The sequence below is a fragment of the Arachis hypogaea genome, chromosome 16, assembly GCF_003086295.3.
Source record: "Arachis hypogaea cultivar Tifrunner chromosome 16, arahy.Tifrunner.gnm2.J5K5, whole genome shotgun sequence".
In the NCBI taxonomy this organism is placed as follows: Eukaryota; Viridiplantae; Streptophyta; class Magnoliopsida; order Fabales; family Fabaceae; genus Arachis; species Arachis hypogaea.
The window spans coordinates 33,664,551-33,736,639 of NC_092051.1; the positions used below are offsets into that span (position 1 = coordinate 33,664,551).

A 72,089-nucleotide genomic window follows, 5' to 3' on the forward strand; every position below is an offset into this window, starting at 1 on the left:
TACCGATTGATGGTTATCAGTGGCTAAGAGAAGGGGTTGAATCTTGGCCTCCTTTTTGCTTTCTTTAAATCCTTGAGTTTAGTTAAGATACAATGAGCCTAAAATAATAGAGACTGTGGTTTTGTCTCTTAACGCGGTAAGAGCCAAAACTGAGTAAAGTGCAAGGAGTGTTATAACAAAGCGTTGCTAGATAATAGAGTCAGGAGATACTTATGTTTTGTCTCCTTTGATACAGAAACAGAAATAGAGAAGAGAAAGAATAATAGCACACAGATGTGTCCTGGTTTAGCTACTCAATGTAATGTAGCCTACATCTAGTCTCCATCACAATAGTGGTAAAATTTCACTATCTTTCAACAGAATTACATTCACCAATTCTCCCTAGAATTCTACCTAATCTTATTTGGGACAAGTCTAGTTTCTAACCCAAACCAGACTTAAGTAGGAACTCACCCTAACTTTCAACAGTAAAGTGCTAACCCAACTTGTAAGGAAATCCCCTCAAGATCATGACAACAAAACAAAAAAATTTACAAAGAATTTCTGAAATAACTATGATTTTTTCTCAAAGTCTAACTCTTTGCTTTTTTTTTCACTCAATGGCTTTTACATACAAACCTCACCAATTTTCCTTTTACTATTGAAACACAGAAAGACTAAACTAAGAAAAAGAGATACTCAATGAAAACCATAAAGGAGAAGAATAAACAGCTCAGTGAGCTATGGGAACCCAAACGGTTGTGCTCTCACTCATTACTTCAATCATTGGCCGTTTATCCCTTTAATAGAGGAATGAAGCTTCCTAGGCTTGAAATTTCTTCAACACGTTGTTTGACTTCTTCTCCAAAATTAGATGTAGTAGCGGCATTCATAGAGGAGAGAAGGGGTAGAAGTTGTAACCGAATCAGACATGTAACCATACCTTCAATCTTCTCTTTCAAACTTTTTTATCTTGCCTCTTGAATCTGGACCGTTTCTTCTTACTTTGGCCCTAAGTTTGATTTTTGAGCGTTGATTCATAATAGAGCACCATCATGTTTTCTTTATTCATTTTTCCAGATTTGTGCTTGTAATTTGTTTTTCTGATGTGATCTTGCCTTTTTACTATAGCTCTTTTGACCTTCTCTTCTTGCTTGAAATTGGAAACCCCTTTTTTATCTTTCATTTTGCCCTAGCTTCAGAGCTTCCTTTTTCTTTCTTCTTGCTTCTAAAATTTCATGTGATGTGATGTGATGTAAAAGAAAAGAGAAGAGAGAGAAGAGAGGATTTGGTTTGGTGGTGTGGTGTGGTGTGTTCTAATGAAATGAGAATTGAAACACTTAGTTAGAAACTAAGTTATAAGATGGGATTTGGATATGGATCACCGGTTTGGGCTTTATGCTTTTATTTGGGCCAATGTTTTCTTTTTTTTATTTGCTAGAGTCTTGTTTTTGTATATGATGAAAAGCTTTTGTGATGGAACAAATAACTCTTGGGCGATAATTGTGTGTGTATGTGAGCCCGTATTTTATACTTCTTGGGTCGGTGTGATATAATTAATTTCCTACATACTAAAAATAAATCACACAAATAATTTGATAATAACCCAATAATGTTTAATCATCATCTTAATATTTTAGTTCTTCAAACTCAACACCCGTCTTTAACTACTTAACTCTGGTCCCTTGACCCTAGTATTTTTCCTCTTGTTTCCATAACCGGGTTATTTCTTTCTTTAAGTAATGAATTGTTTCTTGCTGTTCCATAGTAAAATCACCTTCTTAAGCTTGTTTTAATTTTCTTTTCATCATTTTTTTCTCTATATCAGCCCACTTAAACATCGCCTTGCTCCACCTAGCTAGCTCCTTCTTGCAATTATCTATCCTCTGAGTGATATGAATCCACCGATTGTTACTTGTCCTTTCACTTTTATTCCAACCTTTTCTCACAATATTTTCACAATCCTTATGATCTACCCAATAGGCTTCAAACTTGAAGCAATTACTTCTCCTTCCTTTGGGATCAACATTAAGTACCAAGGGTGTGTGATAAGAACTTACAAATGGTAAACGCGTAAGAGTAGCATGTTGGAAGAGCCTTCTCCATCCCCAATCGGCCATCGCTCTATCGATCCTCTCCCTCGTGACAAAACTATTTCTAAGATTGTTGAACCACGTGTATTTCATTCCTTTCAGTTGTAAATCCATGAGAGTATTTTCTCCAACAAATTTTCTGAAAGTTTAGATCTGACTACTTGGTTTAGGATGTAAGCCAATCTTTTTATCTTGAGAAATAACATCATTAAAGTCACTTATGAAAATCTTTAGTAAATCTGAATTAGCATTTCCATTTGCAAGTTCTCTCCAAAATTCTCTTCTCCTTCTGTAATCAGGATACCCATACACAAAAATTTCATCCCACTCTTTATTATTGCTACTTGTTATATTAGCTTTAATATAATTATGACACCAAACATAAACACAAATATTTATATTACTTTTCCAAAAGATCCAAAGGTTCCCGGACATGTCCCAGGTTTTCACACAAAACATGTTATCATAGCCTAACTTCTTTTAAATTCTATCTCTACTCTGCTTAATAGCTTTAGTTTCCATAAGAAACAAAAGGGATGGCTTAAAATGCTTATGAAAGTTTAGCAATTCAGCTACTATCGCAAGGATCGTCAACCCGCGACAGTTCCAATTTATGAAGATCATGGCTGCTGGTGGGGCTTGATGAGGTCCACCTCCTCGGGCATCTTCTTTTTGTCCACCATCTTCATTTTCTTGCTTTGTTTTGTTGCTTCTACTATTGCCATATCCACTTGCATGATACCTTCAATAAGTATTTTGCTGTTGTTTTCTCTTTTCCTCTTCAGGTTCAAAGACGTTCTAACATTTTATACCAGTTCCAGTTCCCATTGCTCTCCATTTTTCTGCTTTGGATTGATCTGCACCTCAGGCTCTGTGTCATCAACATCATCCTCAGCCAATTCTACTATGTAAATTCCCTCTTTTCTATTTTCTATATGTATGTTCTGACTTTATTATCTCTAACTTCTCTCTACTTTGGTTTGTATCTAAAATTCCACAAGATATCATTTTCATGCTCCATGATTACTCTAACTTGCTCTTCTTATTTGGCACCTGAGTTTCTTTCAAGCTTATTATTATTGTAGTTGCCAAACCTCTCTTTCAAAAGTTCTCCTATGGTTATAGTTATCTTTCCTTTGTTGTTTTGTAAGGGGTGAGTGTGGGCCTCATCTGTGTGTTAAATCTTGCATAGCTCCTCTTGATTTTTATTCCCAATTCTATTTTGGCCTTTGTCCTTTTGGGCTTTATCATGGCTATGTTTCTTTTGCTGATCCTCTTGGCTCACATATTCCTTTTGCTTGTTAAAATGCCCCATATCCTCCTGATTTATAGAAAAAGAGTTATTGGGCTTACAAGCCCAACTAACCCCTTCATCTTCAATATCTCTAGCCCTTCCTTCCTTTATCTGATTGATCAAACTTTCCATTTTCTTAATCAACCCTAAGTCTCTTGCATCAGATCCTCTGCTCCTAGCTTACGGTTTCTTCGAGATTACATTCAACTGCTCCTAAGATCCATGACTTTCCTCCCCCATTCTCCCTTGATTTTCGAACTGAACCTCTTGTAGCCTATGACCTCCTATACCCACTTCCCTGCTAGCACCATTTTCAGATGCCCATTGTTGAATCTTACGCTCCTACCCTGTCTGCTCTGTTGCACGCGCCTATTTAGTTTTTGTCCATTTCTGGAATTCATCCTCCCCAACTTGACTTTCCTCCATGCATCTTACTGGCTTAGCGCTATTAACTCCTAATCCAGGAGCATATCTTGGTAACTATGGGTTTCAGCTCGCCATTACTGTTAGATTTTTGCATTCTTTTTTTCATGGCCCAAAATGCCATAGTTTAAGTAGTAAGTGTCCTGGATCCGCTCATATTTGAATTCAATCCATGCATATGGTAATCCATCTCTGGCTAGCCAAAAACCCGTTGGAAAGTATTTAGCAATATTTATCGTCACCTTTGCTCTGAGAAATGTTCTTTGTAAAATTTTATTTCTCCAAGGATCTTCTATCTCCAATACTATTTCTATCTGCTCATCAATAATTGTAGTCGTACTCTTCTTCATGTAGTTTAGTGGGATCCCATGCATTTGTATCCATAGAACCATATGATCATGTCTAACTATGTAGACTGATTCTTTCCTTGTCCACATCTATACGTTTATAAGGTAACCTCTAATACACCAAGGACCTCTATTTAGAAATTGGGTTCTTTTTATTTTATCTTTAAAGCTGATTAATATCTTATTGAGGCCAAATTCTGAAATGGCTACCCCTTCTGGGTTTTCCCACATCCCAAAAATTACAGCTTTGCTAGTCTTGAAGCTAATCTCCTTGTCAGCTATAATCTTTCCTATCAAATTCAAGTTTTCCTCTTTAAAGTGCTCCTCATCACTGGGCTTAATATATATGACTCTACCTTCAATGAACTACTCTACACTAGTAGCCATTTGTGCCACCTCTGTTTGGCTTAGACCTATACCTTTAGTTGTATGGGTTTGTGTTTGTAATAAACTTTGGCTAAACACTTTAAGAGAATAAATGGTGAAACTGATGTATTATAAAGAAGGATATTTTGTTACTTAGTGTAGTGTTCTAGAAGACGATTAAAGTTTTTTTTTTAATTTAAGAGATGAACAAAACCTGAAGTTCTCATGAGCTCTCCTTCCAAAGAAAATAGCTCTCCATGTGTGATAAAAACATCAAGGTTTTGTATTGAATTAAAAGTTATACTGACAAATTGTTTAATAAAACCATTATTTTTGGGCTTCACCCAATAACCAATAAATAGCTTCATAGTTGCCCTAATTACTCTTTCTCACCCTTCCAAGTTACAAGCACCTTTTAATTCCTTTTTTTATGGAAGAAAACTTTTATTCAAGAAAGTAGTCAAACAGTACTTACAAATATCAAGAAACATATTAGATCTAAAATTAAGAAAGAAAAGAGATAATTTTTACATTGAACTATAGTCTAAGAGGAGGCACAGAGTTTGATTACAAAGAATCTTATATGACAATCTCTTTTGTTTCTAATTCTACACTGAAAGTGCTTCAACACAGAAAAAAAAATCTCTTCTTCTCTGAATAGATCGACAAGCTTTGTGAATCTAGAAGTACTTCCATAAAGGAAAAGTTTTTCTCGTTGCATCTTCATCCCATATCTGCAATACTATGTCTAAAATATCCATAAAGAGAATCAATACACTACAAAGGGGATACACCAATCACAAAGGGATTATTATGGATCTAGATCTGGATCTCAGATCTAAACTCTGAAAGAGAAAACTAAAAGAAAGAACAAGAATAGAAAGCAAATAGCCAGAGAAAGGAGAAAGGAGAAGAGAAAGATAAGTGAAAGAAAGGAAAGAAGGAGCGGCGGGGAGGTGTGGGCGGCGAGAGAGTGGCGGTGCTAGAAGGTATGACTGGCTAAGAGAAAGGAGAGTCTGTGACGGTAAACAAGGAGGATGATGAAAGATAATAAGGAAGGAGAAGCAGAAGAGAGGTAGAAGGAAGAAGAAGGTTAAATGAGAGGAGCAGAGGAGACCATTATTTTCATATGCAATACATTCGTTGTCTTCACTGATGGAAGAGTTAGAGAAGAGAGGGATCTGTGAGTGCAGAAAGTGAGGTAGCGTTAGTGATGAACAAGGCAGAAAATGTGAAATGTTAATGGGGTGACAACACCAGCAAAGGCAAGACGACAACGACGGTTTGATGCAACGAAAAAGGGAGTTGGTAGGCTGGAAATTTTGAACTTCTGGCCTTCTAATTCTTCCCCTTTTTTCTTTCTTTTCTCTGAAATTGGACCAATACGATTTTGAGCCATTACTTTTGTTCTAAGACTCTGAAAAGTGAGTATAGTGTAAGGGAGACGAAAGCAAATTCTGAGACTTCTTTTTTCTTTTTCCAATTTTTATTATTTTATATATAAAAACCCAAAACGACGTCGTTCAAGGCCGGGTCCCAGTTTGGTTCGATTGACTAGTTCTTGGCCAGTTTAGCAATTTTTCAATGATTTTCTAAATGGCGGTTTTTTAATGAACCGATCAGATATACAAGTGGTTCTTGATCGGACCGATCTAACCAGTCGATCCAGTCTAATTTTCAAAATATTGATAATTTGGATGTAACAAAAATTAAAGACTAAAATTTAGTTCTTTATTTTAAATATGAATTATCCTAAGTCCTAACATAATATTTAAATTTACTAATAAAAAATATTTTTCAAATTGTTTTCTAAATTGAAACAACAATCAAATTGAGTCTGTAGTTTTTATGGACCAAATTGAGTAAAATATTTTTTTGTTTCATGTCAATTTGGCGAATAATGGCATACCATATGTCAACTAATATTTCAAGTCAGCATTTTAATCTTATAAAGAAAGAATTCAATATAATAAATTGGAGTTTATTATAATTTACAAGAGCTAAAAATAAAACAAAAAAGATAAAAGTGAACTAAAAGAATGTACTCTACTTCTATACATGATTTAACTTGTAAAGTTGTCACTCTTTGCTAGTCTTCTTCACTCATAAAGGATCTGTGGATAACTTTTTTTTATCTATAGCTGAGTGCTGAAAGATCATTTTATTTTTCTATAACCATACATCCCACACTACAGCATAAAAGTTGATAACCTACTTTTTCCAACTTCTCTCATTGAAACTACAACCTAACTCTCAAAGAATTTTATCACAATACTTGACATGGCTCAACATCTGACAAATTATTGAATCCAAGCATGTCAAATCTACAACGTATAATTAGATAGACCAAGCAAAAAATTTATTGTTTCAACTTCCGTATCACTTAGCACACGAACATTATCCCTACAATCAATCATACCCAGTCTACCTAAATATCTTTCGTATTCAACCTCCATACCAATATATACCATGCAAATAATTCAATTCGTGGGAAAACCAAGTCCCTCTAGATGGCCTTAGCATTACTATAACTCATTCTCATCCTCTAACAAATTTGTCTATAGCACTTTGTCAAAGGAATTTGTGAAATAAATACCCTTCTTGTACAAATAAATATATTGGCAGACTACTTATAACAGATTCAAATAATATATTGGCAGACTACTTATAACAAATTTAATCAACTCTAACTTACCCACCTTATTCAAAATCTTTATCCTTCCATAAAGATAACTTCTCCTCGTCAACCTTATCAATCACATGTTTTTACGTCTGTACGTGCCTTGGATTTGCCCCCAATAATATACCCAAATATCTCACAGGAAACTCAGCTAACTTACACCCCAACAAAACACACATGTAATGTACCTACTCATTCACAGTTGATGGGAATCAAGCTATAATTATGAAAATTAATACTCAACCTAGACATAATTACAAAGCACCTCAATAACCACTTATGATTATGAATGGAATCCTCATGCAGTGGATAAAATAGAATGGTGTCATCCACAAATTAGAGATTTGGAACAATTTCACACTATCTTTTTCCACTAATGTATAGGAGATACGTCCATTTCTTATTGCCTCAGAAATCATTCTATTCAACACATCCACCACTAATACGAACAAGAAAAAAGAGATGAGATCTCCTTATTGCAAACCCCTACCCATCTTGAATGATTTTGACGATAACAATATAGATATTGTATCCACACACTCCTTAATTGATATGAAATAGAAATTAGGATAAGATGAAAATTAAAGGAATGATTGAAAATGAACAAAAAACTAAATTAAAATTAAAAGCAAAAATAAAATATGAAATTGAATACAAATAAAATCATTCTACCTTTTTATCCTATTTCTCAACACAATAATAAATAGACCCACTCAACCTAACTTGTTCACACCATAGTTTGGGAATTGAATCGAAGGAAATCACTCAACCTTCTCTTCAATTTCTCGATACAACAAAAGAGGGATTCACTCAACTTTATTTGTCCACACTATAGTGTCATCACGAAACCCAAAAGTGATTTTCACTCTCTAGTTTCTACTTGACAACCATAATAGTTTAGAAAATTTTATAACATCTTATTAGATTAAAATAAAGAAAATTCCAAACTCACTAACATGAAGTCCAATCTACTAACTAAATAAATAAAATCAAAATATATAAAATTAAATTGAACATTCTAATATTTAAAAATATTAACTGATAACTACTAAATAATACTTAAACTATTCATGCAAGAAACATTTGAAGTATATATCCCTTGAACTCTTTATGTCACAAATATTTAAAATACATATCATTAATCGAACCCCTCCATTTGTCAACAAGAACCATCTTCACCAACACTATACCCACAAACTTCTACTTGATTCTGTTATAAGCTTTTTCAAAATCTAACTTAATAATCGTTGCTAACTATCTCTTTAACTTCAATCAATGGACCGTTTTGCGTGCAATCTAAGCACCATGCATTATGAATCTTCAGACCCTTCACAAATGCACTAAGTCTCACCTACTAGAATTGACAAAACCCTCCTCATCCTTCTTGGTAAGACCTTGAATATTATCTTATACACAAAATCTACCATACTAATTGGACATGGATATTTGATTTTCTTAGCACCTACAAACTTAAGTGCCAGAACAACTCATGTAATGTTACAATTCTGTGTAACTTCTTTGATTCAAAGTGTCCCATCACTCAATAGATGAAAATCTAACTTAACTGACGATTTAAACCTTTAAACCAATTTTGTCATCATAAAAGAAATTATTGACCAATTTGATTAATATATAGATAGCTTAATCTCTTTTTTTTTTTTTAGAAACCATTGTGATCGTGCTAACCCCTTTTTGGGGTTTTGGTTGTCCATATATAACTTGGTCGAATATTTCTTGATCAAATAGATCGGTTGAATGGTCGAAGAATGATTAAGTGGTCGAGTCGAGAAGAAGGAAGTTAATGTCGAAAGTGTTGATTTGTACAAAGTTATTTCAGGTCAAAACTAATGGATCAAAGTATCAAGATCAAAGACAAGTTGTGCAGAGGTGATAGTTACTCGAGCCAGCATTTGGCAGGAACAATTATTTTGCATATGTTTAAAGATGACATCTACCAATATAAGATTGGTCGAATTATTCTATAAATAGATAAGACTTGGAAGAAACAAAGGTTAGAATTCTTATTTAAAAAACACTCTCGCACTCTCATATCAAAAAAATTTTCTGAGTTTGTTTAGAGCTTTCTTTTCTGTAGGGTTCTTTCCATTGTCTTTAAATTTTCTTTAGATTTCTTGCAAATTTACTTTCTCTTTGCCAAGTTTTTTTTTTCTTTCATTTCCTTTCTTTATGTTGTTGCATTATATTTGAATTTAAAGTCCTTTGATCATGTCAAAAATATTTTACTGCTTATTTTAAATTTAAAAGTCATCTACTTTGTTCTTGAATTCTCTCCATTCCAAACCTTTCAAATTTACCTTTTATTTCAAGTTCTTTCTTTTTATTTATTTGTTCAAAAATAGAATTTTTGGTGTATAAATAAAAACGAATACTCATAAAGAGTAGGTTTCGCTTTCAAATCACTAGATATCATGTAAAATCTGGTCAAATCATAATTAATTAAATAGGAGTGAATATGGTTAGAAAATCTAGCAATTAGAATTTGATAATTTAAATATGATATTTGGACTCAGTGGATTTTTCTGAGTTGGAAAACATAGTTTTTTGCGTAAAAATACGCACTGGAATTTTGACCGGCAGTACCGGCTGAGATCTGTCTGGTACTGCAGCTGAGAAAATTAATTATAAGAGAATAAGGCCAAGAAATTAGGAGTTATAATTAGAAAATATAGAAATATTTAAAATGCAATTTAAAATACAATTTAAAACTCTAATCTTAAAGGTTTTGGCCCAAAATTGGAATAACGGACAAAAATAAGTTAACCGGGTCCAAGTGGGCCCAAGACCCAACATATATAAATATTAGTTATGAGTAGAAGTGTCAATTTAGCCCAAATCTTAGGGCCAGCCCTCAACCCTCCAAAAAAATTCTAGCCCACAGCCCTAAAAATTATAAAATGATATTTTGTAAGCCCAACCCTAATTAAGTCCTCCCAACAAAAAAGCAAAATAGGGCTGGCCCTATAAGCCCTACAAGCCCTAAATCAAATCTTCTCCTCCCTGAGACCCGGACAATCTAAACTTCAATTGATAGAAGTTGCAACGAGCAGGTTTTCGAAAGACAATGTTATCGGTGAAGGGGGATATGGAGTTGTTTATCAAGGCAAGTTAATCAATGGGAGTCATGTGGCTGTTAAGAAGCTCCTCAATAATCTGTAAGATTTTTGAATTAGTTTATCAGTTTTTTTGGCTATTATCAAAATTGGTTTTGTGGAATCTTTCTTGTCTTGTTTTACTAGGATGTGTGTATGCAGCTAGTTTAACTAACACTATCGTCTCACCTGATGCAGAGGACAAGCCGAGAAGGAATTTAGAGTGGAAGTTGAGGCTATTGGACTATTGGTCATGTGCGGCACAAGAACTTAGTCAGACTTCTAGGTTATTGCATTGAAGGCACTCATAGGTATCAAATTGTTTTGTTATGCATTCCATTTAATTAAACATCAAAATGGTAACTGCATAATTATTATTATTATTATCATTTTTTTAACTTGTATCCATTTGTGTTTGACTTTTGATGGCTGCTTTTATATGGATCTGACCATACAAAATGAATATTTAATACTTCTATTAATTACTGGAACTTAGTTGTAGAGCGAATTTAGTTGTCTTATTGATTATTGACTAATATAGTTAGAAGTTCTCTGTCATGGGTTTTCCTATGACCATAGATTTCGTTAACATTTTCTCTTGCTTTTCCATTCTTAATACATGTTTTGCTTGTTTGATTGATTGTTACTGTTTTCTCTTCAATTACTTCTTATTGAAACTTCAGAGATGAATAATTAATATGAATTAATGAATGTTGTTGTTGTTGCTATAGAATTTTAATACACATTATTTGGATATAATTAGAAAATTTATAAACATGGATGATGAGATTGTTTCTGAGACTCCTGTTCAAGCTTCTAGTAGTGTTGATTCTGGTAAAAAATCTAATGTTTGGAGATTTTTTAAGAAGATTGAAAAAGACAGAGATGGTATTGAAAAGGCTGAATGCAATTTTTGTCATCATGAATACAAAATTGGAAAAAATCCGAAAACTAAGAATGCTTACAGGACTTCTCATCTAAGTCGTCATATAGTTTCTTGTAAATCTATACCCCTCAATATTAGATTTGATGATGATATAGAGGGTCTGCCAACTAAAATTGATCAGAATGTTCATAGAAAAAAACTCGCTCAGGCTATAGCAAAACATGATCTTATGTTTAGCTTTTTTGAGTATGAGGGTATTAGAGATTGGATTAATTACATTAGTCCAACGATTATAATGCCTTCTAGAAACACTTTAGTTTCAGATCTTCAAATGATTTATTCAACAGAGAAAGAGAAATTGAGGCAGAAGATGTCTAGGATACCTAATAGAATTTGTTTGACATCTGATGTGTGGACAGCATCTACCACTGAAGGATATATTTGTCTGACAGCTCATTTTGTTGATGAGAATTGGCGACTAGTGAGTAAGATTTTGAATTTTCATCGAATGATTCCTCCCCATACTGGAACCGATATGGAAGCAGTCTTATTTAACTCTTTGAAGCAATGGGGTATTGATAAGAAAGTATTCTCTATTACTTTAGATAATGCTTCTGCAAATGACAACATGCAAAACATCTTAAAAACTCATCTATGTAAGCAGAATAGTTTGCTTTGCGATGGAGAATATTTTCATGTGTGTTGTTCCGCTCATATTTTAAATTTGATTGTACAAGAAGGGTTAAAGGTGGCTGCTAGAGCTTTATTTAAAATCAGAGAGAGTGAATATATGTGAAAGCTTCTGATGGGAGAAAAATGAAATTCAAAGATTGTGTGCAGCAAGCAGAAATTGAAGAAGGTGTTGGTCTAAAATCAGATATTCCAACTCGATGGAATTCTACATATATGATGTTATAAAGTGCAATTAAATTTGAAAAAACGTTTGACATCCTTAGTGTTGTAGATGGAGCTTATAAAGATTGTCCGACAAATGAAGAATGGAGCTTAGGGAAAAAAAATGTGTGAATTTTTAGAGCCATTTTATGAAACTACAAACCTCATTTCAGGTTCATCATATCCAACATCAAATTTGTATTTTATGCAAGTTTAGAAAATTGAATGTCTTTTGGAAGACAATCAAACTTGTGATGATGTTGTTATTATGAACATGGCTTTCAGAATGAAGATGAAGTTTGATAAATATTGGAAGGATTATAGCACTGTCTTGGCTTTTGGGGCAATTCTTGATCCTCGATTAAAGTTAAAGTTCTTGAGGTTTTGTTACAAAAAACTAGCTCCTTCAACCTTTGAATTGAAGGCAAATGAAGTATTGGAGAAATTTAAAAGGTTGTATGGAGAGTACATAAATACTTTTGGTGGTTCAACAATTTCTCAAAGTAGTAATCAATCTCCTATGTCACCTGAAGAAGGAAGGCTTACAAAGAAGAGCAAAATGGTGATGAAGGTATTTAATTTTAATATAGTATTATTTTTCTCCTATTATGTTTATTCGTTACTTAAATAATCTTTATACTATATCTTTTAGGAGTTCAGAGAATTTGACTGTGAAACCCAAATTTCCAAGGATAAAGATGAATTAGAGATTTATCTAAAAGAAGGTTTGATTCACACCAATGAAGATGATTTGAAGTATGATGTGCTAAATTTTTGGAAGATTAATGAGGATAGGTTTCCCATTCTGTCAGTTATGGCCAGAGATGTTTTAAGTATTCCCATCACTATTGTAGCATCTGAGTCTGCATTCAGTATTGGTGGACGTATTTTAACAAAATATAGAAGTTCCACTCTTCATGAGCATGTCCAAATGCTTATTTGCACAAGGAGTTGGTTACGTGGATTTGTTCCAAATCATGATGGTAAATATTTATGCTATTTTTTTCAAATAATATTTTAAATTGAATTTCTAACTGTTTTTTAATTGGTTGATTTTAGATGATGAAATTGGTGAAATTCATGAAGAAGAAGTGTCAACAGCAACGATGCATCCCCCTCAACATTCATGATTTTAGATGATGAATTTTTGTGTCAACTTTATTTTAATTTTCTAGAGACATTATTGATGGTAATTCTAGAGAGTAAGAAAAAGGGTGATGAGATAGTGAATGCCATGTTTGATTTCTTGATATATATATATATATATATATATATATATATATATATATATATATAGTTAAAAGTTGGATTTAATATGATCAATGAACAATATTAACATTTATTTTTTTATTTTTTTATTTTTTACGCATAAAAATGATAAAGGGATAAAACAAACTAATGACTTTTAATAAGTTTTATGTGTGTTGTTGAAATAGAGAATGTAAAAAAAAAAAAGAGAGAGAGAATTAGGTAACCCATGGGTTGGCCCTAGGGCTTTTGGCCCATGAGGGCTTTTAAAAAATTTGACCCTATTAGTTAAAGGGCTTTTTATTCTTCTGGCCCTATAAAGTAGGGCCAAACATATTGACACTACTAGTTATGAGTATTTCAGCTCATTTACCCTAAAAGAAGAGGGTAGGGGCGCTGAAATAGAGAAGAGAGAAAGAAGAGAGAAAATCCTAACTTCATCAAACTTCAAATCATCATAACTTTCTCTCTGGAACTCCGATTGACGAGCTGTTTGTGGTCACGTATCGCTCTTCTCATCCTCTACAATTTTATCTAAGTTTTTTGGTGAGTAATCCATTATCCCCTACCCAGTTTTATTTTTCCTCTTGTATTTTGAATTTGGTTTGGGTTTTGAGAAAATCTTGTGATTTTGGTTGTTTAGAGGTGCTCTAGTATGAGCCATTGGTGATATTCATCACAACATTTCGTGGGTTAAGGTAAAGAACCCTCCAACCCTTGTGATTTATCATTTTTATGAATCCTAGGTTAATGTATATATGTGAAATTGGTTATGTTAGTGTATTTGGTGATTTTGGTGCACAATTGGGAGGTTGGTGTTGCTTGAGGAGCTTTAGTGAGACTTGGAGTTAAGAGTTGGTAGAGACTTTCGAGAAGAAGCTCAATTAATTTGGCTACAAGAGGTATGGTTTAAGTTTCATTTAAGTACCGTGTGGTGTGATTAAAATTCCTAGGCTAGATGCTCCTAGGATTAAGTTTGGATAGTATAAATAGTTGGTACTAATATGCATAGTTGATATGTCATGTGAATTAATGAATGGATTGAGAATTGTGTGAATTGTATGATGATATAAGATATTGGATGGATTTTTTATATTGAATGTGTGAATAATTGGTTTGATTAAAGAATACTAAGGTTTGAGAAATTGGAGTGTGGAATTTGATAGTTTTAGGTGAAATTGTGTAGATGAGGTAGGTTTGGTTTTAGTTGAGTGTAATTATGTGTATGTGGTTGGGTTGTGGTCATTTGGATGAGTGGAAATGAATTTGGCTTGTGAACATTAGAAAAATTAGTGATTTCTAGTTTTGGGGTAAAAACTTATTTTTGACCAACTTTGGCGGTTCGTAACTCGGTCCACGGAGTTCAGAATTCTTCAAAAATAGATTTTTATGAAATGTTATTCAAAGATCTTTCCAACGGTTCAGAAATGGTTGAAAAATGAATTTTGTAGAAGAAGTTATGTATGGTGGGAGTTTGAGGTTTAAAAATGAAATTCTGCAACTTTTTAACTTAGTAAAATTTTTTGGCAGAACGCACACCCACGCGTATGCGTGGCTGACGCGCACGCATCATTTTCAAATATTTGCCATCCACACGTGCTCCTGGCCGACGTGTACACGTCGATGGGCTAAATCAGTTGTCCAGCCAAAATTTCCGAGAGTTGTGCTGGAGTTGTGTTGGTTTTGTGCCTGGGGCACAAAACACACCCACGCGTACGCGTGGCTGACGCGCAGGCGTCATTTGGCTTTTCTCCCATCCACGCGTGCGTGAGGGAAACGCGTATGCGTCACTGTATCTTGCTGCCTTCTATGCGTGCGCATGGACGACGCGCACGCGTGACCCCGTTTTCACCCCAAAGCTGATTTTGAGTTTTTAAAGCCAAATTTCAGACTTCTAAGTCCCCATTCTCACACTTTATGTCCCAAATACTTATAGTATGCCTAGCGATGGGAAGGAGCTAGGAGATGTGGTAACTTGTGGATGAAGTAAGGGAAGAATTAATGATGAATTATGATTAATGATGACTGTATGAGTTGCTGAGGATGATGATGGAAGTGCGGTGTATGCCGTGAGCCAAAGGACTGTATTTAATAATGATTATTGGCTGGTTATGGGTTAGTTATGAGCCGGATAGCTATGATAAATATTGATTATGGATGAAAATGAAAATATGGCTTTGAATGATTGTTTTATCTTGAACTCTCTTTCTCGAAAGTGCGACCCCAGAGAATTGAAGAAAGGTGAAGATCCCCTTCCTTGTTCCTCCTGATATTGTAAAATCGCCCCCAACGAGATGGTGGTAGGTTAGGATCCCCTCCTTGGTTCCTCTTGGGCATATGAGAATGTACCTCCTGGGTAGATGCAAGGGTTGTGGTTGCGCCCCACTTGTTCCAGGTTGGTTAGTATAGAGGCTCTTCGGGTAGACGCAAGGGTTGTGGTTCATCCCACTTGCTCCGGGTAAGAGATTGTGACGCCTGGATAGTAGCAGCAGTAGTGGTGATTCCACCCGCTCCAGTTTGATCTTTTAAACACCTGCCTGGGTAGATGCAGTGGCATTGATCCACTTGCTCCGGGATGTAGTGAGACATACCTGCCTGGGTAGATGCAGTGGAGTGATTCCACTTGCTCCGAATTTGGTTTTGAGACTCCTGGAGTAGATGCAGTGGTTAGCCACCACTTGCTCCCAGTAGAGTATGATTTGAGATTTGTGGAATTATCTGAGTTTCAGATTTTCTTGGGTAGATGCAGTGGGTCGGCTCCACTTGCTCCAGGTTGAGATCTGAGATTCTGTTGACCCTATGTCGTAAGTGTGGCCGAACACTGTGAAAGTTCCAGATGAGCTCGCCCCCGTGAATAAACACCAGTGTGGGTGTTGTGTGATCATGTTTATGATTGAGAATGACTCGAGTTGGGAATGCACGACAGAGGAACAGTCCAATGGTTAGCTACCAGGACTTGTCGGGTTGGCTTTATAGCCGACCGATGAGACTCATCAGCCATAGGGTAGGCATACATCATTTTTATATGTTTGAATTATTTGGGTTTGCCTATTTGTTTGTATTGCTATATCATATATGCTATATTACTTGACTATATGCTATCTGTTCTACTTGTACCTTATTTGTGTATTACTTGTCTGTATTGATTGTGTTTGTACAACTGAGAGGTCCCTCATGCTAGTGTCGGTGGACGCTGAGGGCTATTCTTGACGAGATGAATTGATGTTATATTGAATAATGATGATGAATATTGAATGAGATAATTTGAGCTCCCTGGGTAGACGCAGTGATGTGATTTCACTTGCTCCATGTGAGGATAAGAGGTAACGCTATAGAATTGTTGAGATAAAATAACTGGTGATGGTTTGGCTTATGATTCTGATTCTATTTTGTTGGAGAGTTAGAAAGTTGGGAAGTATGAAAGATATGAATTAGAGTTAGCATTCCCTTATGACAGTTTCCTGTTTATGGACTAGTGAGAACATAGGGTGAATATTTGGTGAAATGAAGTTTAGGATGCTTAGTGAGTTTTTATTACAATGCATTGTATTTATTTGGCACTTTTACCGTACTGAAAATCCATGGGTCGGGGGTTCTCATTCCGTATATATCTCTTGTTTTTCAGATACAGGTCCAGGTGCTCAGTGAGTTGCGGTTCATCTGAGAGATGGCGAAGATCTTTATATTCTCTACTTTATATTTGCTTAGAGTCTCTCCACCTTTATTTAAAAAGCTTTATGTATTGAACTCTTTTGAATTTGCCTATAGAGGCTTTTATGTTTCTTTTGGGAGAGATTAGGAGTTTCTGTTGTCAACTACTTTCATACTGTACCCTAGCCGGCTTAAACTTCGCGAGTCGCGACTAGTGGCTATTTACTTATGTTATATATCTATATACTGTCATTCTCTTATTCTCCTTTATGACTTTATCCTTATAACGCTTTCGACTTCACGCTTTATCTATTAGTTGCTGATGCGTGAGTGATATGTCTTCACAATTTTATTTTTACTCTTTTCAGGCTCCTCGATTAATACTCCTTTCAATTAATACTTATATTTATGTAATAAAAAAAAATCCCCCTTAAAAATCGTACCACCTTATTATCATTGACTTATGGCTCGAGTATAAGAATTTGAGTATTATGGTGTTACCTATCGAACCAACCCAAATTTACTAAAAATTCTGCATAGCAATATACATACATACAATCAAATTAGACTAATCATGACACAAAATTGCATTCCTTTCTACTAGTTCTTAGATCGGTTTCTTGTTTCATTCAAAATTAAATTCAAAGTCAATTCTACATACACTGCTAAGTTTTCCATTTGCATTTAAACCAACTAGATTGCTCTTCAAATTAAACTAAACTCTTCATAACATACAACAATAATACCAATAATAATAGTAACAATAGTCTAACTTCTTTAATTTCATATTCGTTAGGCCAAGTTTCTTTTTCTTGATTCTAGATTACTAGCGGATCCAGAAGGTGGTGGTGGCCAAAATTGTGCATTCTTAACCTTTGATATGCTTGCCAATACACTCAATGGAGTCACATCCCCAACTACTGTCACCTTCTTTGCCGCAAAATCTATGTTGAAGGATGTAACTCCTGCCATATATTAATGATTAATATAATAGTAAATTACAAATAATAAAAGAGGATTGTTAGGAGTCAGCAACTTTTGTGATTTGTAGCTATTAAATAGCCATCAATGATGATTTTAATGGTATGAGATTTCATCCAATGACTCACTTTTTTTTACTAGTTACATGCTGTCCAAAATTTGAAAAAGTTACTGACCCTTATACTTTTCCATAATAAAAAGCTGGTGTCACAAAAATTTATTATTTTACCTTGCATTCTAGAGAGATGCTTCCTCACTTTGCCTTCACAACCTTTGCAATGTAGAGAAACCCTTAATACCACAACCTGTGAAGAGATTTATTCGTATGGTTAAATGCACTGATTTGTGTATTTCTGTTTAATAATTTAAAAATGATCCTGTAATATAATATCAGTTTTTGATAAAATATATATATATATATATATATATATATATAATTTACTTTTTATTATTCAAAAAAATAAATATTTAAATTTATTCTCAAAGAATTTTAGATGGATTAGTTTTCAAAAAATTTTATTTCTAAAAATCTTTGAAAATTATTTTTATTGGATAAATTGATCCTTCTATTATTTTATATAAAAACTAATTTATCTTAGAATGTATTTTTTATAGATTTAATTGTCTAATAATAAAATTTATTAAGAATTTATTTGTTCAATATACATATTAAAAGTTTAACTGAAAATGATGGTAGACATACATGACGAGGATAATTTTTTAAAATTTCTAAAAAATAAAAATTTGTTGGAGACTATAGTGTAAAATCTTTAGAAACCAATTTGAATGTTTACTTATTCAAAATATATAGTTTTAATACAAGACAAAAAAATAAATATACTAATTTATGTTTTTAAGTCCAAAAACAAAAGTATTGCATAAAAACACATGTTAGATGTAATACAACTCACACGTGTCTACTCCTATGTGAAAAAGCTTTAGCAACATGTTAAGATTACCGATGAAATTTTTTTATAAAAAATATACAAAATTCAAATTTTTAATAGGTGTTTTGTTTACCTAAAGTAAATATTTCAATAACTATGATGATCTTTAGCTAAACCCTGTAAAAAATCTTATTAGAAAACTGGAACTTTTGTTGACAGTAATAGTAACATTGTTCTGTTCTTGTTCATGAGCAACATATCAAATCATCATCGTCTAATAAATTGAAGCAAAAAGACATGTTTAAAAAGGTAAAACTTAATTACCTGGTTTGACGAAGCAGATTTTGGAGCAGAGGAGGAGCTGGAGGGTTTAGAATTAGATGCATGATGATGTTTTATTGTTTCATCTTGATTATGAACAACTTGATGACCCTTCTTTTTATCATCATCAACATTAATATTAGAAGTATTTAGAGCCAAAACAGGATCATAATCTGATATGTCACTTAGCAGATACCTTGATGAACCAGCAGGAGTGACCCAACTCCTTCTCACAACACTATCAATGGCCTTTGAAGAGTGATTGTTGGTAAAATGTTCAGTCACCTTATTCTCTGTCACACTCTTTTTCTTATCATGACCCTTTCTTGAACTTCTCTTAGAAGAAGAAGAAGAAGAAGAAGAAGGAGAAGAAGACGATGATGATGATTTTTTCTTACCCTTTTGGAGATCATGGTGGCCAGGTTTGGGGTCAACGGAAGAGGGAGTCGGTGGGAGAGTGAAGTCTCTAGAAGGTGTTCTTCTAGAATCCATGATGATGGGGTTGTGGCGGTCGAGGGCCCTGCCACCGAGATGGAAGGTGTTGGAAGAAGAAGAAGAAGAGGAGGCTTGTTCCATGGCATGAGATATGGCTGTTGAGGATTGTGAAGCGCAGAAGATATCAATGCCTTTCATCTTTGGATGATGATGATGATAGTGGCAGAGAAGTACTAAGTGGTTTTAAGAGAATCTGAATTCTGAAATGAACAAATTAAAGATGTGGAAAATAAAACGGGAACTTCAACTAGAAGGAAGGTTGGTACTAACTACTTTAAAGCTTCAATGCCTTTTGAATGGAAGGTGTTAGATCAATATATCTTATTTCTCAGCTAAAATACAACTGTTAACAAATTTGTAAACTTTTTTTTAAGGTTTATATTTCACAAAAATACTATCATGTGTTTATTTATAAATGTTTATTTTATTTTCAATTGTATCTTGTATTTGAAGATACATTTTATTTTAATGATTAATTTGATAGTTGATTTTTTGTATATAGGTAGTATGATTATAAATTTTATATAATATAAAGAGTTAGATCTATTACAGTGTATTATGAGCTGAAATGTTAAATTTAAAATTAACAAATAAGTATGAAGACTAGAGTTGAGATAGATAAAAGCCATCGAAATGAAATGGAAGTTCCAGAATTCAAGAAATTACATTGTTTTAAGATAAGTGAATAAAGTGGAGAGAAAGGTAAAAACTTTTGTGAGTATAGAATAAGTTTGGTTCTTTATGTTTCTAGTGGCATATTACCAACTATGCCACTTTCTAGCACACTCGTTTGCTGTGGGACCTAAAACATACATAATAATATTGCTGAAAAATGATGTACATGCCAAGGTTGTTCATTGCACGTGCATAAGAATTAAACATTATTAAACAATAGTAATAATAACTCATACAAAACTTGACATGAATGTTAAGGAAAGAAAGAGTGTCTTCAATGGTTATGTCCTTATTTATGATGATGTTGCCATCTATTAAAAAGTCAAGGGTGGACTTCATAAAGATGCAATTAAGTAAGTACAACAATGGATTTGTGTCTTAACTTCTCATTCTTTCCATTATCTATATGTAAAGTAAGTAAATTCAACTATCACACTAGCTAAAAAAATTACCTCAAGGCAAGTATATCTATCTAGCAACAACTCTAATAAAAATATCATAAAAGTTTTTATGATAATCTTTATTTAAAAAGTGTGATTTATTTATTTAATTATATTTTAAATAAAAATAATACTTTTATAATATATAAAAATTAAACTCTATAATTTATTATCCAATAATTAAAATAAAATATTTTACATAAAAAATAATTATAAAATCTTTGTTAAAGTATCTACCTATCTATTTTACTTTGGGTTAATAGGGTTAGGTAGTTCTTTTATTGATTGTTCCTTCCTCCTCAATTTCTAAGAACACTAAATATTTAAAACTTTTTGTCTATATTTTTTTTTCCTTTTTGTTCTATAACGTTTTTATCTAATGTAATATTGGGATAAATGCAAATTTCTGCTGTATAGTATATAGTTTTGGATCCCATTTTCCTCCTTACTTTGTAAGGATGCCTGATGTGTCACCTTTTGAGATTGAAATAGGATAAGATTCCCATGCGTTGGAATTTTATTTAAGCATGGGTGATTAACTTATAAAAAATTTTGATCATTATGTATTATATAATGATTAGCAATTATGTGACGATAAATGTAAATATGATGCAAAAATACAGTGAATATATATTATTGAAAGTTTCAATTTTTCTATTTTTCTAATATTTAAATAAATAAAAATATAAATATATATATTCTTACTCTTTGTTTATTAAAGCCATTCTAAATATTAAAAACAATTTTAGTAAATATATTTTTTGTTATAAAAAATCTTTTTTCTTTATTTACTAGATATAATTGTTACAACTTTGTAAAACTATCTTTGAAACACTAACTTAGATTAGAAAAAAATAAAAACTTTGAAAAGTTGAAATTTTAACAAACCGGATATAAGTGGTGTATGTAACATTACTAACATACATGCATAAAATATTGGGTGCAGACATGCTTTGGATTGACGTGAAGTTTCAGAGGCATGAAATTCAGAAATTCCATGGCATGAAGGTGAAAGGATAAAAGAATTTGTGGCACAAATTACAAAAGCACCATGAAATTTGGTTATGCTCTGTTACTCTGCTGGGTTTGTTGGGCATGGCCTACAGGTTCAGTACTCTTCAGTGCTCATCCATGCACTTGACATTGCAGCAATTTCAAGTGCTGTTCAAACCTCAACAAATTATATAGATAGTATTGCTATGAATCAAAGTATTAGAATAATCTATAGTGTTGGATACCAAATCAAACATTTTTAATACAATTCCAAGTTCCATACAAGTCACAAAAAAAGTCAGTGCAATTTTTTTACCTTTCAATTTCATCAGAGTTTAATGTATGTCCAAAAAATTAAAGTTGTTAAAATTTAAATAAAAACTCACAATGTGAAATTAATATTTGATCGTTAAATTATTTGATAAATTTAATTAAATTATTATTTTATTATTCTCAATTATTAACTTCAAATGAAAAAACACTGCATGTAAGTGTTCACCTAAAAGATAATGTTAAAAAGAACAAAAATACTATTAGTATACTAAAATCAACTACTAATGTATTTATATATAAATATATATATGGTTTAATTTATTTTCAATGTATATTTTATATTGGTGGCTGACTTTGATGATTAATTTTAACATAATGGTAAAAAGAATAATTCTTTTACCTCTGTATATCTACAATTTCTTTCTTCTTATTATTTATTTATTTATTTATTTTTTTGGGTTGATAAATTGGAATCTTGAGAAAGCAGAGAGGAGATAGGAAAGCATCAAAATGAAATTAGAAAAACCCGGTGACATATGAATTGGGGCAAGTTGAAGACTGCATTATATTCGAATGGAACAAATTCTGGCACTCAATGAACCCTTTGGAATTTTGCTTTCCCGTGGATGGATGAGACGCAAAGGTGGATGAGACGCAAAGCCACTTTGTTTCTCTCATCCCTTTACTCTTCTCAATAAAATAAAATATGAAGTTTCCTTCACAAATCATGGTATCAGATGCTTCCTTTTCCCATTTTTGCATGATGAACGATTTTTCTTTTATCCTTTTTATACAAAATCGTCTTCAAATTTATTGCCGAGACTTTTTTGTTGGGTAATTGACTTAATTAATAGGATAGAATAATACATTAAAATTTGTAGGTGAGAAATAAAAAAAATTGAACCAAATAATTTAGATAATAATAAAAATCATATATATATATATATATATATATATATATATATATATATATATGTATATATATTATTCATACAAAGAATACACACATACAAAAAATTTTACCAATTTATTCTCTAATTATAACTCAGATCACCTATATAAAGTATGTTAACGGTAGTGATAAAAAACTTTAAAAAAAAAACTCAACTTGTTCAACTATTTAAATTGCATAACATGTTGATAAATATCAATTTAAATATTATTATTATTATTATTATTATTATTATTATTGTTATTATTATTATTATTATTATTATTATTATTATTATTATTATTATTATTATTATTATTATTATTATTATTATTATTATTATTATTATTATTATTATTATTATTATTATTATTATTATTATTATTATTATTATTATTATTATTATTATTATTATTATTATTATTATTATTATTATTATTATTATTATTATTATTATTATTATTATTATTATTATTATTATTATTATTATTATTATTATTATTATTATTATTATTATTATTATTATTATTATTATTATTATTATTATTATTATTATTATTATTATTATTATTATTATTATTATTATTATTAGGTTAAGCAAACATGTGATATGCTAGTATATTGTTCTTTGACTAAGCGAAAAATTGCAATTAACTAACTTATCCTATTTGAGTAAGTTTTGCAGCAATTTTATGTTATAAACCATCATTATGAGTAAATTATTTTTTTAATTAATATCAGTTAATTTTTAAAATTATTTTATTTATTTAAAATTATATATTCTAAATGAAAAATTCTTAATGATAAATTCTAAATCACAAACATAAACCCTAAAATTAACTAATGCTGACAAATTAAAAATTAGTTCTTTATATTTTCTCTTCTTAATTTAATTTTTTCCCCTAAAAATTCAACAATGAAAAATAAAAATATTAAAAATAAATTATAGTGGTATTCGAAAGTTAACATTGCTAATAAAAATAACTTCAAAAGATGCTAATAGCAAATAAGCATCTCAAAGATTTAAAAACTTGACAAAAAAAAAATTAGATATTATATATATATATATATATATATATATATATTAAAAAATTTAGAAATAAAATTTTGATGTAATTTTTTACAAGTATTATTAAAAAATATTTTTTTTATCTTTAAAAATTGATAATTATATGTCAAGTGAATTATTTAAAAAAAATATTGTGAATGACCAATTTTGTTTTGAAAAATAAAATGAAAAATCTAGATATCAAATTTTGTTTCAAATTTTTTTAAATAGTTTTAAATATTTATTCAAGTGTTACACAAAATTTCGGATGAAATGGATAAATCATTTGCAAAGTACGAAAGTTTTTTTTGTCATTTATAACAAATATATTATATATTGATTAATTATTTTTGTCACATTTTTAAATCATTCAAGAATAGTTTTGTTGATAATATCTTTTAAGAATCTTTTTGTCAGCACCTAAATCTAGGGGTGAATACGGGTCATGGATACACGATTACCTATCCGAACCCGAATCGAACTAATTAAATTAGTTCTAGAATTAATGGGTAATCGGGTCTAACTCGAACCAAACCAATGATTCTCTGTAATAATTGGTTTGGGTAACAGTTTTGGGGGTGCAGAATCCAAACCAACTCGTAGATCCGACCATATATTAATTAAATAAAAAAAATAAAAATTTAAAATATATTTATGTCTTTTAATATGTTTGGATTTTAATGTCTTTAGTGTTTAATATGTTTAGATTTTAATGTGTTTTATTTTTAATGTATTTGGTGTTTAACATATTTAGATTATTTCTATTAATGTTACATGTTTATTCATTAATTTTTAAGATAAATTTTTTTTTATTTTTTTTATGAATTTCTGTTTCATCGGGTATCCAATTACCCGAACCGAACCAATCTATTTTTAATCGGCTTGATTTAGTTCAGATACACACATAAAAAAATACAAATCCGAACTAAATCAAACCAATTATAATTTAATTGATTCGATTCTAATTTCACCTTAAATCCGAACTAATCCGACCCGTACTTACCCCTATCTAAAATTTGTAGGTACTGAATTAATAGTTAACTCAACTATTAATTTATCGTTGTTGTTATTTTTCCTTTCATCGATGCTTCTATATTAAGAATATTAGAGGGTTGATGTCTAACTTTTGCTTTTCTAAAATATTTTTTATTATAAAATTATAAATCTAAACTCTAAAATTAACTAATGTTAACTAATAAAAAATTAATTCTTATATTTTCTCGATCTTCTCAATTTTATTTTTATATTTTTCCATAAAACTTCAACATTGAAGACTAAAAATGTCAATTTATCACTGTTGCTATTTTTCCTTTTATCTATACTTCTATATTAGGAATATTGGAGGGTTAGTCGTATCCAATTTTTTTTGTTAACATCCTTCATTATACATAAAATATAATTCATAAAAGATTATTATTTTTACAATTTAAACTCAAGACCTTTTAATTAAATTATAGACCACTTGTCATATCAATTAATTTATTTTTTATTATTTTTATACATATTTAATAAATAAAAAAGTAAATCAATAGACACAGTCTTTTCATGTTTTCTTCCCTTCCCCTACTCTCTTCCGTCTTCATTCATTTGATGAACAACCCCTTTTTGTAAAAAAAATGTCTCTCCTTTATATTTTAATTAAACAAGTAACTAACACTTAAATTGTTGATCGTATTAGCTAAGGTGTTGGTTGAGTGAATATTGGCTAAATAGTATTGTTTTACAAAAAAAAAGTTTAAAGATTAACAATTTTAATTTATATTGATTAACATTTTTAGTTAGTAATCCAATTCTTTTAATCCAACCGTTTAACTCTGCTTTTAGTTTATATTTTTAAATATTAATTGAAAACAAAAATTGTACTGACCTTATAGCGTTGTCCTTTTTGTATTTTATTTTTAAGTTACACTTTCATCACTTTTTGTTTAGAGTTTAGGTTTTGTGTGTTTTTTTCCAAACATTTTTTTTTATTATCAAATCTTGGAATAAATTTATTCTGGACGACTTAACAATACTCTAATGAGTATTATTCACCAATCGCCATACATTCCAACCCAAACACTTTTACAAACCTAACACCCTACCTCAAATACTCTTCTTACGTTCTTTAAAATCAGCATGCCAGACATTCCAATCAAGAGTTTTCTCCTTTAATTCTCAGCTCATAACAATTTTTGTACTGGTACTCTATATGCTATATGAATATCAATAAAGAACGCATCCAAGTGATCGACAAGGCACTAGTGCTGAATTAGAGGTTTAATTTAATGGAGTTTGTGAATGACGAGTAAAGTGATGCAGCAGAGAATCAAAGGAACAGAGAGAATGTGAAGTATACTTCTATAGTAATGTGAAATGTGATGTGAAATGTGTGACATGAATGCATAATCACAAGAGAATGATGCTGCCAGATTATACATAGCACTGTAGCAGCCGAAGCTTAACTATCAAGAAAACTTCAAGAATTCTAACAACTACACTAATTCTGTTTACGACCAATAACAGAATTTCAATCCCCTAACTATTGTATCAACTATGTATCTTATTGAATAATACTATATATCTAAATTTTTTTTATTAATCAAATTTAACTAGTATTATTTCAAATCTTATTATTTAATTTAGTTTTGAATTAGTTTATAAAAAGATTTGGATGTATAGTATTATTTAGGAGTCATTTTAAAAACCGAACAACTATCAATTTAAATAAAATTTTATATTGTTAAATTTAAGTGAGGATAGAAGTAATAATTTTACAAAAATACTCTACAACTAAGTAATTTACTCAATCAAGTCCAACCAAATTATATAACCGTGTTTCATATTCACGAACACTTCTTCTTCCCCTTTCATACACCGCTTCATCTTTCTTTCATTATCTTTGTTGTCACCACCACCACTACTGCCACTGCCGCCACCTTCTCCTCCTTCCTTTTCATTTGAATTTCTTCTCCTCCTTCCTTTTCATCATCATCATCATCGTTACAATGTTCTTTTTTCTCTTTCCTTCTTTTTTGTTTCACATGTAAAATTTCAATCTATAAGTGCACATTCAAACTAATATGAGAAGTAATATTCTCAAAAAAAGAAATAAGAGCAACAAATAAAAAAGAAAAAAAGAAGAATAAGAACAAAAAAAATGCAATATTAAAAAAGAGATTTCTGTGTTCTTTAACAAAGTTTTGGTGTTAAAATTATAGAATTTTGGTATTATTTTTGTTTATGATAAGAATTTAATTCAATAAATATAAACATATGTTCATTCAACTAAATAATATTTTGAACTCCTTCCTCCTCGTCTCCTTCCCCTTTCTTCCCCTCCTCTTTTTCATTTTCTTCTTTTACATTTTTATAATTTTTATTTCACACTTTTAGTATTACAGTTAAAAAATTTCAGTGTTAAAATTAAGAAACTTCTGTATCACGGTCAAAAAATTTTGGTGTTATTTTATAATAAATTATGCATAATTCAAAACTCCTCTTTTCCTTCTTCTTCTTCTTTGTTGTCATCATCATCATCTTCTTTTTCTGTTTCAACTTTTTATAATTTTGTTTTACTCTCATAACAAGAATAAAAACAATAAAAAGAGAAGAAAAAATCAAACAAAGAAAAAGAAAACATACATAATGCTGCAAAAAAAGAAGAGGAAGAAGAAAAAAAAATACAAAAATAGCAAAGCAATAAAAGAACGACGATAACAAGGAAATATAGAAGAAGAAGCGTGGGATATAAAAAGGTAGCGTGTTCACACGGGCTAATAAAAAAACTGATTTTTGTTAGACTTGAACGGTACAGATATTTTTGTTAAAAAATATAAAAACTTATTGATATAGTACACAAAATTTTACAAGTAGCATAAATTTATCTATATAATCTAAAAATTTGTGCATATAATACAAAATTTTTTACTATAAATATATTTTGTTAGTCATGTGAATCAATATTTTAACATGTAATTTTTTAAGTTGTGCGTATTTTGTTGGTTAAACGTCAATATTTAGTCCTTTAAAACTTTTTATATTGTGTACCAAAATTTTTATAATATATACTAAATTTTTTATATTATGTATCAAAATCTATATATTATATATATTTTATTAATTAAATATCAATATTTTAAAAATATAATCCTTTACAAATTTTTATGCTCAGTAATTTTTTTGAACATGTGGTTTTTTACAAAATTTTATATCCAATAATTTTGCTCAATATAGACCTATCAGTTAAATAAAAATTTACATGTAACTTTTTTTGTAAATTGATAATTAAAAATTATTAAATAATAATTTAATCAAATATATTAAATTATCTAACCATCCTTATCATCTTTCCACAAAGAAAATTGGATACGAATTTTCTGGAATCAATTAATCTTAAGCATTTCTCATCTCATCCGGTCTATCAACATCAAGGAAAAACATCTTTATGAACCGTCAAAAAAGGACTCAAGTTTTTAGATGATAATTAATCAAGAGGAGTATTAAAAATCAATAGCTTTTGTAATTTGTAACCATCAATTTTTTGGTGACTTTGTAACTATCAATTAGTTATTATTAGTAATTTAGTTGATGTAAAATTATATTTAATAGTATAGAATACTGATTAAATACGATCCAAATTTAATAAAAATGTTGGTCCTTAAACTTTCTCATTAATCAATAGTCGCGAAGAAAATGGCTCAAATACCTTCCATTCTAATCACATCAATTTCACATGAAATAAATGAAATACTGTATCATCGACCTATAACATACAATGAATACTCCAAATTCATCGCCTCGAAAATTCACAATTTCCTAAAGAGAATTTCCTGGATATCAAAATCAAATAACTAGAAATTCTAACCAATGCAATAGAGAAGAAAACATCTGCAAAGAATTTTGTCAAAATTAAAGAAAATTGTTAAACAGCAGACACATCTACAGAACAACGTGGCCTACTACCAAAACTTTCTGTTGATGTTGACTGTGTATGAAAGAGAAAATGAGGGGGAGACACCTCCATTTACATACAGGGGTTTGCATCTCTTCGTTACCTACATCCCCTTTGATTCATCTTCATTCAAAATCCGATTCCGGAAATCGCTGACCATACGAGGCAACCCATCTCTCAGTGAGATTTTCGGCTCCCAGTTCAGCAGTTCTTTTGCTTTGCTAATATCTGGCTTCCTCATATGTGGATCATCAGCAGTATTCGGTTTGAATTCTATTGTAGCACTTGGATCAATTGTTTGTTTAACAACCTGCACATTTATGAAAAAGATGACAACCATGAAAAGGATGCCACTAGTAATCCTTACACACTCTAATCTCTGGATCTGACATTCCATTATGGAAGTGTGCGGTTAAAATGTCACTGATTTGTAAGATATAGTGTAGGGAAAGAACAAAACAACATGATCTGACCAGAGCCTCATAAGGAGAAGTCAAAACTCCAAACTCCAAACCAGAAGTCCAAAATAAGGATGACATAGAAGTGATAGACTTGGAAAGAAGACAAGATACCTCGGCGAGCTCCAACATAGTAAACTCCCCTGGGTTACCGAGGTTGAAAGGTCCGACATGTTCTCCGTCCATCAAAGCCATCAACCCATTAACCTGTGAAATTGAGGAGAAAGAAAATGAAATTCACCATTTGCATCCATACAATGCTTGAAAAAATGGGGGACTGCAAATGATTATTTGATTTGAAACTATACCCGGAAAAATAAAAAATGGGAGCAATGCTAGGATGGAAAATTGAGCCCTGAATATTATCCAAATCCCTACTAGTCTACCAACTACCACTATCTCACTGGTCACTTCTAGTAGCTTAGAAAATTAATTCATAAAGTAACTTTCTTGAATTACAAGTAATGATCAATTGTTTCATTTAACCCTTCCAAACCATAGCTGCTTCGTTACATAAACATATTCCGCCAATTACCCCCTATAAATCTATTCAATTTTCACAAGCGGTTAAAGCATATTTAGAAAATATGCAGCTATATCTTTCAAGGTGCAATTTCAAATTTCAATCCCACCCATGAACTCAAATCTTGCATCCGCCATTTGATTTTTTCATTCAGATTTGTCAATCTTTCAGCTAGCGATATATAATATAGTGAAGAAAAATACACCAGTACCAAATCAGAGACGTATTGAAAGCTTCTTGTTTGCTTCCCATCACCATATACAGTCATCGGCTGTTTGCGAATAGCCTGTGAACAAACATGGGGAGAACAAAGTATAAGAACACAAAATCCTCTGGCAGAAGATTCTAAAAGATAAATCAGAAAGGGAGCCAAACCTGCGCAACAAAATTGCTAACAACACGTCCATCATCTAAACACATGCGGGGTCCATATGTGTTGAAAATCCGAGCAATGCGAACCTATAAACCACCAAGACTCAGATGAGCCTCAAGTCTCAAAAGTAATAAGTGGTTTGCAGATTTTATCATAGCAAGTCTATTATTTTGGATTAATTACTACTTTTCTTCTGCATAAAGGATTTAAAAACGTTTATTAATAAAATAGATTTTATGTTTTATCAAATCCTCTGCATTCAATATGTAATCATAACAACAACCGATAAGGCTGAAGAAGAAAACAGATTTTTTTAAGTCTACTTTTGGACTTAAAAACCTGCAGTCACATTGTACCTATGTATTGAACATGAGCAAAATGAAAGAACTAATGACCCATTAATGTCCCACATTACAAATATCTGTTCCTTATCCACAATAACTGATGCTATTTCCGGAATGGCATACAATTCTAATTGTTTGATCTTCCTAATCAAATTTTCAATAAAGAAACAAGATCCCAGTTAAATTATTCATTAATTGGTGATACCACAAATATAGGAACTTTGATTTAACAGAACATTTTAGGTAAAACAAAAAAGATTAATGAGTTGGTAGGCAAATACCTATGCGTATTACAAGCTAAATAATATGAGCCAGGTAGAGAAAATCATATCTGTAATCCGTTATGCAATGTGTGCAATTTGCCTCAAGGAAAACAATAAGTACAAAGCAGGATGCAAACAAGAGAGCATCAGACTAGTATACTGCAAGTTTTTCACATTCCATAAACTTCTCAACCAACAAGATAAACAATCTATCGCAGCTATGATCGAATTAAATTCATGTTACCTCAACACCAGCACCTCGATGATAATCCATGGCTAAGGTTTCAGCAGTGCGCTTCCCTTCATCATAGCAACTCCTCTCACCTACATTACCAAATCACATTATCATCTTTAAACACACAAACATACTGAATCCAATCCAAACCACCACGAATGATTCGTTAACACTCCACAACACAAGAAGTCAGCAAATAACTCACCAATTGGATTCACATTTCCCCAGTAAGTCTCCTTCTGAGGATGCTCCAGCGGATCACCATACACCTCACTAGTACTAGTAAGCAGAAACCTCGCTCCAATACGCTTCGCAAGGCCAAGCATGTTCAGAGTTCCCATCACATTCGTCTTGTAAACTCACAAACGCATAGAATCAAGGATAACAAAACACTAAATCGCATTCAGCTAACATCAATCTAATTCTAAATATAACTGCAATTTCTATAAACAAAAAAAAAATGAAAAATCATCAACAACAAAATTAGAAGAAGGATATGATAGTCTTGACGGGATTGTACTTATAGTGCACCGGCGAAGCAGGGCAAGCCAAGTGGTAGATCTGATCCACTTCTAGAAGGATCGGTTCCACGACATCGTGCCTTATGAGCTCGAACCTGTGGTCCCCGAACAAGTGCACCAGATTCTCCTTCCTCCCGGTGAAGAAATTATCGATGACGATGACGTCATTCCCCCGCTCGATAAGCCTGTCCACGAGGTGGCTACCGACAAAACCGGCTCCGCCGGTGACTACAATCCTCAAGCGGCGTGAGCTGACACCGACGGGGACCCTGCCGACCCTGGCGCGAGGAACGACGAGCTCGTCACTGCGGTGGACGACGCCGCCGGATCCAGGGATGAATGGCTTGGAGTCCTGTGGACCGAGACGGGAGAGGGTGGGCTGGATGATGAAGAAGGTGGAGCCGATGAGGATTCCGACAAGGATGAAGATGAGGCGCTGCTCTCGGAGAAGGTAGTTGATGGATCTGGGGAGGGATCTATTGTGCTTCTGCGATTTCGGGGAGTACGGTTGCGACGCGTGCGAACCCTGCATCTCTTCGTCGCGCCTGTGGTGGTGACTCATGCTTGATTGCTTGTGTAACTGCTTCATGCTTCCTTTTTTCTTTTTATTTCTCGCTACGAACTGTTACGTTTGGTAATTTATTTGAATATCTGAATAGAAAAAATAATTCAACAGTATTTTTGCATTTGTTGTTTGAGAACGTGCAGCTGGTGGTTTATTATTATCCTTATAAATGTCTTCTTTATGATACACAATCTTTGTTGTTGTTGTTGTTGATGGTTTGAAGGCTGAGAGGTGAGAGAAAGAGAGCGATTTTTTTCAATTTGCAGTGGTCGTTGTTCTGTGATTGTTGAGCGTTCACAGCAAAGGGAGAGAAGAAAGGGAAGGGAAGGCTTAAAGCGACATTGACCCGCCAACGGCGTTTTGCATTTGCATTTTCACTTTTTTTTTATCAATTAATAAATAATAAATAAATAGTAATAAAATTGTAGGGGAGTTGACTTCAACAATCAATGTCCCTGTATCTCTGATTCTCTTTTTCTTCCTCTCTTTCTCATCCCTGCTTACCATAAATAAACATCAGATATGAGCCTTTCAGTGCTATGCTTCATTTAATACCTTTTTTTACTAGTGTTTTAATTCCCTAAGCTTGGCACCATAAATGAATATGTACTCGCTTTTTTTTCCCTTAAAGAAATATTTTAATAGGTCAGTATAGATTAAATCACTAAAATGAAGAGATTAATAAACGACTAAGTGAGAATTTGGCTACTTTGAATTAAAATAATAGAGTTATACTTAAAAAATTAAAAAATAAAAAATATTAAATTACGATAATATTAAAGAAACAAAAAAAATTAAAATTATTTTATTTAGTATTTATTAATCATGACAACAATTAATGAATATTAAATAAAACAAATTCTAATTAATTTTGGTTAATTATTTTTTGTTATTAAATATTTTTGAATTTTTTATTTTATTAATGCCTTTTTTTTAAATATTTTTATTAAAATTTGTTTGAATTTTTGTTTAGATGCCAATACGAAATTAGGGTAGCAAATTGTCATTATTATTATTATTAAACAGAACGATAAGAAATCTGTTCAAATCAAGAATAGTTGTTCTATTATACTAATTAGACGAGTTTACTAAGTTACTAATTCACGAGGCTTAACGGATATATTATTAAAAAGTATAAACTCTATAATTTATAAAGTGAATACCCACTTGATTCCTGACAATTACTTCGAAAGAATAATGAGATTCTCAAAAAAAAAAAAAAAATATTCAATCTGGTTTTTAATTTTTTTTGAATTGATTAGTTCATGTACAAAAAAAAATAACATTGACATTTTTTTGGTACAGGACCTCGTTGTCCTTTTGAAATAATTATTAAAGACCAAATTGAGTTTTTTTTGTTCCTGTTGTCTTTTGAAATAATTGTTAAAGACTATTTTAAATTTTTCTCCAATTCATAGCGTTAACAAATTATGGTATTAAAACGGCTCAATTTTATCGAAATGGAACCTATATGTGTGCTTTTCTTGGATATGGAAGCATGGGAGACTAAACGTATATGTGGGACAGCTTTGTGTATGAATTTTACATGCGAAATCTCACGGTCCGATTTGTATGCTAATGAGAACTAAAATTTGGGGTGCTCTAAATCGGACCCTCAGTGTAGTACAAGTCGCATGGTCTGAGTTCCATGCTATGATTTTGAGAAGAACTTGGACCCTCCGTTTTGAGTGCAGATGAAAATTGTTTGGTGATCGGCGAGCTCAAATCGCATGGTCCGATTGCCTTTCTTAATATTATTTTAATCATGTTAACCTAGTCGAAGGGTGCGAGTTCGTTTAAGTGGTCTATATAAAAGTGGGAAGTGAACTCATAACTTGTTCGCGTCTTCTTCCCGAACTTGAGCGGCTGCCTCTTCTGTTTCTTCTTCCTCGTTTTGCTGTTTTAAAGTTGAAAATCTAGTAGCTATTTCTATGCTTTTTTTGGTGATTCACAGAAATGAGTGATAAAGTGTTACTAAAAGTGTATTATTTTGGTCAGATTTTACTACAAACATCTGAATGCTTTTTAATTTACATATAGTTGCATGAATGGTGCTGGACGCTGATATGGGAGAGGTGTGTGCTAAACATTTTTGTGGTGTCAGTGGAGGAACTAATCAGACCATGCGAGTTGGGATAGAGGAGCTACTCGGACCCTGCGATATGCGACTGCCACACGGACCGTCCGATTTGCGTTTAACCAAACGCACGGTCCGATTTCCTCTCGCCTGGACACGCGTCGCGCAGGGTTGGCTCGGAGAAGCGGTGCCCTGAAACCAAACCAAGACCAACTTACCTACTCTCACCATCCGAATTAACTCATTCTCACATTTCACTCTCAACCTCACTCCCAGCTTCTTCTTCTTCCTTTCACCATAGTTCTGAACGCTACTTGCTTGAAGAAAGAAGAACATGCCAAAAAAAAATAATTTAAAGATGTTGATCGACCTGAGTTTCATATTATTCATTATCTTAGTCATTCTGATTATGTAAGTGTTATTTTTAAATTTTATAAATTTTTTTATATTTATAATTATTATTGTTAGAAATATAATTATTATGATTATTGTTAGAAATGCAAGTTAGAAATATAAATAGAATGATTATTAGGATATTTCCGTATTTGTTAGATATTTTTAAAAATTTGTCTGAATTTTTTTTTCTATTTTTTATTATAAATGTTGTTATTAGGAAATTTGTTATTATTATTATGCTTGCTGGTTTGTTATTATTACGAAAATGTGAACAAAACCCAACGGTAGTTAATTTTTTAGAGAGAATGTAACATTTTTTGTAATTTTTTATTAAATTTTATTATTATTATGATTGGAAAAAACCGTGTAAATTTTTTTACTATAACTGTTATGGATGAAGTTAAACGTTATTGTTATTGTGAGAAATTGTTAGTACTTACTGAATGATTAGTGTAATTATTTTTATTAAAGCACGTTAGGTTTCATCATGAGGATATTTAAATTTTCTTAGTTGTAATCATCATTATTAGCAAGTTAATTGTTCTTACCGTTGTTAGAAAATGAAGGATACTGGTTAGTAATATTTTTTGATAGTTGAGGAAATAATGTTTCAATGATAGTAAATTAGTAATTATTATCAGATATTATGGTAGATGTTGTAAATTCAGAATTTTGATTAGGAATTTTTGCATTGATAATTATTTTCATTAGTTGTTAGTTATGAATAAAATTAAGGCTTAATAATTAATTTTAGAAGTAAGACTAATTAGAGTTAAAAAGATTTAGTAAAATGATTCATGATAGTCATATAGTAATTGTTAATGAGCTGACTATGAATTTGTTATCTTTTTTTGTAGAAATTAAGAATGTTGACTTGTAATCACCCAGTTCCTCCGAATCGGTACAACGATAGGGCGGAGGTCCTTTTACGACTTACAGGTTTTTATCATGCATCGCAGATTGGGGTAGTGCAGTGTCAGAAAGCATTGGTGAATGCTCTGATCGAACGTTGGCACCCGGAAACACATACGTTTCACCTTCTCATTGGTGAATGTGCCGTGACTCTTGAAGATGTGGCTCTAATTCTTGGTCTTCCCACTGATGGTCTTCCAGTCATAGGGATGACAATGAGTAGTTTTGAAGCGTTGGAGGTGGAGTGTTTGATTCAATTTGGAGTTGCACCGCGTAAGTCGGATTGTAGAGGTAGTTGCATAAAACATACCTGGCTGCGGGATCTAAAAGAAAATTTAGAGTTGACTGATGATATCAGTATACAGAGGTATGTGAGGTGCCATATTATGTTGCTGATCGGGACGATCTTGTTTGGGGATAAGTCTGGGGCAGGTGTGCACTGGAAATTTCTACCCTTGCTACGTGATTTTGTTAGTATTGGACAATATAGTTGGGGAGCGGCATGCCTAGCACACCTCTACAGGGCGTTATGCAGGGCATCTCGTTTTAACTGCAAGGAAATAGATGGTCCACTAACGCTTCTACTCGGTTGGGCTTGGATCAGGCTACCATATCTATCGCCGCTACCTAGGGAACCCCGAAGTTTTTCACTAGCAAACAGGTAATAATTTGTTACAATGTGCCCGTATCTTGATATTTAAGATTCAGTTAATGCTAGTTGAGCTAATTGAATATATCATATTAGGTGGCGGAACTGGGAGCGTGGTGATCAACGATATAGATATCTGAAGTTAGCTCACTTTAGGAAGGCATTCGATGAACTTCAGGAAGGGCAGGTGTGTTTTAATTAAAGAAGTATTAGTTTCCAGCTTAGGGTCTGAGACATAATTATAAAGCATTGTTATTGTTATTGGCATTGTGGATTGTCATCATGAGGTTCCTTTATTTTTTCCAGTTTGTTTGGGTTCCTTATGCTGTGGATCACGTGGATCCGAACATCATTCCTCCTGAAATTTACATGCAGTCGGTTGTCTGGAGCGCTACAGTTCCGTTGGTATCATTTGAATGTATCGAGTGGCATGCTACCGATAGGTTTAGGCGACAGTTTGGTTTTGTTCAAGGACTACCTAATCAGGAGCGGAATCTAGAAAAGGCGCATGGAGAAGTCCTGACTAGTCCCAAGAATCTTAACTGGGCCACGGCACCGAGTCATTCAATTTGGGTGATGCATTGGTCAAACAGGTATAACTACGTTCTATCTGAGCTTCCCATGCCTTCACAGCATCCATTAGATAGTTACATGCATTGGTACCGATCAAAATTTGGGGACCACTTGAACTTGTCAAATCTTGTGGGTCAAGAGAATGATGAAGGTGATCAGGATATGGATGAGGGTGATCAGGATATGGATGAGGATAATCAGGATACCGATGAGGGTAGTTAGGATATGGATGATGACAATGAAGGACAAGAGCCACATTCGCCGCATATATTACCTCCAAACCCGATTCCAGAAGAACAACCTCAGTCCTCAAGCCAGTATGTACCTCAGACACAGTTCCCCCCATCATTTCCAATAAGTCAACAATATTGGGGTACCTCACAGTTTGAAATAGGAGAATGAGGTTCTTTTAGCCAGTTTCTTGGGTTCATGTCTGCAGATGCTGGACTATCACAATATGGCCATCAGCCTGAGTTCATGGCAGGTAGGTATTCATTGGATGCAAGGTACCCGGGCCATACCTCATCGGTTGCTTCTGGGGGATTTGTATCGGTTGACTCTAGTAGGAGTGACGGTGGATGCAGAGCTTTTTTTAGTCAGAATCCTAACCGTGTTTCCATGGGACTCATTGAGGAAAATGCTAACACACTCGAGAAAGAGACCGATGCGTATCTAGTAGATGACCTGGATGACGAGGATGATCATGATGATGATGAAATAGAGGAGTTCGATGAGGATGAAGAATCTCGTAATGATGGTATTATGTTGTGTATTTTACTTTACATGTTCGATTAGTTATTTATTTTTTGTTCATAATTGGCATCTCTATTTGATTTTTCCTGAATGATACGTGGTATATGTGTTGCTTTGATTACCTGATGTACTACATTTAATTGTTATTTATAAATTGTATACAGGTCAGGCACGCACTCCGGATGACACCTCCAAAGGTTACAATCTGAGGATTGATCCACCACGTCGTAGCGCTAATCGCTACACTCCATCTGTCTTCAAAAAGGCGGCCAAGAAATGCAAGAACTTTGTGAAGGATGTAAACTGGGCCATCAGAAAGTAGTTGTGGTGTAAATTATTTATTTAAGTATTAATCACGTGGACTATGTTTATAGTACTTTGTATCTGTTGGACATTATGAATTACTGAGCTGGACTATGCTAAGATTTCTACTGTATGTTTAGAGTATTTATGCATTAATGACCCTATTCAGGTATTATTGATCTGGACTATGTATTAATGTTTCATAAAATCTGAGTATATTGCTACAGATATCATGTCAATATACCTCAGTTGGACAATTGAGATCATATTATAACAAGCTACAGGTATCCTATATGTAGTGTTGTAAAAACTGGACAGGACTGGTCGGTTCAATCAGTAAACCTGTGAACCGGACCGGCCGGTGCAATCACAAAACCTGTGAACCGGATCGGCCGGTTCAATCAGAAAACCTATGAATAGGACCGGCCGGTTCAATCAAAAAACCTGTGAACCGAACTGACCGATTCAATCAGAAAATATGTGATCCGGACCGGCCGGTTCAATCAGAAAACCTGTGAACTGGACCGGCCAGTTCAACAAGTATGCAAATTATAATATATTTATGTGATACCTATCAGTTTTACTTTTTAATAAATGCATGTAGTATATATTAAAATAATAGATATAAACTACTTAATAAATTATTAAAACTCAAAAATAAAAACTATTTTAACATAAAAACAAATTAAAAACGTTATACAATGTTACATAATAGTCCGATTTCGAGTGATTTTATACAATGTTACGTATATCAGGTCAAGTTACCTCAAATGGACAACCCATGCCATACTAGTGCCGTGCTACACCTACCATACTGTGAACCTATTGAGCATCTCCGTTGGCATTTGTACCAGCTGACTGACGGCATCTACTACGACTATGTCCCTCAGCTCCACATAGCCTACATCGCCTAGGACGACGTAACATTCGCGTGTCCATCTCATTCAAGAAGTGCGTCATCCTCGGGAGACCTTTCGAGACGCGTCTCAGGTACGGATTCGGTACGAAACGAGGACCATTGTACGTAGGCCATGTCGTAGAGTTACCTAGTGGCCTAAACCTTGCTCGGTACACCCGCCGAACTTGGTCCATCTTATACACATCATGCACATACAGTTTTCAATCCAGTCGCTGGTTGGCGCAACATGCGAACACATGTCTGCAGGGGATCCGGTCTACCTGGAACTCACCACAGTCAGATCGAAGACCACATAGATCGACTGCAAACTCCAGTCCGCTTGGCATCTCACGCACCTCGAAGACCTCATTCTGCCGGTCAAAACAACTGACCTGAATGTTTCCTGATGCAAGTTGGTTTGCATGCAACTTCGAGGTCACGACATCGGAGAACACATGGCCAGCATTAATCCGCGCTTCTGCCTCCGCTCTTTTTCTAGTGAACAGCTCGTTTAGCCTGTAGAATGTTGCCTTCACAAGAGCAGTAATGGGAAGATTGCGTGCACCCTTCAACACTGAATTGATGCATTCCACTAGATTCGTCGTCATGTGACCCCATCAGTATCCACCATCAAATGCCAATGCGTACTGTTCGCGAGGAATTCGGTTTAACCAGTTTGTATACGCTTCCCCCCGTTCCCGTAATCGCTGGTAACGCACTTCATACTCCCGTACCGTCCTCGAATATCCTAGAGGATTGCAACAAAAAAAAGAATAATTATAGATGTCAAAACAAATGTTGAAGGTTATTTCTGTTAATAAGTTACTTAAATTTAGTAAATGGTTACCAATGTTGATGACCAATTTTTAGAGGTACGGTGCCTTGAATTTTCGCAGAAAATTCGACTCTATATGCCTGATGCAGAACATATGAAAAGCTCTAGGAGGTGACCAAGCTCCGTTACTGCGTTCCACAGCTGCATTGATGGATTCGTGTCGGTCGGATATTAGGCCTACACCATCCCGAGTGACAACATGTTGACGAAGATTACTAAGGAAGAAGTGCCATGCATCAGAAGTCTCTCTCTCCACAATAGCAAACGCAATTGGGACGATATTGTTGTTGCCATCCTGTGAAACTGCCACTAGTAGACAACCCTTATACTTTCCGTACAAGTGAGTCCCATCCACCTGGACAATTGGCTTACAATGTCTGAATGCCCTAATACAGGGGTAATAACTCCAAAATACTCGATGCAGTACTCGAATATCACCCACCAAGTCATTGCCTTGATATGCAGGCATAGTCTCAAAATGGACAATAGCTGATGGCTCCTTATGACACATGGCCTCAAACTATATAGGCAACGCTTCAAACGATGCTTCCCAACCTCCAAATATTCTTTCTACTGCCCTTTGACATTTTATGCGAAGTGTACGCAGTATGGGTCTGGGTGTGATTGGCTTATCAGGGTTAGCATGATCAGCAGGAAGTACTATTGGGTTATAAGGAGGTATAATGGTAGTCACACATGTACCAGAGCCACCATTTCACAGGATCATTCGAAGCTGGATTCTATCACAATTGCAGAAGCGATAAAGCCTTTGGTTGAGGCTGACCCCTCCTTGAAGGTAAAGTCGGTTATAGCAGAAGTGCAATCGAAGTTCAACTACACCGTCAGTTATCGGAAAGCATGGTTGGCTAAGCAAAGGGTAGTAGAAAAAATATTTGGAGGTTGGGAAGCATCGTTTGAAGTGTTGCCTATATGGTTTGAGGCCATGTGTCATAAGGAGCCATCAGCTGTTGTCCATTTTGAGACTATGCCTGCATATCAAGGCGATGACTTGGTGGGTGATATTCGAGTACTGCATCGAGTATTTTGGAGTTATTACCCCTGTATTAGGGCATTCAGACATTGTAAGCCAATTGTCCAGGTGGATGGGACTCACTTGTACAGAAAGTATAAGGGTTGTCTACTAGTGGCAGTTTCACAGGATGGCAACAACAATATCGTCCAAATTGCGTTTGCTATTGTGGAGGGAGAGACTTCTGATGCATGACACTTCTTCCTTAGTAACCTTCGTCAACATGTTGTCACTCGGGATGGTGTGGGCCTAATATTCGACCGACACGAATCCATCAATGCAGCTGTGGAACGCAGTAACGGAGCTTGGTCACCTCCTAGAGCTTTTCATATGTTCTGCATCAGGCATATAGAGTCGAATTTTCTGCGAAAATTCAAGGCACCGTACCTCCAAAAATTGGTCGTCAACATTGGTAACCATTTACTAAATTTAAGTAACTTATTAACAGAAATAACCTTCAAGATCTGTTTTGACATCTATAATTATTCTTTTTTTTGTTGCTATCCTCTAGGATATTCGAGGACGGTGCGGGAGTACGAAGTGTGTTACCAGCGATTACGGGAACGGGGGGAAGCGTATACAAACTGGTTAAACTGAATTCCTCGCGAACAGTACGCATTGGGATTTGATGGTGGATAGCGATGGGGTCACATGACGACGAATCTAGTGGAATGCATTAATTCAGTGTTGAAGGGTGCACGCAATCTTCCCATTACTGCTTTTGTAAAGGCAACATTCTACAGGCTAAACGAGCTGTTCACCAGAAAAAGAGCGGAGGCAAAAGTGTGGATTAATGCTGGCCATGTGTTCTCCGATGTCGTGACCTCGAAGTTGCATGCAAACCAACTTGCATCAGGAAACATTCAGGTCAGTTGCTTTGACCGGCAGAATGAGGTCTTTGAGGTGCGTGAGATGCCAAGCGGACTGGAGTTTGCAGTCGATCTACGTGGCCTTCGATGTGACTGTGGTGAGTTCCAGGTAGACCGGATCCCCTGCAGACATATGTTCGCATGTTGCGCCAACCAGCGACTGGATTGGAAACTGTATGTGCATGATGTGTATAAGATGGACCAAGTTCGGCGGGTGTACCGAGCAAGGTTTAGGCCACTAGGTAACCCTACGACATGGCCTGCGTACAACGGTCCTCGTTTCGTACCGAATCCATACCTGAGACGCGTCTCGAAAGGTTGTCCCAGGATGACGTGCTTCTTGAATGAGATGGACACGCGAATGTTACGTCGTCCTAGGCGATGTAGGCTATGTGGAGCTGAGGGACATAGTTGTAGTAGATGCCGTCAGTCAGTTGGTACAAATGCCGACGGAGATGCTCAATAGGTTCACAGTATGGTAGGTGTAGCACGGCACTAGTATGGCATGGGTTGTCCATTTGAGGTAACTTGACCTAATATACGTAACATTGTATAAAATCACTCGAAATTGGACCATTATGTAACATTGTATAACGTTTTTAATTTGTTTTTATGTTAAAATAGTTTTTATTTTTGAGTTTTAATAATTTATTAGGTAGTTTATATCTATTATTTTAATATATACTACATGCATTTATTAAAAAGTAAAACTGATAGGTATCACATAAATATATTATAATTTGCATACTTCTTGAACCGGCCGGTCCGGTTCACAGGTTTTTTGATTGAACCGGTCGGTCCAGATCACATGTTTTCTGATTGAACCGGCCAGTCTGGTTCACAGGTTTTCTGATTGAACTGACCGGTCCTATTCACAGGTTTTTTGATTAAACCGGCCGGTCCGGTTCACAGGTTTTGTGATTGCACCGGCCGGTCCGGTTCACAAGTTTTTTGATTGAACCGGCCAGTTTTGTCCAGTTTTTACAACACTACATATAGGATACCTGTAGCTTGTTATAATATGTTCTCAATTGTCCAACTGAGGTATATTGACATGATATCTGTAGCAATATACTCAGATTTTATGAAACATTAATACATAGTCTAGATTAATAATACCTGAATAGGGTCATTAATGCATAAATACTCTAAACATACAATAGAAATCTTAGCATAGTCTAGCTTAGTAATTCATAATGTCCAACAGATACAAAGTACTATAAACATAGTCCACGTGATTAATACTTAAATAAATAATTTACACCATAACTACTTTCTGATGGCCCACTTTACATCCTTCACAAAGTTCTTGCATTTCTTGGCCGCCTTTTTGAAGACAGATGGAGTGTAGCGATTAGCACTACGACGTGGTGGATCAATCCTCAGATTGTAACCTTTGGAGGTGTCATCCGGAGTGCGTGCCTGACCTGTATACAATTTATAAATAACAATTAAATGTAGTACATCAGGTAATCAAAGCAACACATATACCATGTATCATTCAGGAAAAATCAAACAGAGATGCCAATTATGAACAAAAAATAAATAACTAATCGAACATGTAAAGTAAAATACACAACATAATACCATCATTACGAGATTCTTCATCCTTATCGAACTCCTCTATTTCATCATCCTCATGATCGTCCTCGTCATCCGGGTCATCTACTAGATACGCATCGGTCTCTTTCTCGAGTGTGTTAGCATTTTCCTCAATGAGTCCCATGGAAACACGGTTAGGATTCTGACTAAAAAAAGCTCCGCGTCCACCGTCACTCCTACTAGAGTCAACCGATATAAACCCCCCAGAAGCAACCGATGAGGTATGGCCCGGGTACCTCGCATCCAATGAATACCTACCTGCCATGAACTCAGGCTGATGGCCATATTGTGATAGTCCAGCATCTGCAGACATGAACCTAAGCAACTGGCTAAAGGAACCTCCTTCTCCTGTTTCAAACTGTGAGGTACCCCAATATTGTTGACTTATTAGAAATGATGGCGGGAACTGTGTCTGAGGTACATACTAGCTTGAGGACTGAGGTTGTTCTTTTGGAATCGGGTTTGGAGGTAATATATGCGGCGAATGTGGCTCTTGTCCTTCATTGTCATCATCCATATCCTGACTACCCTCATCGGTATCTTGATTATCCTCATCCATATCCTGATCACCCTCATCCATATCCTGACCCACAAGATTTGACAAGTTCAAGTGTTCCCCAAATTTTGATCGGTACCAATGCATGTAACTATCTAATGGATGCTGTGAAGGCATGGGAAGCTCAGATAGAATGTAGTTATACCTGTTTGACCAATGCATCACCCAAATTGAATGACTCGGTGCCGTGGCCCAGTTAAGATTCTTGGGACCAGTCAGGACTTCTCCATGCGCCTTGTTTAGATTCCGCTCTTGATTAGGTAGTCCTTGAACAAAACCAAACTGTCGCCTAAACCTATTGGTAGCATGCCACTCGATACATTCAAATGATACCAATAGAACTGTAGCGCTCCAGACAACCGACTGCATGTAAATTTCAGAAGGAATGATGTTCGGATCCACGCGATCCACAGCATAAGCAACCCAAACAAACTGGAAAAAATAAAGGAACCTCATGATGACAATCCACAATGCCAATAACAATAACAATGCTTTATAATTATGTCTCAGACCCTAAGCCGGAAACTAATACTTCTTTAAGTAAAACACACCTGCCCTTCCTAAAGTTCATCAAATGCCTTCCTAAAGTGAGCTAACTTCAGATATCTATATCGTCGGTCACCATACTCCCAGTTCTGCCACCTAATATGATATATTCAATTAGCTCAACTAGCATTAACTGAATCTTAAATATCAAGATACGGGCACATTGTAACAAATTATTACCTATTTGCTAGCGGAAAACTTCGGGGTTCCCTAGGTAGCGACGATAGATATGGCAGCCTGATCCAAGCCCAACCGAGTAGAAGCGTTAGTGGACCATCTATTTCCTTGCAGTTAAAACGAGATACCCTACATAACGCCCTGTAGAGGTGTGCTAGGCATGCCGCTCCCCAACTATATTGTCCAATACTAACAAAATCACGTAGCAAGGGTAGAAATTTTCAGTGCACACCTGCCCCAGACTTATCCTCAAACAAGATCGTCCCGATCAGCAACATAATATGGCACCTCACATACCTCTGTATATTGATATCATCAGTCAACTCTAAATTTTCTTTTAGATCCCGCAGCCAGGTAAGTTTTATGCAACTACCTCTACAATCCGACTTACACGGTGCAACTCCAAATTGAATCAAACACTCCACCTCCAACGCTTCAAAACTACTCATTGTCATCCCTGTGACTGGAAGACCATCAGTGGGAAGACCAAGAATTAGAGCCACATCTTCAAGATTCACGGCACATTCACCAATGGGAAGGTGAAACGTATGTGTTTCCGGGTGCCAACGTTCGATCAGAGCATTCACCAATGCTTTCTGACACTGCACTACCTCAATCTGCGATGCATGATAAAAACCTGTAAGTCGTAAAAGGTCCTCCGCCCTATCGTTGTACCGATCCGGAGGAACTGGGTGATTAAAAGTCAACATTCTTAATTTCTACAAAAAAGATAACAAATTCATAGTCAGCTCATTAACAATTACTATATGACTATCATGAATCATTTTACTAAATCCTTTTAATTCTAATTAGTCTTACTTCTAAAATTAATTATTAAGCCTTAATTTTATTCATAACTAACAACTAATGAAAATAATTATCAATGCAAAAATTCCTAATCAAAATTCTGAATTTACAACATCTACCATAATATCTGATAGTAATTACTGATTTACTATCATTTGAAACATTATTTCCTCAACTATAAAAAAATATTACTAACCGATATCCTTCATTTTCTAACAACAGTAAGAACAATTAACTTGCTAATAATGATGATTACAACTAACAAAATTTAAATATCCTCATGATAAAACCTAACGTACTTTAATAAAAATAATTACACTAATCATTCAGTAAGTACTAACAATTTCTCACAATAACAATAACGTTTAACTTCATCCATAACAGTTATAGTAAAAAAAATTTAAAAATTTTTAAAAAATTTAAAAAAATTTACACGGTTTTTTCCAATCATAATAATAATAATAAAATTTAATAAAAAATTACAAAAAATGTTACATTTTCTCTAAAAAATTAACTACCGTTGGGTTCTGTTCACATTTTCGTAATAATAACAAACCAGCAAGCATAATAATAATAACAAATTTCCTAATAACAACATTTATAATAAAAAATAAAAAAAAAATTTCAGACAAATTTTTAAAAATATCTAACAAATACGGAGATATCCTAATAATCATTCTATTTATATTTCTAACTTGCATTTCTAATAATAATCATAATAATTATATTTCTAACAATAATAATTATAAATATAAAAAATTTATAAAATTTAAAAATAACACTTACATAATCAGAATGACTAAGATAATGAATAATATGAAGCTTAGGTCGATCAACATGTTTAAATTTATTTTTTTTTGGCATGTTCTTCTTTCTTCAAGCAAGTAGCTTTCAGAACTATGGTGAAAGGAAGAAGAAGAAGCTGGGAGTGAGGTTGAGAGTGAAATGTGAGAATGAGTTAATTCGGATGGTGAGAGTAGGTAAGTTGGTCTTGGTTTGGTTTCAGGGCACCGCTTCTCCGAGCCAACCCTGCGCGACGCGTGTCCAGGTGAGAGGAAATCGGACCGTGCGTTTGGTTAAACGCAAATCGAACGGTCCGTGTGGCAGTTGCATATCGCAGGGTCCGAGTAGCTCCTCTATCCCAACTCGCATGGTCCGATTAGTTCCTCCACTGACACCACAAAAATGTTTAGCACACTCCTCTCCCATATCAGCGTCCAACACCATTCATGCAACCATATGTAAATTTAAAAGTGGTATTAAAACACCATGTTAAAGGCAATAAATGTCTACAAACGGTCACATCAGAAAACAAAAAAAAAAAAGAAAAAAGAAATTTAAAAGATAACATACTTTTTACTCTATCACTTAAAACCACTACTAACTTAAGAATTGACATATTATTGCAGGTTATACGAACAACATTTATTTAAAATATTAAATTTTTTTTATTTTTTTTATTTTATTATCAAAGTTAGTTATTTATTCATTTCTAATGGAGAAATGAATACACAAGGAGTGTGGGTCCATTTTGAATAACCAAAGAAAGTTACAACAGGATACTCACATTTCATAAAAGAATATATATATAATAAAATAACTTTACAGAGAGAGAAAGTATATCTAAGAAATGGTTAAAACTCATTAGAGAGTTCTATGGCCACCATTGCTGTGCTATATGGGTTCGAGGACTACTGCCAAAAAAATTAGTTGGTTCTGATCTTGCCATAGCTTCCCAAAGAGAGTTGTTGTCGATCTTGATTTCTTCTTCTAATTTGGTCCTTTTCAGCTCTTCCATGGCAGCAAGCCACCATCTCTAGAACGACGTAGGGCTATTGGACATGCAAATAGAGCTGAGTTCTGCTTTGTTTCAGGCCTGAATTGCATGAGTGTCATTGTAAGTTGCTCTCCTGGTTTGGTTCTAACACAATTCAAATTAGGATTCCCAAAGCTCCACAGCTCATAACCTCAACAATAAATATGAATATTTGGCATCGTCTGTTGGTGCGGAATTTAAAGTTCATAAACTAACTGTCAAGTGTGCCGAGTTGTACCAAGTAGTACCTCAAGTGAATGAGGGTCGATCCCACGAGAATTGATGGATCAAGCAACAATGGTCAAGTTATTTGCTTAGTCAGACAAACAGAAAGTAGTGTTTGGGTCTCAATTGCATTAACAATAAATAAAAAAATCAGAAAGCAAATAGTAAACAAGTTGTGAAATATATATGGAGAAACAGTTAATGCTTCAGAGTTATCTATCTTCCGGATTGACTTTTCTTACTAACTATTTTAATCATGCAAGATTCAATTTATGGCAAACTATATGTGACTAAACCCTAATTCCTTAGACTTATTTAGTCTCCTCTAACCTTCATCAATCGCCAATTTCTTAGTCACTTAATTCTAATTAGAGGGTGAAGTTTAATTCTAGTTTATATGCCACAGAAACCCTAATTACCCAAATATAAGAGGATTATATGTCACTATCCCGTTAAGTCTAGATAATTAGAAGTTTAGGAGAAATTGTTTTCAAACTGTTGTTCAAGTAAAGAGCTTTTTCAAGTTGTACAAGAACTCAATTAGAATCAAGGTCATACTTCCGTTCCACCCAGATTCATAAAATAAAGAACGAAAACAATTCTTGAATTATAAATCAGTACATGAATTAAAATAAAAAAATAATAGTATCAATCCAAACAATAGACAGAGCTCTTATCCTTAACAGTGGAGGTTTAGTTGCTCATGGTTCAGAGAGAAAAACTAGGATTCCAAAAAACTGTAAATTGCGGAATAAGGTAGAAGAGAAGAGATTAGAGATGAGCCCGAAGGGCTGATTCTTTTCCCTTTTATATCTAACCCTAATTAATGTAGAAATATATTTCCTAAAACTAAATAATATCTTTTCCTAATTATAAAAGAAATAAAGTTTAAATCAAAATTAATTTAATTGATTCACGTGTGCCTGTAGACGAATTGGGGACCACTTGACTTATTAAGGTTGACGCCTGATGAGCGGATATTTTATACACTTTTTGGGGTTAATTTCATATAGATTTTAGTATATTTCAGTTAGTTTTTAGTTTATTCTCATTAGTTTCTAGGCAAAATTCATATTTCTGGACTTTACTATGAGTTTGTGTATTTTTCTGTAATTTCAGGTATTTTCTGGCTGAAATTGAGGGAGCTGAGGAAAAATCTGATTCAGGCTGAAAAAGGACTGCTGATGCTGTTGGATTCTGACCTCTCTGTACTCAAAATGAAATTTCTGGAGCTACAGGAGTCCAAATGGCGCGCTTCCAATTGCGTTGGAAAGTAGACATCCAGGGCTTTCCAGCAATATGTAATAGTCCATACTTTGCTCAAGGATAGACGACGTAAACTGGCGTTAAACGCCAGTTCCATGCTGCTGTCTGGCGTCCAGCGCCAGAAACAAGTTACAAAGTGGAGTTCAACGCCAGAAACAGGTTACAACCTGGCGTTGAACGCCCAAAACAGCCCAGGCACGTGAGAAGCTTTAGTCTCAGCCCCAGCACACACCAAGTGGGCCCCAGAAGTGGATTTCTGCACTATCTGTCATAGTCTACTCATTTTCTGTAAACCTAGGTTACCAGTTTAGTATTTAAACAACTTTTAGAGATTTATTTTGTATCTCATAACATTTTAGATCAAAATTTTGTACCCTTTGACGGCATGAGTCTCTAAACTCCATTGTTGGGGGGTGAGGAGCTCTGCTGTGTCCTGATGAATTAATGCAAGTAATTCTGTTTTCCATTCAAACATGCGTGTTCCTATCTAAGATATCCATTCGCGCCTAACTATGGAGAGGGTGATGATCAGTGACACTCATCACCTTCCTCACTCCATGAACGTGTGTCTGACAATCACCTCCGTTCTACATCCGATTGAATGAATATCTCTTAGATTCCTTAATTAGAATCTCGGTGGTATAAGCTAGATTGATGGCAGCATTCATGAGAATCCGGAAAGTCTAAACCTTGTCTGTGGTATTCCGAGTAGGATCTTGGGATTGAATGGCTGTGACGAACTTCAAACTCATGAGTGCTGGGCGTAGTGACAGCCGCAAAAGGATAGTAATTCCTATTCCGGTACGATTGAGAACCTGCAGATGATTAGCCGTGCGGTGACAGCGCATTTGGACCCTTTTCACTGGAAGGATGGATGGTAGCCATTGACAACGATGATCCACCTACACACAGCTTGCCATAGGAGGACGTGCATGCGTGAATCAGAAAACAGAGGAAAGCAGAATTTCAGAAGACAAAGCATCTCCAAAACTCCAACATATTCTCCATTATTGCATACAAGTATAATTTGTGTTCTGCCTCTTTTCTCCTTGCAATCATATTTGATAAGTGAATTATTTTATTGTCTTCCTGACTAAGAGGTATAAGATAACCATAGATTGCTTCAAACCAACAATCTCCGTGGGATCGACCCTTACTCACGTAAGGTATTACTCGGACGACCCAGTGCACTTGCTGGTTAGTTGTGCGAAATTACATTGTGAAGTAATTTTCGTGCACCAAGTTTTTGGCGCCGTTGCCGGGGATTGTTCGTGTTTGAACAACTGACGATTTATTTTGTTTCTTAGATTAGGAAAATTTTTCTTTTTGGTTTAGAGTCTCTTATTATTGTTCTTGGTTAAAAAAAAAAATACTTCTTCAAAACAAGTGTTACATTCATAACTCATTTGGCTAGAGCGTTAGTCTGTGTTCTTGGTAATTGGGTTAGAATCTTTTATATTCTTTTCAAAATCTTCTTTTTCATAAATAATAATTTCTCTATTAAATTTTGTACCAAACTTTAAGTTTGGTGTTTTCTTGTTGATTTCCCTTTGGTTTTCGAAAATTTTGGTTTGGTTTTCTAAAAATTTTAAGTTTGGTGTTCTTTCTTCATGTTCTTGTGTTCTTGTGAGTTTTCAAAGTGTTCTTGAGTTTTCCTTGTGTCTTGATCTTAAAATTTTTAAGTTTGGTGTTCCTTGGTGTTTTTCCTCCAAAATTTTCAAAAACAAGGAGCATTAGATCTAAAAATTTTAAATCTTGTGCTATCTTATTATTTTTCTCTCTCCTCTTTAAATTCAAAAATATCTTTTCTCTCTATTTTAAAGCAAATTTTTGAAATTTGCCTTTAAAATTCAGATTTTTATTTCAAAATTTAAAACCTTTTTCAAAAATCATCATATCCTTTTCAAAACATCCTGACCACTTTCTCTCTCCTCATTTTTTCGAAAATTTTCAACCATTTTTATTTATTTTATTTTACATCATCTCCCTTTCTCCATCATGGATCTAAGTGGAATTGAACAGTCCAGGAGGACTCTGGGGTCATATGCTAACCCATCTACTGCTTCATATGGGAGTAGCATCTACATACCCTCCATTGGAGTCAGTAGCTTCGAGTTGAATCCTCAGCTCATTATCATGGTGCAGCAAAATTGCCAGTATTCCGATCTTCCACAGGAAGAACCTACAGAGTTTCTGGCACAATTTTTACAAATTGCTGACACAGTACATGATAAGGAAATAGATCAGGATGTCTACAGACTATTACTGTTTCTATTTGCTGTAAAAGATCAAGCTAAGAGGTGGTTAAATAACCAACCTAAGGCCAGCATAAGGACATGGAAACAGCTGACAGAAAAATTCTTGAATCAATACTTTCCCCCAAAACGGATGACACAGCTAAGGCTGGACATCCAAGGCTTTAAACAAGGAGATAATGAATCTCTTTATGATGCTTGGGAGAGATACAGAGAGATGCTACGAAAATGCCCCTCTGAAATGTTTTCAGAGTGGGTTCAGTTAGACATCTTCTATTATGGGCTTGCAGAAGGAGCTCAGATGTCTCTAGATTACTCAACTGGTGGATCTATCCACATGAAAAAGACAATTGAAGAGGCTCAAGAGCTCATTGATACAGTTGCCAGGAATCAGCATCTGTACCTAAGTAGTGACCCTTCCATGAAAGAAGAGGTTAAAACAGTAACTGCTAAACTCAGTCTTGTAAAACAAGCTGCTGAATTCAATCAGCAATTGGACTTTCTAACAAAGCAGTTAGCCGAATTCAGGGATAAACTACAAGAGACAAGGATGGCTAATATAAATATGGAAGAACAATTGAAGCAAACAAAGCAGCAGCTGCCAAGACAAATAACAGAAGAATGCCAAGCAGTTCAATTAAGAAGTGGGAAAACATTAAATACCCCACCTCAAGGCAGCAAAGAGCTAAGGAATGAGCAAACCACCCAAAATTCACCTGAGGACAGTAAGAGCCCAGGGAAAAGTAATTCTGGCATTAAAACGCCAGCAATCTGGTGGAAGGCTGGCGCTGAACGTCCAGACCATGCCCAAGACTGGCGTTCAACGCCAATAACAAGCAAGGACTGGCGTTCAACGCCAGAAACAAGCAAGGATCTGGCGCTGAACGCCCAAAATGGGCAAGATCTAGTGCTGAACGCCCAAAATGGGCACAGTTCTGGCGTTCAGACGCCAGGAACAGACAAGGAGTTGGCGTCTCGCGTCACTCCAGCTTCTAACTCTGGCACTCAATTGCCAGTGAGGGATCAGACACACACAAGTGCTGATGACAATCCCTCTAAAAAGGCTTCTTCAACCACTTTTGTAGGCAACAAACCTACAGCAACTGAGGTTGAGGAATATAAAGCCAAGATACCTTATCCTCAAAAACTCCGGAAAGAGGAGCAGGATAAGCAATTTGCTCGCTTTGCAGATTATCTCAGGACTCTTGAAATAAAGATTCCATTTGCAGAGGCACTTGAGCAAATACCTTCTTATGCCAAGTTCATGAAAGAGATCTTGAGTCATAAAAAGGATTGGAGAGAAACAGAAAGAGTTCTCCTCACTGAAGAATGCAGTGCAGTCATTCTAAAAAGCTTTCCTGAAAAGCTTAAAGACCCTGGGAGTTTTCTGATACCATGCATATTAGAAGGTAATTGCACCAAGACAGCTTTGTGCGATCTTGGGGCAAGCATCAACCTAATACATGCATCCACTATCAGAAAGCTTGGCTTAACTGAAGAAGTTAAACCAACCCGGATATGTCTCCAACTTGCTGATGGCTCCATTAAATACCCATCAGGCGTGATTGAAGACATGATTGTCAGAGTTGGGCCATTCACCTTTCCCACTAACTTTGTAGTGCTGGAAATGGAGGAGCACAAGAGTGCTACTCTCATTCTAGGAAGACCCTTCCTAGCAACTGGACGAACCCTCATTGATGTCCAACAAGGGGAAATAACCCTGAGAGTCAATGATGATGAGTTTAAGTTGAATGCTGTCAAAGCCATGCAGCATCCAGACACATCAAAAGACTGCATGAAAGTTGATCTTATTGACTCTTTGGTAGAAGAGATCAACATGGCTGAGAGTCTCGAATTAGAGTTGGAAGACATCTTTAAAGATGTTCAGCCTGATTTGGAGGATTCAGAGGAGATAAAAGAGCCTCTGAAATTTCCTTTGGAAGAGGAAAAACCTCCTAAACCTGAGCTCAAACCATTACCACCATCCCTGAAATATGTATTTTTGGGAGAAGATGACACTTTTCCAGTGATTATAAGCTCTGCTTTAAATCCACAGGAAGAGGAAGCACTTATTCAAGTGCTAAGGACACACAAGACAGCTCTTGGGTGGTCCATAGGTGACCTTAAGGGCATAAGCCCAGCTAGATGCATGCACAAAATCTTATTGGAGGATAATGCTAAACCAGTGGTTCAACCACAGAGGCGGCTAAATCCAGCCATGAAGGAAGTGGTGCAGAAAGAGGTCACCAAATTACTAGAGGCTGGGATTATTTATCCTATTTCTGATAGCCCCTGGGTGAGCCCTGTCCAAGTCGTCTAAAAAAAAGGAGGCATGACAGTGATTTATAATGAAAAAATGAACTGGTTCCTACAAAAACAGTTACAGGGTGGCGCATGTGTATTGACTACAGAAGGCTCAATACAGCCACCAGAAAGGATCATTTTCCTTTACCATTCATAGACCAGATGCTAGAAAGACTGGCAGGTCATGATTATTACTGCTTTCTGGATGGGTACTCAGGCTATAACCAGATTATAGTAGATCCCCAGGATCAAGAGAAAACAGCATTCACATGTCCATCTGGAGTGTTTGCTTATAGAAGGATGCCATTTGGGCTGTGTAATGCACCTGCAACCTTCCAGAGATGCATGCTCTCTATTTTCTCTGATATGGTGGAAAAATTCCTGGAAGTCTTCATGGATGACTTCTCAGTATATGGAGACTCATTCAGCTCCTGTCTTGATAACCTGAAACTTGTTCTGAAGAGATGCCAAGAGACCAACCTAGTTTTAAACTGGGAAAAATGTCACTTTATGGTGACTGAAGGGATTGTCCTTGGGCATAAAATCTCAAACAAGGGGATAGAGGTGGATCAAGCAAAAATAGAGGTAATTGAAAAATTACCACCACCTGCCAATGTTAAGCCAATCAGAAGCTTTCTGGGGCATGCAGGATTCTATAGGAGGTTTATAAAGAATTTTTCAAAAATCGCAAAACCTCTAAGCAATCTGCTAGTTGCTGACACGCCATTTGTGTTTGACACAGAGTGTCTGCAGGCATTTGAAATGCTGAAAGCTAAGCTGGTCACAGCACCAGTTATTTCTGCACCAGACTGGACATTACCATTTGAGCTAATGTGTGATGCCAGTGATCACGCCATTGGTGCAGTATTGGGACAGAGGCATGACAAGCTTCTGCACGTCATTTATTATGCTAGTCGCGTTTTAAATGATGCCCAGAAAAATTACACAACCACAGAAAAAGAATTACTTGCAGTGGTTTATGCCATTGACAAGTTCAGATCATACTTAGTAGGATCAAAAGTGATTATGTATACTGACCATGCTGCTCTTAAATATCTACTCACAAAGCAGGATTCAAAACCCAGGCTCATCAGATGGGTGTTGCTTCTGCAAGAGTTTGATATAAAAATAAGAGACAGAAAAGGGACAGAGAACCAAGTGGCTGATCATCTGTCCCGGATAGAGCCAGTAGAAGGGACGTCCCTCCCCTTTCTTGAGATCTCTGAGTCTTTTCCAGATGAACATTTATTTGCCATTCAGGAAACACCATGGTTTGCCGATATTGCAAACTATAAAGCTGCAAGGTTCATACCCAAAGAGTACAACAGGTAACAAAAGAAAAAATTAATCACTGATGCAAAATACTACTTGTGGGATGAACCCTATCTCTTTAAGAGATGTGCAGACGGAATAATCCGTAGGTGTGTTCCTAGAGAAGAAGCACAGAGGATCCTATGGCATTGCCATGGATCTCAATATGGAGGCCATTTCGGAGGAGAGCGAACAGCCACCAAGGTCCTCCAATGTGGCTTCTATTGGCCCACACTCTATAAAGATTCCCGAGAGTTTGTACGTAACTGTGACAGTTGCCAAAGAGCTGGTAACCTGCCTCATGGTTACGCCATGCCTCAACAAGGAATCCTGGAGATTGAGTTGTTTGACGTATGGGGAATTGACTTCATGGGACCTTTCCCACCATCATTCTCAAACACTTATATTCTGGTAGCAGTTGATTATGTATCAAAATGGGTTGAGGCCATTGCCACACCCACCAATGATACTAAAACAGTGCTGAAGTTCCTCCAGAAATGTATCTTCAGCAGGTTTGGGGTCCCTAGAGTACTAATCAGTGATGGGGGCACTCACTTCTGCAACAAACAGCTTTATTCTGCCATGGTCCGGTATGGGATTCGCCACAAGGTGGCAAATCCATATCATCCACAGACTAATGGACAAGCTGAAGTCTCTAACAGAGAACTAAAAAGAATCCTAGAACGGACTGTAAATACCCAAGGATTGGGCAAAAAGCTTGGATGATGCTCTGTGGGCATACAAAATAGCATTCAAGACTCCTATAGGGACCTCTCCATACCAACTGGTCTATGGTAAGGCATGTCACCTGCCCGTGAAACTGGAACATAAAGCCTACTGGGCAACTAGATTCCTAAACTTTGATGCCAGATTAGCTGGAGAAAAAAGATTGCTCCAGCTAAATGAGCTAGAGGAATTCAGATTCAATGCTTTCGAAAATGCCAAGCTTTATAAAGAAAAATAAAAAAAGTGGCATGACAGAAAGCTGTCATCTAGAATCTTTGAACCAGGACAAAAGGTTCTGTTGTTCAACACTAGGCTCAGGCTATTCCCCGGGAAACTGAAGTCCCGGTGGAGGGGACCATATGTGATTACAAGTGTATCACCATATGGTTATGTGGAGCTTCAAGATAGTGATTCTGATAAGAAGTTCATTGTCAATGGACAAAGAATCAAGAACTATCTTGAAGGCAATGTTGAGCAGGAGTGCTCAAGGCTGAAGCTAGACTAAAAGCTCAGTAAGGTCCAGCTAAAGACAATAAAGAAGCGCTTGCTGGGAGGCAACCCGACCATGGGGCATCAATCCTCTAAGCATTTTGCCCTATTTGTATTTTTATTTGTTTATATAAAGTTCACTTATCCTAAGGTAAAGAGTCAATTGTATAAGTTCACAGGGTTACAGAAGGATTCTGCACACAAAACAGAGAAAAAGAGCTCACTGGCAAGAAAACGCCAGTAAAAGTCTGTTTTGGGCGTTCAACGCCCAACAGAAGCATCTACTGGGCGTTGAACGCCAGTAAGGATAGCCATCTGGGCGTTAAACGCCAGAAAGAAGCTCTTTCTGGGCGTTTAACGCCAGATTTACAGCATTCTGGGCGTTCAGAAAAACGCCCAATAACAAAGGACTTCCTGGCGTTCAACGCCAGAAAGAAGCAGCAGCTGGGCGTTGAACACCCAGGAGAGGCAGCATTTGGGCGTTGAACGCCCAAAACATGCAGCGTTTGGGCGTTCAAACGCCAGGATGGTGGGGAGGAGGTAAATCCATTTTTTCTTCATATTTTTCATTTTAATCTTAATTTTCATGCTTCAATTCATGAATTCTTGCATAAACATGTTAAGAACCCTGATTTCTAAAATCCCTAATTTCTAAAAACCCTACCTTAAAAATATCAAATGTATCTTAATCCATAAGCACAAGCCCTCTTTTTCAAATTCAATCCAACTCTTTTTCAAATTTTCAAAACAAATCTATTTTTTTCAACTAATATCTTTTTCAAATCTCCACATTATCTTTTTCAAAATCTAGATTTATCTTTTTCAAAATTTTTTTTATATCTTTTCAATTTTAAACTATATCCTCTCTCATCATATCTTCTATCTTATCTTTTCCAAATCAATCTTTTTATCATATGTTTTCAAAATTTTTGACCCACCCCCCCTCCCTTTATATATGGGTTCGGCCTCCACCCTCCTCCATCAACAATTGCACCTAGCTCTCCTTCTATCCCTCTCCTTTCTTTTCTTTTGCTTGAGGACAAGCAAACCTCTAAGTTTGGTGTGTTTATCCGTGATCACTAAGAGCATGGCTCCTAAGGGAAAACAACCCACTTCAAGAGGCAAGAAAGAGAGCGTTCCAAAACCACTTTGGAATTAAGGGAAGTTCTTATCTAAAGAACATTCAGACCATTATCATAAAATAATGGGTCTAAGATCAGTGATCCCGGAAGATAGATTCGATCTGAAAGAAGACGAATATCCGGAGATCCAGGAGCAAATCCGAATCAGGAACGGAGAGATCCTGGCCAATCCTGAAATGAAAGTGGGAAGGAATATGGTCTAGGAGTTCTATGCTAATATGTGGCATACAGACAGGCAAAGACTATCTGGATCTGATATCTATGACTATCGAACCGTGGTCAGAGGAAAGATTATTCATATCCACCCTGACAAGATCAGAGAGATCTTAAAGCTACCTCAGCTGAAAGATGATCCAGACTCCTTCAATAGGAGAATGATGAGAATAAACAAGAGCCTGGATAAGATTCTAGAAGACATATGCATCCTTGGAGCCAGGTGGACCACCAGCACGAAGGGTGTTCCTAATCAACTCAAAAGAGAAGATCTCAAACTAGTGGCCAGAAGCTGGCTGGACTTCATTGGGCATTCCCTGCTGTCCACTAGCAACCGTTCTGAAGTCACTGTTAAAAGAGCAGTGATGATCCATTGCATCATGATGGGAAAAGAAGTGGAAGTTCATCAACTGATTTCAACGGAATTCTACAAAATCGCTAACAAAAATTCTAAAGAGGCCAGGTTGGCTTACCCAAGCTTGATTTCTCTGCTCTGCAAGGACGCTGGAGTAAGGATGGGAGTAACTGAGTATATCTCAATTGAGAAACCAATCACCAAAGCATCAATGGAAAAACAACAAGCACAGGATGACCCCATCAGGAAGAAAACACAGGAATTTCTCCCAGAAATCCCTCAATCTGAATATTGGGAGTATCTTGAAACATCAGTTACCAAGATACAAGAAGCTATGGAACAAATAATAAAGGAACAAAAGGAACAAAGTCAAATTCTTTGCTATTTGATTAAAGAACAGGAAGAGCAAGGGCGTGACTTGAGGGAATTAAAGCGCCAGAAGTTATCTCTTGAAGGACCAAGCACCCCACAGATTCGAGGAACATCCACTTCCCAGAACAAAGGTTGTTAAATTCCAATTTCTGCTTTAACTCTGTGATAGTTGTCGTTATAGGAGTTTACCTTAGGAGTCATATAGTAGTAATTAGTGTCTATTTTGATTTTATCTCCAATTAAGTTATAGTCTATTTTTCTCATCATCAACAAACACGAATAAAATAGCAGATCTTTTGAATAAGAGGCAATAAAATTCGAGTTTTAATAAGAAAAATTCTAATTAGTAACATGTGGTGGCAATACTTTCTGTCTTCTGAATGAATGCTTGAACAGTGCATATATCTTTTGAATTTGTTGTTTAAGACTATTAAATATGTTGGCTCTTGAAAGAATGATGAACATGAGACATGTTATTGATAATCTGAAAAATCATAAAAATGATTCTTGAAGCAAGAAAAAGCAGCAAAGAACAAAGCTTGCAGAAAAAAAATAATAGAAAGAAAAAGAAAAGCAAGCAGAAAAAGCCAAAAGCTCTTAAAACCAAAAGGCAAGGGTAAATAAAAAGGATCCCAAGGCTTTGAGCATCAGTGGATAGGAGGGCCTAAGGGATAAAATCCTGGCCTAAGCGGCTAAACCAGGCTGTCCCTAGCCATGTGCTTGTGGCGTGAAGGTGTCAAGTGAAAACTTGAGACTGAGCGGTTAAAGTCAAGGTCTAAAGCAAAAAGAAGAGTGTGCTTAAGAACCCTGGACACCTCTAATTGGGGACTTTAGCAAAGCTGAGTCACAATCTAAAAGGGTTCACCCAATTATGTGTCTGTGGCATTTATGTATCCGGTGGTAATACTGGAAAACAAAGTGCTTAGGGTCACGGCCAAGACTCATAAAGTAGCTGTGTTCAAGAATCATCATACTGAAATAGGAGAATCAATAACACTATCTGAATTCTAAGTTCCTATAGATGACAATCACTCTGAGCTTCAATGGATAAAGTGAGATGCCAAAACTGTTCGGAAGCAAAAAGCTACTAGTCCCGCTCATCTAATTAGAATCTGAGCTTCACTCAAAAACTTCGAGATATTATTGCTTCTTGACTTATTAGTCTTCTATTTTATTTGTCTAGTTGCTTGAGGACAAGCAACAGTTCAAGTTTGGTGTTGTGATGAGCGGATATTTTATACGCTTTTTGGGGTTAATTTCATATAGATTTTAGTATATTTCAGTTAGTTTTTAGTTTATTCTCATTAGTTTCTAGGCAAAATTCATATTTCTGGACTTTACTATGAGTTTGTGTGTTTTTCTGTGATTTCAAGTATTTTCTGGCTGAAATTGAGGGAGCTGAGCAAAAATCTGATTCAGGCTGAAAAAGGACTGCTGATGCTGTTGGATTCTGACCTCTCTGCACTAAAAATGGAATTTCTGGAGCTACAGACATCCAAATGGCGCGCTTTTAATTGCGTTGGAAAGTAGACATCCAGGGCTTTCCAGCAATATATAATAGTCCATACTTTGCTCAAGGATAGATGACGTAAACTGGCGTTCAACGCCAGTTCCATGCTGCTGTCTGGCGTCCAGCGCCAGAAACAAGTTACAAAGTGGAGTTCAACGCCAGAAACAGGTTACAACCTGGCGTTGAACGCCCAAAACAGCCCAGGCACGTGAGAAGCTTTAGTTTCAGCCCCAGCACACACCAAGTGGGCCCCAGAAGTGGATTTCTGCACTATCTGTCATAGTCTACTCATTTTCTGTAAACCTAGGTTACCAGTTTAGTATTTAAACAACTTTTAGAGATTTATTTTGTATCTCATAACATTTTAGATCAAAATTTTGTACCCTTTGACGGCATGAGTCTCTAAACTCCATTGTTGGGGGTGAGGAGCTCTGCTGTGTCCCGATGAATTAATGCAAGTAATTCTGTTTTCCATTCAAACATGCGTGTTCCTATCTAAGATATCCATTTGCGCCTAACTATGGAGAGGGTGATGATCAGTGACACTCATCACCTTCCTCACTCCATGAACGTGTGTCTGACAATCACCTCTGTTCTACATCCGATTGAATGAATATCTCTTAGATTCCTTAATCAGAATCTCCGTGGTATAAGCTAGATTGATGGCAGCATTCATGAGAATCCGGAAAGTCTAAACCTTGTCTGTGGTATTCCAAGTAGGATCCTGGGATTGAATGGCTGTGACGAACTTCAAACTCACGAGTGCTAGGCGTAGTGACAGCCGCAAAAGGATAGTAATTCCTATTCCGGTACGATTGAGAACCTGCAGATGATTAGCCGTGCGGTGACAGCGCATTTGGACCCTTTTCACTGAAAGGATGGATGGTAGCCATTGACAACGGTGATCCACCTACACACAGCTTGCCATAGGAGGACATGCGTGCGTGAATCAGAAAACAGAGAAAAGCAGAATTTCAGAAGACAAAGCATCTCCAAAACTCCAACATATTCTCCATTATTGCATACAAGTATAATTTGTGCTCTGCCTCTTTTCTCCTTGCAATCATATTTGATAAGTTTATTATTTTATTGTCTTCCTGACTAAGAGGTATAAGATAACCATAGATTGCTTCAAACCAACAATCTCCGTGGGATCGACCCTTACTCACGTAAGGTATTACTTGGACGACCCAGTGCACTTGCTGGTTAGTTGTGCGAAATTACATTGTGAAGTAATTTTCGTGCACCAACGCCGAACTTGAAGAACTTGAAGTTCAGCGTGGAGGAGCCAGCATTGCTTTCTCTTGCTTTCCTTGAGTTGACGCCGAACTTGGAAAAATCCAAGTTTGGCGTGGATTGATGCGCGTAACTCCCTTTTGTAGTCTTCAAGCTGGCGCTGAACTTGGAGATCTTCAAGTTCGGCGTGGGGTAGGCAGAGTGAATTCTCCTTGGAATGCTTGTGCTGGCGTCGAACTTGAGAAAACTCAAGTTCGGCGTGGATATGGCAGCCTTGCTTTCTTGGAACTTCTTCTTGGTGGCGCCAAACTTGAGCTTCCTCAAGTTTGGCGTGAAGTGGTCCGTATGAAATGGAAGAAAAGGGTATACTATTATACATCGTTAGAAATTTCTGAAAGTTAGCTTTCCAATGCCGCTAGAATAACGTCAATTGGATCTCTCTAGCTTAAGTTATTTCTGTTTGAGTGCAAGGAGGTCAGGGTTGACAACATCATTCGCTTTCTTCCTTTTCTGCTACAAAACTCCTTCAAATCCATCCAAATGCTACCTGAAATAAATAGAAATTGCAAACTATAAGAATCGAAGTTTTTCACAAAAAACCATTTTAATAAAATAATTTTAGTACCCAGAATAGATTCAAAATCTAGAAGTTTTAATTTGAAAATATAAAGGTGAAATTTAGTTTCAATGAATTTTTTTTTAGTCAGAAAAACTGGAGTTTTTCACGAAAAACCATTTTAATAAAATAATTTTAGTACCTGGAATAGATTTAAAATCTAGAAATTTTAAGTTGAAAATATAAGGGTGAAGTTTGGTCTCAATGAATTTTTCTGAGTCAGAAAATGTATTTTCTGCGAAAAATCGAGAACCGACAGCCGAACCGTTCAAACCAGTTCAAGTCTGTCCGGTAATGTGTTTTGAGAAAAATAAGATTTTGAAAATTGATTTATTGTTTTGAAAGGACAAAAATAATTTAGAATAAAAAACTGGACGCTAATTTTAAAGGTTTTGGCCCAAAGTGGGCCAAACGGACCAAAAATACTTAGCGAGTTGGACTGGGCTCAAGTGGGCCCAAGTCCAACTTATAAATGCTCTAACTAAGTGGCATTTAGCCTCATTTTTTAGAAAATAAAGAGTGAGAGAGAGATGGTGAGAAGAGAGAAGAGAAGGGGTTTGGGGTTTTCACTATTCACCCAAACCTTGTTTTGATCATAACTTAAGCTACGAAACTCCGATTGACGAGCCGTTTACGACCATGAGAAGTTCTTAACAAGCTCTTCTTTTCTATCTAATAAAATCTGGTAAGATCTTGAAATTCACTCCCCAGTTTCCTGCCCTAACTTCTGTATTTTTGGAGGTTTGGTTTTTGAGTGGATTTTGTGGTTTTGCTTGTTTAGGTGATCTCTTGTAGCGGGTAACTGTTGGATTTTACTCCTAATCTCATTGGGTAAGGTAAGATTTCACTAAATCATTGTGTTTAGTTGTTTTGTGTATCTTAGGTTTTGATTTTGATATATATATGATGTTAGATTGAGTTTTGGGTGTTTGTTAGAGTTGGTTGAGGCTTTGGATCAAGCTTGGTGGCTTCATTTTAGTGTTTGGTGTGTTTGGGAATCGGCCAAGGTATGGTTTCAGTTCCTTTTATGTAATATGTAATGTTTCTGGATACTTAGGCTAGTTGACCTTAAGATAGGATTGAATTAAATAAATGGTGGATTGAATTATGTATGTGGCATGTGAATTTGTGATGAAGATTTTATGAGTTGTGTATGTTAGAGTTTGATTTTTGATGTTGATGAAAAATTGATGATTGATATTGTTGATGTGGATTGATTGATGTTGTAGTGGTGTTGTATGGAAGGAGTTGGAATGATAATGATAATGATTATATGATTTGATGATGACTGTTGGTATTTTTAATGATTATGAAGGTTGATGTTGATGAGTGTGTATATTAATTGTGGTAATATGAATGTTGATAATGATTGATAATATTGAGACTAATTGATGAGGAGTATGGATATTGATGTTGATGACAATTGGTGAAGGATGTGAGTTTTATGAGGATAATTGGAGGAATAGAGATTTTGATGAATTTGGGTAATGTTAGATGTTGTTTGATGATGATTATTGAAATGGATGAGGATTTGTAGTGCTTGTTGATTTTGTTGTTGATTGATGATGATTATGAATGTTTATGATGGTTTTGGATGTTGATGATTAAGGGTTTTGATGGTGATGAAGAGTGTAATTGGAATATTATTGACGGTTGAGTTGAGGAATGAGTAGTAGGGACTGTTGTGTTGCTTTGGTAGTAATTGGATTGTGAGTTGTTTGGTTTTGAAATGAGAGTTTTGGTAAAAGTAAGTTTTTAAGGTTTTTGGTAAAAGCAGATTTTGGTGAACATTGACGGATCATAACTTGAGCCTTGGTTTTCAAAATTTGTTGAAACTTATTTAGAATTAAAGTTCATTGAAAAGTCTTCAAATTGATATAAAGTTTGTAAAATTTGGATTTTTGTAGAGGAGGTTATGATCATTCAAAGTTTGGTGTCAAAATCTGAAATTCTGTAATGTTGCAGAATTTTGTGATTTCTGGTATGTGCGCACGCACACCCCTATGATTTTTCAATACCTATGCGCATGCACAGCCTTGTGCGTATGCACACATGGGGGAAAGTTTACTATTGGCAGCACTAGCACAGCCTGTGCGCGCACATAGCCAATGATGATTTACAACCTGTGCGCACGCACAGCACTGTGCGCACGCACACGTTGGGGAAGGCAGTCTGTTGGGGGGCGCTAGCACATCTTATGTGAGCGAATAGAATTGTAACATTTGGTACTTGTACGTACGCACACCTCTATGCGTACGCACACATTTTAAAAATCCTCTTGGGCGTGCGCACGCACAACCCTGTGTGCATGCACACGCCCTGTTTTACAACTTAAACCTTGTTTTTAAACTGTTTCACCTTCCCAACAAGTTGTATACATCCGTGACACCTATTTAAGATTCTTTGGCTTATTTTCGAGTATCAAAGCATGGGAAAGGTCCTAGGAGATTTAATTTGGGTTTTACTTTGAAAAGTTAGCAAACAGAGGCTTAGGTTCTGGTATATTGAGGATGAGTTTGGTTGAGAGAGAAGGATGAGTAGTGAACTTGGTGATTACTGACAACGAATAGAGGAACTGATGAACTTGAGAAATATGAATGTTTAAGGATGTTAATGGAAATGATAATGGTTATGATGAGTTGAGGACTCAAAGAGGAATGATGATCTTGTTGGATGTGGGAAGTGTGCCAGGCACTATATCCTTGGATTATTAAGAATTGATAATTGAAAGTGATCTCTGAGAGTGAGACTGTGATTATGATATGCATTGTCCTCCGTCGTAGGGGCTGTGGCAGTCTCCCGCCTACGTTCGGATGTGAGGCTTGAAGCTGGGCTTCTCACTCATATTTGTTTCTCCAGAGGATGGTGGTAGGGCACTCTCCCTCGGAACGTTTCCCTCTGAAAGGAGAAGGTGGTAGGGCACTTATCCCTCGAAATTTTCCTCCTGAGCATGGGTTTCTCTCTGGTTGAAAGGTGGTAAGGAACTAACCCACGGAATCATGCGGTATCCAGAGGAAGGTGGTAGGGCACTCTCCATCGGAATGTTTCCCTCGGAATTGTTCCTCCTGAGTATGCGCAACAGAGAGACTAATCCGGGAGTTGTCGTGTAGATTTTCTGTCGGGTTTGGCACAATAACCGACATGTGATATCACAGTCAATAGGACAGACATTCATCATGTGCATCTTCTATATGCTTGCTTGCTTTGATTACTTGAGTTTGCCTAATTGTATAATATTGCCTATTTGCTTCTTGAATTACTTGTGATATATATGAATACTATCTGTGTTTTCCTTGCTTGCATTATTTGTGTTTGTCTGGTGCTGAGGAGGTTAGGTAGGCGGTGGCGATGGAATCGCACGGAGGGTAGGTTGGTGAAGGCTGTGGGACAGCGGTGACTAGTTTTAGTTAGAACTCCCCTAAGTTTAGATGACCCGGTTTATGATTTAAGTTTATTTATTTTATTCTAAGCTTGAATATCCGTATTCGATGTGAAGTTCTAGGATTGCCTTCGGCGTCCCGGAGCCTTATATCTTACATTATTGGGCACTGTTACCATACTGAGAACCTCCGGTTCTCATTCCATACTTTGTTGTTATTTTTCAGACGTAGGTTACAAATCTACTTCGGTGGGATTGCGGATATGGTGACAGAGCGGAGTATGGTTCCTCCTTGGTTTATTTCTATTTTACTTTACTATAGCTACTCTCACATCTCTTTGTATATTTATTTTTATGGCCATAGAGGCTTACTTAAGAGATAAGTTGTATAAGCTGTTTTAAATTCCAAAACTCTGTATTTTTCTGGTCGTAACTAGTCGGCTTAAACTCTGCAAGCTGCAGCTAATTTCCTATGATTATTATACTCTTATATCTATATGTGTTCTATTCTTTTGCATCTATACCCTGTATTTTATGCGTTAGTTTCATGTGAACATTTCGCGCTTTTGTAATTCTATTTTTGAGCTTAATCCTTCATCGGGCTTCTAGAATATATTATTTCCTTCTATATAAATATGTACAAGCCTTAGGATTGTCGTAACCTTTAATTAATATTTGCCTTATGACCTGAGGTAAGGCTTAGGGTAATTAGGGTGTTACATTTAGTCGTATAAGAGCAGTTCGTCCTCGTGAGCCTGAGAGATGGACCGATTGTGCTTCATTGCATACTCTGGGTCATTTTTCTTCCATGCTATTTAGGTTATCTACTTGATATTTCATAGCATGCTTGTTTGTGAGTTCCTTTTTGGGATAATTGAAGCACTAGACTTTTGGTATTAAGACTGATCACCTTGATATCGATTGTTTGGTGTAGATAGGAATCCTAATGGCTACTCGTTGATGAGGTCATACACATTCAAGAGGAGAGAATAGGAATGAGCAACCGGCCGATAACCATGCCGAGTTCACGGTGGCAATGGCGAATCTTGTGAACACCATGGAGGCAAATGCTGCTGCGACTCTGCAAGCTGTGTAGAGGTTAGGCCAACCGGCTGGAAATAGAAACAGAGATGGAAACAGAAATGATAACGCTAAAGCAAATGGTGATAACATGGGAGGTGCTCGGATGACCTTGGCTACTTTTCTCAAGGTTTATCTGCCAAGTTTCAGAGGTTCAACCAACCCTACAAAAGCAGATAATTGGTTCCAGGCCATGGAGCGTGCGTTACAAGCATAGCATGTTCCGAGCAACCTGTATGTGGAGTTCGCTGCGTATTAGCTTTTGGGAGAGGCTCAGCATTTGTGGCAAGAAGAGTGCCAGTTGCTACGACTTTTGAATGCAGAAATCCCTTGGGAGATATTCCAGACGGCCTTCTACAGGAAGTATTTTCCTGAGTCTGCAAGGGAAGCGAAGGAGATGGAACTTATGTAGCTGAAGCAAGGTTCCTTGTCAGTGGCAGACTATACTAGCCGATTTGAAGAGCCCTGTAGGTTCTCTAGGGCGTGTCAGGGTGCCCCGGAGACCTATGAAAGTTGGAAGTGCATCAAGTATCAAAGGGGCTTGAAGGATAACATCATAACTACTGTGGCTCCTTTGGAGATTCAGATTTTCTCCGATCTGGTGAACAAGGCGAGAGTCGTTGAGGAATATGCACAGACGGTAGCCTCGTCAAGGGACACTCGTGGAGGAAGCACTAATAAGGAATATGACGATTACCTTGGACCAAGGGGACAAAACTTCAAGAGAAATGGTGAAGGAAAACGGTCAAGAGCTTACTCCTCTGATATGAAATGTCAGGAGTGTGGGAACTACCATCCGAATAAGCCATGCCGGTTGGGTATGAAACTATGTTACAAGTGTGGCACATCGGGACATTTGGTTAGAGATTGTCCACGCTGAGGAACACAAGAGGCGAGTCGATCACAACATCAGGGTTGAGGTAATTATGAAGCTGGTAGCCAAACCTTAACTTATTTTCATAGTATAGACTATCGCCGTTCGTGTTGAAAAAGTTTTAAAGCTTAGGATGATTTTTGAATTCGGCTTGGAACTTTGATTTAAATGATTTGATTTTGAAACTAGGATTGGAACATTTTGATTAAATGATATAACTTAAAAGACAAAAAAAAGGGGAAAGTGAGTTCTATGATTTTATTAAATTGTGATTTTGATTTATAAATTAACTTATCAAAAGGGCTTCAAGTTGAAAGGTCCTAATTTAAAGATTTCAATGAATCTAGGAAAATCATGCTTTAAAGTGATTGTTCTATAAATAAATGATTTTTGACTCTTTTGACAAGGTTTTAACAATGGACTCATTTAGATTGAACTTGTTTTAAAGGTTTTGAAAAATATTACAAAATCGGTATTTGGTTTAAGGAAAATTTTCGGATTCTTAATGATGATAATCAGAGTGACGCAGCGGAAGGCGAAAGAGAACATCGACAAGGTAGGATGATAGGGAATGAGATGCTTTGGCAACTTGTTGGGGGTGATATCGTAACGTTGATAGTAGAATGCTTCGTGGAGGATATATATATATATATATATATATATATATATATATATATATATCATGATTCAAATTTTCGAGGGCGAAAATTTTATTAGCAGGGGAGAAAGTAAGAATCGGAGTTTCTCATGAAAGATCGTTTTAATAAAATAATTTTAGTACCCGGAATAGATTCAAAATCTAGAAGTTTTAATTTGAAAATATAAAGGTGAAATTTGGTTTCAATGAATTTTTTCGATTCAGAAAAACCAGAGTTTTTCACGAAAAACTGTTTTAATAAAATAATTTTAGTACCCGGAATAGATTCAAAATCTAGAAGTTTTAATTTTAAAATATAAAGGTGAAATTTGGTTTCAATGAATTTTTCTGAGTCAGAAAATGTATTTTCTGCGAAAAACCGAGAAAAATTGCGAACCGGCAGCCAAACCGGTCGAACCGATTCAAGTCTGTCCGGTTCTGTGTTTTGAGAAAAATAAGATTTTGAAAAATGATTTATGGTTTTGAAAGGACAAAAATAATTTAGAATCGAAAACCGGCGCTAATTTTAAAGGTTTTGGCCCAAAGTGGGCCAAACGGACCAAAAATACTTAGCGGGTTGGACCGGGCCCAAGTCGGCCCAAGTCCAACATATAAATGCCCTAACTAAGAGGCATTTAGCCTCATTTTTCAGAAAGGGAAGAGAGAGGGATGGTGAGAAGAGATAAGAGAAGGGGTTTGGGGTTTTCACTATTCACCCAAACCTTATTTTGATCATAACTTACAAAACTCCGATTGACGAGCCGCTTGCGGCCACGTAAAGCTCTAGACGAGCTCTTCCTTTCTTTCTAAGAAAATCTGGTAAGATCTCGAAATTTACTCCCCAGTTTCCTGCCCTAACTTCTGCGTTTCTGGGGGTTTGGTTTTTGAGTGGATTTTGTGGTTTTGTTAGTTTAGGTGATATCTTGTAGCGGGTAACTATTGGATTTTACTCCTAATCTCATTGGGTAAGGTAAGGTTTCACTAAACTCTTGTGTTTAGTTGTTTTGTGTATCTTAGGTTTTGATTTTGATATATATATATATATATATATATATATATATATATATATATATATATATATATATGATGTTAGATTGAGTTTTGGGTGATTGTTGGAGTTGGTTGAGGCTTTGGATCAAGCTTGGTGGCTTCGTTTTTGTGTTTGGTGCGTTTGGGAATCGGCCAAGGTATGATTTCAGTTTCTTTTATGTAATATGTAATGTTTCTGGACACTTAGGCTAGTTGAACTTAAGATAGGATTGAATTAAATAAATAGTGGATTGAATTATGTATGTGACATGTGAATTTGTGATGAAGATTTTATGAGTTATGTATGTTAGAGTTTGATTTTTGATGTTGATGAGAAATTGATGATTGGTGTTGTTGATGTGGATTGATTGATGTTGTAGTGGTGTTGTGTGAAAAGAGTTAGAATGATAATGATAATGATTATATGATTTGATGATGACTGTTGGTATTTTAATGATTATGAAGGTTGATGTTGATGAGTGTGTATATTAATTGTGGTAATATGAATGTTGATAATGATTGATAATATTGAGACTAATTGATGAGGAGTATGGATATTGATGTTGATGACAATTGGTGAAGGATGTGAGTTTTATGAGGATAATTGGAGGAATAGAGATTTTGATGAATTTGGGTAATGTTAGATGTTGTTTGATGATGATTATTGAAATGGATGAGGATTTGTAGTGCTTGTTGATTTTGTTGTTGATTGATGATGATTATGAATGTTTATGATGGTTTTGGATGTTGATGATTAAGGGTTTTGATGGTGATGAAGAGTGTAATTGGAATATTATTGACGGTTGAGTTGAGGAATGAGTAATAGGGACTGTTGTGTTTCTTTGGTAGCAATTGGATTGTGGGTTGTTTGGTTTTGAAATGAGAGTTTTGGTAAAAGTAAGTTTTTAAGGTTTTTGGTAAAAGCAGATTTTGGTGAACATTGACGGATCATAACTTGAGCCTTGGTTTTCAAAATTTGTTGAAACTTGTTTAGAATTAAAGTTCATTGAAAAGTCTTCAAATTGATATAAAGTTTGTAAAATTTGGATTTTCGTAGAGGAGGTTATGATCATTCAAAGTTTGGTGTCAAAATCTGAAATTCTACAATGTTGCAGAATTTTGTAATTTCTGGTATGTCCGCATGCACAGCCATGTGCGCACGCACACCCCTGTAATTTTTCGATTCTTGTGCGCACACACAGCCTTGTGTGTACACACACACGGGGGAAGGCTTTCTGTTGGCAGCGCTAGCACAGCCTGTGCGCGCACACAGCCAATGATGATTTACAACCTGTGCGCACGCACACGTTAGGGAAGGCAGTCTGTTGGGGGGCGCTAGCACAACTTGTGCGAACGAATAGAATTGTAACATTTGGTACTTGTGCGTACGCACACCCCTATGCATCTGCACACGTTTTAAAAATCCTCTTGGGCATGCGCACGCACAACCCTGTGCGCACGCACACGCCCTGTTTTACAACTTAAACCTTGTTTTTAAACTGTTTTACCTTCCCAACAAGTTGTATACATCTGTGACACCTATTTAAGATTCTTTGGCTTATTTTCTTGTATCAAAGCATGGGAAAGGCCCTAGGAGATTTAATTTGGATTTTACTTTGAAAAGTTAGCAAATGGAGTCTTAGGTTCTGGTGTATTGAGGATGAGTTTGGTTGAGAGAGAAGGATGAGTAGTGAACTTGGTGATTACTGACAACGAAATGAGGAACGGATGAACTTGAGAAATATAAATGTTTAAGGATGTTAACGGAAATGATAATGGTTATGATGAGTTGAGGACTCAAAGAGGAATGATGATCTTGTTGGATGTGGAAAGTGTGCTAGGCACTATATCCTTGGAATGTTGAGAATTGATAATTGAAAGTGATCTCTGAGAGTGAGATTGTGATTATGATATGCATTGTTCTCCGTCGTAGGGGCTGTGGCAGTCTCCCGCCTACGTTCGGATGTGAGTCTTGAAGCTGGGCTTCTCATTCATATTTGTTGCTCAAGAGGACCGTGGTAGGGCACTCTCCCTCGGAACGTTTTCCTCTGAAAGGAGAAGGTGGTAGGGCACTTATCCTTCGAAATTTTCCTCCTGAGCATGGGTTTCTCTCTGGTTGCAAGGTAGTAGAGCACTAACCCACAGAATCATGTGGCATCCAGAGGAACGTGGTAGAGCACTCTCCCTCAGAACGTTTCCCTCTGAAAGGAGAAGGTGGTAGGACACTTATCCCTGGGAATTGTTCTTCCTAAGTATGCGCAACAGAGAGACTAATCCGGGAGTTGTCATCCAGATTTTCTGTCCGGTTTGGCACAATAACCGACATGTGATATCACAGCCAATAGGACAGACATTTATCATGTGCATCTTCTATATGCTTGCTTGCTTTGATTACTTGAGTTTGCCTAATTGTATAATATTGCCTATTTGCTTCTCGAATTACTTGTGATATATATGAATACTATCCGTGTTTTTCTTGCTTGCATTATTTGTATTTGTCTGGTGCTGAGGAGGTTAGGTAAGCGGTGGCGATGGGATCGCACGGAGGGTAGGTTGGTGAAGGCTATGGGACAGCGGTGACTAGTTTTAGTTTGAACTCCCCTAAGTTTAGATGACCTGGTTTATGATTTAAGTTTATTTATTTATTTATTTTATTCTAAACTTGAATATCCGTATTCGATGTGAAGTTCTAGGATTGCCTTCGGCGTCCCGGAGCCTTATATCTTACATTATTGGGCACTGTTACCATACTGAGAACCTCCGGTTCTCATTCCATATTTTGTTGTTGTTTTTCAGACGCAGGTTACAAATCCACTTCGGTGGGATTGCGGATATGGTGACAGAGCGGAGTATTGTTCCTCCTTGGTTTATTTCTATTTTACTTTACTATAGCTACTCTCACATCTCTTTGTATATTTATTTTTATGGCCTTAGAGGCTTACTTGAGAGATAAGTTGTATAAGCTGTTTTAAATTCCAAAACTCTGTATTTCTCTGGTCGTAACTAGTCGGCTTAAACTCCGCAAGATGCAGCTAGTTTCCTATGATTATTATACTCTTATATCTATATGTGTTCTATTCTTTTGCATATATACCCTGTATCTTATGCGTTAGTTTTGTGTGAACATTTCACGCTTTTGTAATTCTATTTTTGAGCTTAATCCTTCATCGGGCTTCTAGAATATATTATTTCCTTCTATATAAATGTGTACAAGCCTTAGGATTGTCGTAACCTTTAATTAATCTTTGCCTTACGACTAGAGGTAAGGCTTAGGGTAATTAGGGTGTTACACAAACAACTCAAAGTAGCATTCATAGTGGCTAAAGGTAATTAAATATTGATTAAACTCAACGATTTGAATGCAAATTCACTAGGAAAAGATGGAGAAGATGCTCACGCATCACAACACCAAACTTGAATTGTTGCTTGTCCTCAAGCAACCAAAACTAATACATGATTAAGATGTGAATTTGCATGAGAAGTGAGAGTTTAGTTATGTTCATGTCTCTTCTTGAAGTGGGTTTTATCTATTGTAATTCTGAACAGTTTTGGGATTTCACTCTCCTTTGAATCAGAGGAATGTCACTGTCATTCGGAATCAGAATCCGGATCATATTATGAATTCTCTGATATTTATAATTCAGTTTAATCGTTGAACACAGCAGATAACCTTTAATTCTCAACTAATTGGTGCTTTGCACCTTGAGCCTAGCCGTGACTTTAAATGTTCTGTCTCAAGGGCTAATTGACACAAGAACACCACAAGCACTTAACTGGGGAACTCTCTTGAAGTTCTGATTTTTCTTTTAGCTATTCCCAGACAGTGGTGCTCAAAGCCTTTGGCATACTCTGCTAAATGCATTTGATCTCGACTCTAAATGTTCTGTCTCAAGGATTACTTGACACAAAAACACCACAAGCATATGACTAGGGAAACAACTCTTTGAGCTTTTAATCATGTCTGACCTCCCTAGTCATTGATGCTCAGAGCCTTGGACCTTGCTTTTTATTCTTCCTTTGCTATTTCTTTTGCTTCAAGGA

The 72,089-nt window shown here is 35.6% G+C and overlaps 4 protein-coding genes across 4 annotated transcripts; 2 read left to right on the top strand and 2 right to left on the bottom strand.

The window, feature by feature from the left end:
• Nucleotides 1-17,546: 17,546 nt before the first annotated feature.
• LOC112758958 (protein SODIUM POTASSIUM ROOT DEFECTIVE 2) lies at nucleotides 17,547-21,920 on the bottom strand. Its single transcript, XM_025807757.3, has 3 exons — nucleotides 19,164-21,920; nucleotides 18,182-18,257; nucleotides 17,547-17,936 (listed from the first exon to the last, which is right to left on the bottom strand). The coding sequence occupies exons 1-3, from the start codon at nucleotides 19,791-19,793 to the stop codon at nucleotides 17,764-17,766; spliced, it is 879 nt and encodes a 292-aa protein (XP_025663542.1). The 5' UTR covers nucleotides 19,794-21,920; the 3' UTR covers nucleotides 17,547-17,763.
• Nucleotides 21,921-28,634: 6,714 nt separating this feature from the next.
• Nucleotides 28,635-32,525, bottom strand: LOC112758957 (UDP-glucuronic acid decarboxylase 1). The gene is made up of 7 exons (XM_072220196.1): nucleotides 31,642-32,525; nucleotides 31,350-31,496; nucleotides 31,154-31,233; nucleotides 30,305-30,388; nucleotides 30,141-30,215; nucleotides 29,521-29,613; nucleotides 28,635-29,258 (listed from the first exon to the last, which is right to left on the bottom strand). Exons 1-7 carry the CDS (start codon nucleotides 32,252-32,254, stop codon nucleotides 29,052-29,054), a joined length of 1,299 nt encoding a protein of 432 aa, XP_072076297.1. The 5' UTR covers nucleotides 32,255-32,525; the 3' UTR covers nucleotides 28,635-29,051.
• Nucleotides 32,526-35,569: 3,044 nt separating this feature from the next.
• Nucleotides 35,570-37,059, top strand: LOC112756964 (serine/threonine-protein phosphatase 7 long form homolog). The gene is made up of 3 exons (XM_025805567.1): nucleotides 35,570-36,276; nucleotides 36,361-36,451; nucleotides 36,571-37,059. Exons 1-3 carry the CDS (start codon nucleotides 35,570-35,572, stop codon nucleotides 37,057-37,059), a joined length of 1,287 nt encoding a protein of 428 aa, XP_025661352.1.
• Nucleotides 37,060-40,630: 3,571 nt separating this feature from the next.
• LOC140180094 (uncharacterized) lies at nucleotides 40,631-41,991 on the top strand. Its single transcript, XM_072220491.1, has 3 exons — nucleotides 40,631-40,708; nucleotides 41,168-41,243; nucleotides 41,342-41,991. Exons 1-3 carry the CDS (start codon nucleotides 40,631-40,633, stop codon nucleotides 41,989-41,991), a joined length of 804 nt encoding a protein of 267 aa, XP_072076592.1.
• The last annotated feature ends 30,098 nt before the right edge of the window (nucleotides 41,992-72,089 follow it).

Excerpts from the sequence above, each read along its gene's own strand:
- LOC112758957 (XM_072220196.1), bottom strand. The coding sequence starts at position 32,254 with ATGAAGCAGTTACACAAGCAATCAAGCATGAGTCACCACCACAGGCGC. Across the intron at positions 31,234-31,349 it reads GGGAAATGTGAATCCAATTG|GTGAGAGGAGTTGCTATGAT; the intron begins GTGAGTTATTTG and ends TTGGTAATGTAG. Across the intron at positions 29,259-29,520 it reads CTATGTTGGAGCTCGCCGAG|GTTGTTAAACAAACAATTGA; the intron begins GTATCTTGTCTT and ends ATAAATGTGCAG.
- LOC112756964 (XM_025805567.1), top strand. The coding sequence starts at position 35,570 with ATGTTGACTTGTAATCACCCAGTTCCTCCGAATCGGTACAACGATAGG. Across the intron at positions 36,277-36,360 it reads AGTTTTTCACTAGCAAACAG|GTGGCGGAACTGGGAGCGTG; the intron begins GTAATAATTTGT and ends ATATCATATTAG. Across the intron at positions 36,452-36,570 it reads ATGAACTTCAGGAAGGGCAG|TTTGTTTGGGTTCCTTATGC; the intron begins GTGTGTTTTAAT and ends TATTTTTTCCAG.
- LOC112758958 (XM_025807757.3), bottom strand. The coding sequence starts at position 19,793 with ATGAAAGGCATTGATATCTTCTGCGCTTCACAATCCTCAACAGCCATA. Across the intron at positions 18,258-19,163 it reads AATCTGCTTCGTCAAACCAG|GTTGTGGTATTAAGGGTTTC; the intron begins GTAATTAAGTTT and ends ATCTCTTCACAG. Across the intron at positions 17,937-18,181 it reads GCATCTCTCTAGAATGCAAG|GAGTTACATCCTTCAACATA; the intron begins GTAAAATAATAA and ends AATATATGGCAG.
- LOC140180094 (XM_072220491.1), top strand. The coding sequence starts at position 40,631 with ATGACTTGGTGGGTGATATTCGAGTACTGCATCGAGTATTTTGGAGTT. Across the intron at positions 40,709-41,167 it reads TATTAGGGCATTCAGACATT|GATATTCGAGGACGGTGCGG; the intron begins GTAAGCCAATTG and ends GCTATCCTCTAG. Across the intron at positions 41,244-41,341 it reads GGGGAAGCGTATACAAACTG|TGTTGAAGGGTGCACGCAAT; the intron begins GTTAAACTGAAT and ends GCATTAATTCAG.